Below are 72089 nucleotides of genomic sequence, written 5' to 3'. Positions count from 1 at the left end.
ACAGATTCAGATGTGAATAGAAAGGTTTCTTGTGCCATTTCTCAAGCTACAGAAAACAACACAATGTTTAGTATCACAAAGCACAAAAGCTTAAAAGAAGAAAAAAAAAGACTTCTCTTGGAGCTTTTGAACGGCAGATAACTAGAGATTCCAGATAATATTGCAAAAGGAATTAAATTAAAGAACGCATCTCTACAACAAATTGATAGAAAATCTCGAAAGTTTATGCCAAGGTTGAATTAAATATTAGTATATCTTGATCTACTTTTTGAAAAAGCTATTGGTCCTGAAAAATAATTGCAGACAGAACGATAACAAAGTGCGTGTCTGTGTGTGTATATATATATATATATATATATATATATATATATCTAGAGCACCAAGTTGGACAGTAAATTGGATTTCAAGAAGGACAAAACTTAGATGCAGTTTTTTAGGTGTTTTGTTGCTATTCTCCAATCAGAATTGGAATTTTATTTTGGTAAAACCTATGACATGTAACTTTAAAATCAAACGGTTGTTACACATATTTCTGATATGAAACTCTAATTTAGAACGGAAACATTAACTGAAAATCTGAAATAGCAAAAACACGTAAGAACCTGTATAAGTTTGTTCGGAAACAGGAAAGCACAAGATACATCACAACAATAACAGTTTCAATTTAAAATTAGGGCCTTGGAAGAAGAAAAAATAGTCCTAATTCAAATCAGTCGTAAACGAACACAATGCTAGAGTTCAACAAGCAAAAAATCCAAATGAACAGCATCACATCCGGCATGAGGCATCAACACTAGATCCAGTGAGAGAAAAACAGTTAGAAGGGATAATTATTCTCCTGAAAGCATCAGATCTACACCGAAAAAGACCAATACTAAAAAAAAAACAAACTCAGCAGAAAATAGTAGTATTTCATTTGATATACTCAAACGACAAAAGAAGAAGCACAGAAGAAAGTGAAAAAATATAAATAAAACTCAGATCCATAACCGTAACGGTCTAGATAGGACAAAACAGGAAGCAGTTTAACTTGGTAAGCAAATGCTACTTACAGATATAAATGATGCAAAAGAAGGGTGATGAAGCTGAAACAGCGAGTGCAAATCAATGATTAGTTCAGTCGCTCCAAACTCCAAATCACTCCTTTGCTGTGCTGTGGGAATCAGCAAAGGACGCTGTCTCGCTATTTATAGTCATCAATCCCCACATGACCGGACACCGGAACCTGAGGTGTCGCCGTTAGATTTCAAAGGAGTCGGTGAGACTGCGATTTGCAAGAGAGTGCTTCTGTAACTGGATATACTGCCAGTCACCCACCAACCCTAACCGAGAACGTATCCGTGTCGGTAGCACAATACGTTACAGGTAGATCCCATTATCATTTGTTCGTTAAAATTTAATTTAGTAACTCATCAAACATTTTTTTTATTAACATTTTTTACATAATTATTTAGTTAGATTATATAATGTATTTTATAAATAATAATAGAGAAAAGATGGTAAATAAAAAATAAATTAGAAAAGTAAGTTCATAAATACTGCAAGTAAAATACTGCCACGTCACGATTTATGAGTACTCCGGTTGGTGCAAACTGGCACGTAACGGTGATACGCGGTTGGTGCCTCACAGTGTCTCGTCTTTTTTATTACAGTATGATCTTTGCAAACGTGATTCGACAACAAAAAAATAAATCTTTGCAAACGTAACAATTAATGTAGTTAAAATTTAAATTTCCGGTGATATATTTCATCATGTTTGACATGTAAGTAAGGCTTATAAAATAAAAATATATGGGTTCTTTAATTTTTTTATTTTAGTTATGAGTTCTTCAAATTTTATTAATATATTTGTTATTGATTAATGACAAATAAATTTGTCACCAATTTTAATCTAAAGACAAAATATTAAAATTTAGATAAAGTGATATTTTTTAAGACAATTTTTTTATTAATGTAACAGTGAGAAAAGCACATGGTGTGATAAAATGATCTATTACTAAAATTAAAAAACGAACCAACAAAACTCACAACATAAATAGTTTTTTATTTATTATTATACAACATAAATAGTTAAGTTTTCAAGCACATTTGATCGTATGCATAAAAAAGGTATGTCTAAAACTTAGTCTTTAATTGTCGGTCAGACAATATCCTTTTTGGTATACATTTGAAAATAAATAATAATTCCATATTTGATTTATTTTTAGCATAATAAAATTCATTTGAATATATGATTTTTCTTCTTAAAAATTCAACTAGAAAATCATATAGTATTTAAATTATAATAAGGACCTGAGGCTGTTTTATTTTTTAAAAAATAAATCAAACTGTCATTCATATTTAATTTGCAATGACAATATGGGGTTTACTTATGACTTCCTCTCAAAGTACTTAAATTCCTTCTTTATTCTATACCGCCGTGGTTTTTTTTTTTTTTTGTCAACCTAGAGCCATCAATTATGAGAAATATTCTACTTCTAGCTGTTAGACGCGTTTATCTTCCATGATTAGATAATTAATATTTTATTTTGTCAAATTTTCTGCACTGAGCTGACAATGTTTAATATGTAGAATACAATCAGTCGACTTGATAAGATCCCCGAACATTCAGTTGTTGGCAGTATCAGAAAATCACCTCACCTCAAATAAAATGTCATGAAAATATGTTGCTATTTGCTCTTAGAACATTGCAAATAATGTTTCTATTTTGAGCGCGTACTTGATTATATATTCCTTTCTTCCATGTTTAACTAAAGGAACCATGTGCGTTTCTAATCCAAAAGCACGAAGAGAGAGAGAGAATAAAAGGAACGTGAAGAGAAAGAGCACCGCATGCTTCTTTATGGGATATATGTTTTTTTTTTAATAATACAAGTGGAGTCAGTGTAAATTTTTTTACACTATAATTCAGTTGTAATTACATATACTAAGCTTTTTAACTTATAATTATCTTAAAAGTTATGATTTTTTATTGGTTTGTTGACATCATAAAAAATGTACACGTGTATATTAAACTCCTTTTTTTCTTTTTCTTTTTTTTCACTGCGACAGAGAGAATAAAATTTTGTGAAACCAAAAAAAAAAAAAAAAAAGCAGCTAAGAGCAACTTAAGGATAGAACTTTACAATCTGTGGACAAAGATACAGATGGAGTTCCCATTTCGTCCGCGTTTGAAGCTCTGAAAAATGGTATTTGATCTTCCACACTGTGAAGCTGATTATGGGCTACGTGGTGGCAACTAGCAAGTTTTCTACGCAAAGGTGGAGATCTGATACTTTGACACGGATCAAAAACCATAAACGTAGTAACGTGCATTTGTCTTATAGTTCGTTACAAAAACACGCTAGCACAACATGATATCGACCAGCCAAGACACAACTTGCCGGCATCTTATTTTTGTTAATTGTTTTTTTAAGAGAAAAGAAGATTAAAAAAAATTGTTACTAATAACTATTATAGTATTTCATTTATTTTGGTTGAAAAACATGAAGCATTACACGAATGAAAATGGATACGGTCGGATATATGGATACGGTCGTATTGCATATTCTTTTGAAAAATATTCACTGATTATATATATATATATATATATATATATATATATATATATATATATATATATATATATATGCATAATAAACATAAATCCAAAGAATAAATAAAATTCTAATATTTCAAACCATTAATTTCCAAAAATAAATTGAAAATACATATATATACTTTTTATAACTTCACAAGTAACAAATATCGAGAGGTAGGGTATTATGATACCATACCCTATTTATTAATGAGCGGATAAAAAAATACTTTATCAATAGATAATAGATATCCATTTCAAATATCCATCATTTATCCATGACAAATTTTATCTCCCAATATTGGCAAGAATAAAATATTTTTTCATCCCTAGTACACAGTCAAGTTTCCCTTAACATTTCCCGTATTTAAACACCTAGTTTTTCTTTTGAAGCTTCGCGTGTGAAATCTTCATAGGAAGTATGGCTGGACTTGGCGTAAAGATTAAGAAAAGTATATTAATTAAGGATTTAGTTCTTCTGAGTTAAAATTGAAATTATGGCGTATCTCTTCATACATCATAACAACTACAATTAAAATTCTCACATAAATTCTTTTGAAGTAAATTTATTTCTAAAGATAGTAAATAAAAATTAATGAGATTGATTTTGCTTTGAGAGACCCGGTGAAAGCACGATTGTTGAAAAATAGTACTAGTAATAATTGAAGACTCGATTTCCAAAATGAGTTTCCTAATGCCAAGGGGGAAGCTCAAGATCCTTTAGCACTCCCCAGTCCCCTGAGCTCAGCCAAGAATGTTGCTATGTAGTGACCAATTCGGCTACGAGCAGAAAAGGAAGAGAGAGATTGGGAAAGTGAAGAAAACAGAGAGCTGAGATGTCGCCGAGGTAGGGGCCACGGTGCATGCGCCATTCGGCTAACCGTTGGTCCTCCACCGTCATTGTTCCGTTCACCGATTCCATTTAGCTCCTTCAACAATGCAGTGGCAGTGAGGTAGGGTTTAAGGCTTTAAGCATTAGTCCATTGAGCAGAAGTGAAGAATTTATAAGCTTACCAGTTAGACAATTTGTATAAATGGTTGAATTTGTAATTTGCTTTTAATTGAATTTTTAGTTAGATTTTAGCAAAGTACAGGAATTTATTTGATATTTTCAAACAATTTACAGATTAATTAAGTATTTTAGTTAATTGTTCAGTTTCCTTAAAAAAAGTAAATTGTTTAATTATTTCAGAATTTTTAGATGAATCCATGTATTTTCATGGAACCTTGATGAGAATCTTAACTAAAAATAATTTACAAACTTGGAGATTCAGTTAAGAATTTGGTAAGTATAAGGACTTTGTAAAAAAAATAAAGTTAATTATTTTTTTCCTTTTCACCTTTTCCAATATTTCTTTGATTTAATTGTACTTTAGCCAGCTAAGTCCTCCCCCTTTCATTTGTTTCCAAATACGAGAGGGAAAAAAGGGAATAGGGTCTCTATCTCAAGTCAGAGAAAAGATACTTGTCCCAATATGAATTCGTCCAGTTCAGGACTTAAACACTCCTTTGCATTAAAAAAAAGTTGTAAAAAATATTATACCAAATCTCCACCAGGAATTCCACACGTTCTGTTGCTTATATATTTTATAGCCTGTTTGTTTAATACCAAGTGGCTGTTCGTAAAAGCAAAAATAAATTTTACCGTAACATTTAAAATTACATTTCAAGGTGAACAAAATTATCTTAAGAATGAAATTTTGACTTGTTATATGTAAAACTAATTCTAGTTAATTCAATCCCAAATAATTTTGTTTAACATAATTTGCAAACTGATTGGTATTTCAAAATTCATTTAAAATTAATTCTACGAAATATAGATAAATGACACCCTTGATCTATTATTATTATTATTATTATTACTGATTCTTTTCAACATTCCGGACACCCAAAACACCTGACATGGACTAGTGTCTGGCCTGGCCGCAGAAAGGTAATACAATTGCAGAAGGTAGATGAGTCAGTAAATCACCAAGTAAGAAACAGTGCCACTTTCGTACAAAGCAAACAGTACAATTGGCATATGAACAGGTCTTTGATCAAAATCAAGGTATACCCCAAAAACCAAAAAAAAAAAAATACGAGCCCATTCTGGCAATGGCGTTTGGCCTTCAACAAAACGTCAAAGTCACATTCCAGCTTGATATACTTTAAATCTTAAATCCGATATAATTCAATAACCTAAGCTAAAACCAAATTCACATGTTCATATTGCAGTTCAACCACGGCTTTAGCCGGCCAGTTAGTTCAACTGCGTTTGATACTTCACGTTTCAAAATCACGGTGAAGCAAAACTAGGAAAATAGTTTATTACCTCCCCCTTTTCGCCAAACACCTCGCACAGGAGGCCCTCCTCCAGAGTCATCCTTGTTACCTTCTGAGCCGTCTGTTGTTCCAGGATCTGATTGATCAAGAAGGGCTGAAACAGAACCATCACCAAGGCGTACTCTCAGGAACTTAGAAGTTTTCTTGCGTTGCTTGTTCCCACCACCCCCATCGTCTTTACTTTGATTAGATAAACTGTCGTTTGATGTTTCAGTCTTCCCACCAAGCTTCATCGTAGGTTGACTACCAGAATTCATATCAATCCACTGCTCGATTTTTAATTTGCCTCCGTCACTGCGGTAATCACCCCTTGATAGCACCTCCGCTTTCTCTTCTGAAGATTTATAATTTGCCTGTAGCTGATGTACAGTGCTTAAAAAGTTATTTGCTAATTTCTCTCTGGAGTTACTCCCCCTACTATCTACAGACTTACCTTTACCTTTCTTGTTTACGTTACTGTCTTTGGAATGGGTGCTAGGGCTGCCTCGAACCAAGTTAATTTCTGGGAAAGCATCTCTTTGCAAACTTGCGTTGTAAGCCTCAACAAGCTCTTTCTGTTTGTGAGTATCCGGGCATAGTCTTGCCAACTCAAGAACAAGATGAGACAAGCCAAACTGCTGTACATAGTCCAGATATGTACCTGTATCTATTGTGCCTTGGCGATATTGGCCAGATATGTCTTTAAATATACTGTATCTTTCTTCATCAAAATCAAGAGCACCACGAATCTTTTCAACCAAAGACTTGTTAGCGGATTGAACATTTTCCACATTCAATGAAGACTGGCTGCTGGCAGGTAACTTACTTACTTGTGCAGCAGAAACTGGAGGAAAATCAGAAATTGAAACTTCAACAGAATTGTTCTCCATGAGATTTGGAGCAGATGCAGAGTGAACAATTCTTACATTGTCACGTGTGTTCCTCGATGAACCAGCAGGAAATTGTCCATGAGCAGTTCTCTGTGTAGCCTGAATAGAACCAGCATAAGTTGATGATGACGGTCCACTGTTAATTACTGTTTTCATCTGCCCAGTGTTACGAGACAGTCCAAGGACATTATTTGTTGAAAGTTTAGATTGTGAAGGATTACTTGATGACTGTACCAGTCCACGACCTGCTGCTGGCCAAGCATTACCAGAATTGATAACAGATACAGTTCTGTTGCCATGCCGACGCAGACGTGCAGCCATAGTGTTACTAGATGAACCTTCCAGTTCATGTTTGGACCTTTGTTGGCCATTGCTGGAAATTATGGGTAGTGGTGGAAAGGAAGAATCTTCCAGAGGTCCATTCCTAGAGCTATGCCCCAAGGCTTGAAGGTATCTTGCAGATGCTTCAGAACCTGCAGCTAATGATTCAAATGGCTGAATGAGAGCATCAATATCATCATTCCCATCATCAACGGCAACTTGCCCACTACTTGATGTCGATTGATCAAGAAATGTTTGCTCTGCATTAGCTGTTTCCAAACTAGCTTCAATGGCCATAGAAAGTTGATTTTCAGTATCACGACGAAACGTACGACCTCTTCCACGGCGTTGCTCATGTTCATTACCATGTCTGTATCGGAAGCTTGTTGGTATCTGTAAGGGAGGAATGAAAGCTGTTACTTCCATAAGGGAGTGAGAAAGATTTAGGAAGCAACTTGTCATTGAAAACTAGCAGTATCAATGGACATGAAAAGTGGGTTAAAAAAAAGAATGTCATTATACTTGCCTGAAGAGCAGCATTACGCTTAGACCGTGACATCCGCCCTCCATGTTCAATAGCATTATGCCTCTAAGCCATAAACAAGGAAAATGAAATTCAACAATGAAGGAATAACACCAACACATGTAATAATTTTACAGTATAAGATAAAAATAATCAGCACCCAAACGCACAGACATGGAGAATCATTAAGCAGGTGCATGAACAGCACACAGGCACATTCCAAACAAATCATTAAAAACAAGGGACAAATCAGAAAAGATCCACGTGATATAATTAATCAGTCACCTTCATCTCTGCTTCAGATTGAAAAACAACAAATTTCTTAGCCAGGCAAGCCTCATCTTCACATAAGAAGTGCTCTTGACGGAAGTGAATCTGTGCAATAAGACATATGTTAATACAAATATTTCCAGTTCAAATGACAGAAAAGCTCTTGTAAACCCATTTAGTTAATAATTTAAAGAAAAGCCTAATGTAGATATCTTGCCTCTAGGTCATCATAATTCTTATAGTACTCATACTGCCCTGGATGCTGCCTGCATTAAGAAGTACAAATATGAATCTTAAGTTTATGACACAACTATTGAGCATGGGATTAGCTTAGCTGTTACCTTTGGCATATATGACAAGTATAATGTTCTGTAGACATATGCATGTATAATTCATTGTCTCCATAAAATGGGGTTCTGCAGAATTCACACATGGGATGCCCCATGAAACCGCCTCTCTCACTCTCACTTCCATCCACCTCAGAATCACCTGAGATTACGTGTTGATTCAACTGTGCTTTGGTATATAGTTTTTGCTCACATATAAAAACCTATGTCATAGAAATGGTTCCAAGTCTCAGAATCAATCAAAGAGCAAAACAAAGGTTGCAAATTCTTGTTATCCAAGGAATTCATATGGGACACATCATGAAATTTCACCTTCCTTCCTTCTAAACACAAATTGCACATATGCAACTTATGACGGTGGAATAAATGACCCTTCAACTGCCCTATATTCCTAAACTTTGCTCGCCGCCTTGAAGCAGCATCATGTGGTTGATCCTCAATCTTGTCACATACATTGCACGAAAGCCTGCACATAGCCTTGATCATCCTGTAATGGTCCACATCATCAAAAAATGCATTTGTATCCTCATGGTACCAATATGATCCAACCTTGCCCTCCCTCGCCTCCAAAGGAAGGGTCGAAAAATCATTGATCATCCTCGTATAATCACCTAGAGCCTGGAAATATACAGTAAAATCTTAAATCCACAAATTAAAAGATAACCAATTACAACAACGTAAAATTAACAAAAGAAGCCCTACTGCCAAGGTTCTAAGCAAACATGACAGGGTTGCAGGCGACAATTCTGAATTACAACTATGGTTTCCAAACCAAGTAAGTTTTCCGAGTCATGAATGGATAAATTCAGAAGTTTAGAAACGACAATAAGCAAAAAAAAAAAAAAAGCTTCAAGGACATACATGCTAGCTACTCTGGATGCATTATAAACAAGTTAATGAAGAAGAAAAAAACAAGCACGCCATGTTTAAATTTCTTGTCCCAAAATGCAGGAAAGATAAGCTGCGCAAAGACAAGTGACAGTAATCTCAGTAGTAGAAAATTCACAATATGCTTCAAATTAGGGATAAATTCTACCCTTGAATAACTCGGAACAACTTCAAACTAGAGTTAAGAGATGTGAACGATTCTTCTAATTCATAATGATAAAATAAAATATACATGTCATAACCGAATACAACAGTAAGCGTGAATGTGGCACGGTTAAGACTGAAACTCAGCCAATCCAGACCACAAAGAGTAGCAATTAGCAAAAACTCCAGGTTTAGGGCAACATATGCAAAACAATTTCATCTCACCGATTAGTAACAAAAACGAATAAATTGGGCATTGGGTATACCTTGGTGACGAAAACGAGGTTGCATTCGGTCTTGCAGATGCAGCAACGGCGATCGTCGCAGATGAAACGGAGACGAGCGACGCACGTGGAACACACCTCCCGGTGCAAACAGGGTCCGTACGCAACCCATTCCAAAGGCTCAGCGCAAACGGCACAACAGTCATCCATCTCTTCTCCTCTCCTCTTGAAACTTGATTGTTGAACACAGAAAGCGCAAACCCTAGTTCCAGTGCCCGGATCACGACACGAGGTTAGGTTATTGCAATAAGCAGAGAGAGAGAGAGAGAGTGGGATTCTAGGGTTTGAAACGATTGGGATTCCTGATTCCTGATCTTAAAATTATTTTTTGATTTAAATATTGGAGTGTGCGTGGGGCGAAAGGAATTTTATCACTGGGAGGGAGTTGGAGAGGTTCGGAGAAGGATCAGCTAAATACGTTATAATAAGATCAAAATGTGTGTACTTTGATTTATTTTAAAATCGAAATAAAAAAATATAAAAGGGTTGAAAAAAGACCATAAACACCCGCCACCGCCTTGTCAAACCAAATCCCAACCCTCTCACCCTTGCATCTCTTTTTTCTTTTTAGGAAAAAAGAAAACTTGGAATCCGATGGTGAGGATATGTCGATATGATGAGATAAAATGCATTTATTTTTACCTTTTTTTTTTCTTCAAAAAGTTTAAGAAAGTTAGATTCCTTAAGGTTAGCTTAAAGATAGGCCCAAAACTGAATAAACATTTATAATAATATTTTCAGATTATCCATCATCAAAATTCTTCCATTGACAGTAAGATTCAAATTAAACCAGTTTTTGTTGGTTAATAAATTGTTTGATTTTTTACTATATTAATAAGATATGTTTATCTTATCCAATTTCCTAACAATCAAATTAATAATCTATATTGTTGATAAGAAAGTAAATGCTTTGATATTTCTTTGTCACCATGCTACCATTGAAATTGGATTGTTACATCTTAGTCTTCTTATAGGAATGATTACACTACATGCTTGATGGATGAGAGGTAGATTGACTTAATAAAGGATTATCTTCCAACAAGAGTGTTGCAAATGGTTAATAACACGACTATAATGATGACTACAAATTAGGATGATATTATAGCTTGGACGAAGTTGAATGATGGAGTTTTCAACATGAAGTCTGTGTATGAGGTGCATGGAGCTTTGCAGAACCAAAATTTTGATCTTTTAAAGAGGATTAGCAAATGGAAGGGTCTTGAGAAAGTGAAGGGATTTTTATGGAAGCTTGGCCATGAATGTCTACTAACGAACTCTAAAAGAATGCAGTTTGGAATGATCCACTTGAATTTGTATCCCACTTGTAAAGTTTTGGAGGAACATCTATTCCACTTGTTTAGAGATTGCCCTAATCAAAACTAGTCTGGCAATTTTTCATTGGAATTGATGAAGGGGGTAATTTTTATACAATGACAATTTACAATTTATTTCATTGGAATTGTGCTCAATACTATTTGGTGGAACAGGAATACAATTATATTCCAAGGTGAGAAGTGGACTGTTGAAGTGGTGATCAAGAAGGCTTGTAATATGACTCATTCTTACAAAGATAACTTGATGAGGTTTGAATCTTTAGCCAAATTTGGACATTGTTTAGTTATTGAAAATGGTAGAATGTTGGCTTGTGGAGGAGTCGTCTGTGACCACACGGGATTTTTCATTTGCGGATTCATCTCGAATTTGGGACGAAGTTCAATCTTAGTAGTAGAATTGAAGTATATATCATTGGGACTATAACTAGCCTGGTCAAGAGGATACAAAAAGATAAGAGTGGACTATTATTCACAACTTGTAGTGCATTTTCTTTCAAGAGGATTATGCATATACATGACACACCCATAATAGTGTCCAATCTATTCATGCTCGTGACGACACTATCACCTGGAACCACATTATCTGAGAAACAAATCAAGTGGCGGACAAGTTAGCTAAGTATGTTTTCACAGCAACTCATGAGTTACATGTTTATAATTTTGTCTATTTTGTACCGTTTGATTTAACTGAAACTTTTTTTCTAACAGACTTTCAGACCTTATTGATAATTAATCTCTGCAAAAAAATCTAATTAATCACTTTAAACGAATGTTTCCTCTTAATTATTTTTCTTTTTCATCTATAAGATTTGAACTTGAAATCCTATACATGGAATTCAAATCCATTTATTCTTAGACCAATTGATAAAAAAATATGTTAAAATATTAATCATATATTTTTTACTAATGAATAAAATTATTTACTTTACCTCAAATTTAAATGAGACAAATATCAATGAAATAAATTGTAAAAGTTATATAAGTTTTAAATGGGAAAACAATGACTTTGAAATTAACACTTGATATGTCTTTTAATGGTAAAACTTTAAAGAGAGTGTCAACAATGCTTTTTCTAAGAATTTAATATATTATTTTAACACATTTTATTATTGGTTTAAATTTATCAAAAATAATAAAATTAGGAGATACTTATTAAATAAGAAATAAGACCTAACAAAATTTGCAATTTCAAATATATTTTAGGTAATGCTAAAAAAGTGCATTAAAGAGTCTATTATTAACATTTATGTTTATGTATGTTATAATGTACTCCTTCCTTTTCAAGATGAAAAAATGTTTTAGCATTAAAAAAATCATATTAACTGATTATAATAGTTTTAATTAGATGTTAAAAGTTTATTCCAATTTTTCTCCTAATAAATTACTAGTCTTATAATTGTTGAATACTATGCCTGTCAATTTTTCAACTTCTACCATTAACGACTTACAAGTAATGTGTTATGAAGACTACAAATATTTTAGTAAAATTATGCAAAAAGTAACTTATTTACCATTGTTTTTAACACGTGTAAAAAATATTAAATATCAATTATTTAAAAATAAAAGCAGTAGTTTAGTTTTAATTATGGAAAACATGTGTACGACTAATTATAGTCATTTCAATCATGTTTATTATAAATGCAAATATAATAAAAATCAAGTTGAATTGTAATCTCAAAAATTTTAAATTCTTTTTGAAAATAAAACAACATATTTTGTTTGATAAACTTTTTGTAAAAAAACAAACAACAAAATTTTCAAAAACACTACCGGACGATGTAAAAACGTTTTTAGAAAACACTATATCTATTAAAATCTAAAACAAATTCACACTCTTGATAAGATAAAACTAAAAGTAAGCAAGTAGTAATGCATGATTTTTTATATTAGTTTATCTTTACCACTGAAATTATCTCTAATTTTTGACAAATTACAAAGTTTTACAAACTTCTCACAAGTTACAAGTATAATTCATTATCACATATGACTCTTACAAATCAAGTTTTACCCTAAACTTGATAACAATCGGGTATTTTTTGTCCTAATAAGCTATTGTTGGATTTAAATAAATCAAATAAGATTTGTTGTTTGAGATTGCTAGTTGTCTAAAACTATGAATGTCTTGCAAATGGATATACAGTCAACTCTTTAGTCTTTTCTCTCAATATATTCAAAGTGTTTTAAGAACTTTTGAATTTTACAAGAATATACAAAAAAAAATTATAGAAAGAATCAAATGAATGTATAAGCACAAGATTTGTATCTTCTTCAAAGTTTTTGGTATTTATAACATTTGTATATGTTGTCTATAACATTTGGATTTTTCACTTAATCTCATGTGATGATATTGGTGGTTGGGAACATTTAATGTTCACATTAAATGCACATCCATTATTCATACACAAAGTCCTCTCTCATTGGTTTTTGTGTTGAACACTTAGCAAAAGATCACTTCTCATCCATGAGAGGAGAAGGTGCATGGCAAATCACATCTTTTGATGGACATGTGCTGCATTTAGATCTTTGACTTCATTTATTTTTCATAGGATTTTTTCAAATCCTAGAAGAATAATATTTTTGTAAAGAGGATCTCAAACAAGTACTGAATAACTTCTTAAATGTTTCTCTTAAATGTCTAATTAGATCATGACTCGTGTTTATTTTTATTTGAAAAATCATACGCAAATTAGCAAAAATATATTTTGATGATGCATGTTTTTATCATTTGTATTTATTTATATCTAATCAAAATCATTAGAGTGATGATTCATCTTCAATCATAAAATAACTTTTTACTTAACACCTATAAAAAAATAAATAACTTTTTTACGCATGATTGTTACCATCACTTTTAGAGGAAATAAATTATGAGAAACATACCCACCATAAAAAATTCACGAAAAATGAGTACGTTTCACAATAATAATTTTTCATTATTCATAAATTAATTTCTCATCCAAAACCTATCAAGTTATAAAAATTGTTTTAAAAATAAGTATTTTAGAAAAAAAAAGACTTGAGATATCAATGTTTTTTTAATCTTTTTTTCTTTTGTTTTCATCTTGTTCAATATCTTTTTTCCATTTCACAATCTTGATTTGTGCTTTCTACCACCTCCATCAATTATTTGGGTAACCTCGTTTAGTTACATTATAAATAATAGTAAAAAACATCATGCATAATTATTCCACCATAAAAAACATCATGGTGAAATTATTTATTAAAAGTTGTAAAATAGTTTCTTAAGTAATTTTTCTATAGCATGTTTATCCCAAAAAAAACTGAAAAAGATATTTAGATAGTTTATTTTGATATCTTTGTACAATTTTTTAAATTTGAAGAGGAAACGACTATTTATGTGAAATAAACTTTAACCAAACGTGCTAAGTCTCAATATTCAGGCAATTGGTATTGGAGATGACAGTTTTTGAATGTGCTCAAGAGAGCAGAGTTTAGATTTCTGCTATTTGGAGTTTTTGGTTCTTTCACCGCAGTAATTGTGATTTGTGGCTTTGCTAACGAGTGATTCAACGTGTTATTAAACATATATCTAGATGTTACAAAAAAAGAAACAAACATATATCTAGTTGAGTAGGTCTCTCAAAGTAATTTTGTTAAACATACTAAACATCGTAATTTTACTGTTAAATTTGTGCAAACCGAAAGAAATTTCCTACGATAGGAACCAGCAAAATTTTCACGTACAATTAAGCATCGTTCTTGAAATGTGAAATTGAGTATTGTTCTTGATGTGTGAGACCATGTATCCGCAACAAACAAGCATGTCCTTCCTATGACAAAAATGCTCGAGGGAACAATCTGGGGAGAATCGTATTTTTGGCTCGGACTATCCAGATGATACACGCCATATGGCAAGGGGCATGGATTACTGCCAGGCACAAATACCTGCATTGTATATATATAGATTAATCAGCAAAACCATTTTTATGCAAGAAAAAGCAAATTCGAATTTATAGAGTGTGTCACCCACCATATAGGAGCCCACTTGTTATTAAGCTCCAGAAAGGGATATGGCCACCTGTTAGGGAACAACAACATATGCTTACAACTAATATTGTAGACCAAAGCTTGTGGCTTATAATGGAAACAAGGGAAATATAATTATTGTACCATTTAAAACCAAAGGCGTGGATGACCCATTGAAAAATGACATAACCACAACTCCAGAGAACAAAATAGGAGACTCTAAACCAAGGAAATGGCTGCCAATGAATGCACCAATATCATAAGTCACAACCGTGAGCTTATAAGTGCCTAATGCTTTTAAACCAGAACTTCATAAAATTTTGGAAAAAACTTGGATGCAATTTCTTTAAGAACTTTTGGTACTGTTCTTCAAAGTTTCACTTCGGTAATCTCTACACTAAAGGTTTGCATTAAAAAACAACACAAGTTATTGAGAGGTAAAACTCTAATTCTGATTGAAGAACAATATCAAAAATACCTTTCTGTATGTCTGCATTTGAGTTTTGTCCTTAAAATTTATTTATGGGTGATGGCACTTACTAAATTATTAAGAGCTGTATCCAAAAGGAGGAAAAATGCATTCAATGCGTGCATGCAACTCATCAACTGTAAAGTTAGACCAATAAAAACCGATGAGAATTTCTTTCTTAAAAGGGTCAATTATTATGCAATCAATAGTATAGACAGAATTGTCAAGGTTTTTGATGAGGATAATGTACTCTGTGGGAGTGAAATGAGCTGAGTAGGTGAGTGAAATCATTATGTGACTTATTTATTCAATCAATCGAGAGTATGAGGAGGAATTTGTAAATAATTTTTAGTTGGAAGCAATTTTAGTGTTTGTATGCAGAAACACAGTGAATGAAAGGAGAATTATGCACTAGGAACAAGAACTGTTATTTTACAGACGGGTTACAGCTACACTCACTGGGCTTAGTCTTAAATGAGAAATTTGTAATAATGGGACTACAACACCCCAAACCCAAAATACAATGTTTGTTAGTCTGTTAAATGAAGTAATCAATTCAATCTGAATATTGTCGACAAATTAGAAAAAAAATAAAAGAATAAGAAAAGGAAATAAAAAACTCTTCAGACTTGGTTCTGTGATGGTTATGCACTGCAAAAGCTAGCCCAAGTGAGTTATGCTTGCCTGTGGCTTAAAGCTATTTTCTGACATTTGAACTTTAGACTTTAACTTAATCACAGTCACTATTTCTCCGTGTAACAGTTTCGATCAATCGATACACAATTGGGAATATTCCATCCTTTTTCCACATGCACTTGATAAATACTAGTAATTAGGGAAAACATCATACACAATCCTTACATTTACAAATTAGAAAAGTCTATATCAAAAACAAGATTATATTATATGATAATACATATGGACACTCTCAAACTCCTACATCCCACAATTCCTTACCATTATTCCAATATCTCAACCAAACCTCTCAATCCACCACATACCATACCTTGAATAATTCCATAATACAGACAAGCAACTGTTCTTTTTACAGTCTTTCTGATTCGCCTAGTTTCCTATTAAACACAAACTTACTTATCTTGCATACCTCGTATGTAACTATGCAGCTTGATATCAATCATTATAAGTTATAACAACAAATAAAATAGAAATTTTGCTCAAACCCAAACACAGATAAAATCAACTAAGTGAAAGCTGTTTGCTAACACATTTAGGCCAAGGAAGCTATATTAAAACCATCATCAAGTATCTCATTCTAATTTTCCAGCAGAAACATTGAATTCGAAGTGTTTGACTAACCTGATATATAGTTTGCATGACGAAACCCCAAAACCCTGCTCTTTGTTGAAAGTCCTCTTCAACATAACGGCTTTCCAACTTGTTGGAAGTGATTAAGTTTGTAGAGATTGTCTCTTCTACATCCCTTCTCAGAAACTCAGCCTTTGCTCCATTGTGAATGACAGGTTTATTAAAGAACCGCCAACATCCATATGCAGATACAATGGTCCCCAACTGAAACCAAAGTTCCAAAGAAGTAATAAATGCAAACTACACTAGATGCTAATAATAAAAAGAACAAACTTAGATGCACATTTTTGGGTATTTTTGGTGCTATTCTCTGAATAAAATTTGAGTTTCATCTTGGTAATTTATGTTGACCTTTAATATAAACTTTTGCCATCCTTTACTATACAAATCATCAAGGTGAAACTTCAACTTTGATCAAAGAACAACACTAAACACACCTAAGAAACTAAGCTTTGTTCTCATAAAAACAGCAACTATTTTATAGTGTTCTACTAACGTGATTCCCACTCCCATTGCATCTTAGATAACGAATTTAAAACAGATGGGATTGTCAATTTGTCATCCTTGACATACCGCAAAATATATGGTAACCAATATGAAAGTCCACCTGCAAATAAATGCAATACAATTAAACAGTATTCAACTCTTCAAAGTATAACAATCATATATAAACACTACAATTGGCATGCTATCCAATTCCTTCCATAGTTTTCTAGTCAAGGGAGTACATTACAATAGAAAGAAAAACAAGTAAAAGAAAATAACATCGTAATGGAAACGGAAACAAGTTGTACCCTAGGCATGCCATTTCTTAATCAGGTTAAAGTCTTTGGCATAGAGACGGTAGCACAATTTCTTAATTATAGGAAATAAAACTAAGATTTAGATAGTAAAGATTGAAAGGGAAGAAGAGCATACTCAGTATAGTAAAAAAAGATGCTTGAATCATATTTGAGAACATCCCAGAGTAAGAAGAGGAGCATGATCACAAAGGAAAGGAAACGGATACAAAGGAGGCAAAAGGGGTGAAGTCCTCGCCAACAACTTGTCCATAGCTGTGGGGTGCTGATGTGACCTCTGTGCAACACACTCACGACCACTTCATCAAAAGGCTCGCAAAGGTGGTCTCAAAATCTCTTCGGGAAGCTCTTTCATTTATTTCCACTGCCCACAAGGCACCTAAAGAGGCAATGCCAACTATGCCATAACACACCAATCGTACCATGCTGTCTCCAATGCCATCATGACTGTTGTTGCAGTTAGTTACATACCTCTTTGGGGTATGTGTTCTGAATTTTCATGGGACTGATAGTTTAAGGTTGGCTGTCAGGTTTGGGATCTTTTGGGCTGAACTTTGACAACAAAAAAAAGGTTAGAAACGTTCAGAAACATTTTACAATTGGTGTTGGTGTTGAATTCCAATTTTGGGTATTGGAATTCGGATGAGACAAAGTTTGGACGAGGATGTGAAAGGGAAAAAGAGTCTTAAAATTGTGAAATACTATAGCATAAACTAAGAGAATTATAAAATGTAGACCACTCTCACTACTCACTACAGACTGGTTTAATGATCTGTGACTCTGTTACTAAGTATCTGGTCCCAATCTTTAAAGTATGAATTCCAAAAAAAATAAAGTTTTATAAGCAACTTGGGCCCTTTAAGTTGTTATGTATTTTTTGGGATTGCTTTAGGCACCCTGAAAATTGTTGATACACCCATCACAAGATAAACAATTTCAATATTGTTCTTTCATAGGTTAATTATGTTATAAAATAATTAATATTATTATATATAACACAAATTTTTTTAATGTATATTTAATGAACATGTAAATTTAGATAAATTTTGTGATAATTATTTTTGATCTAATAATTAATGTGTTTACATATATAAAATTTTATGAAACCTATGATTTTTATTTAAAATTTATATATGTAAAAAAAAATATTATTAAATAAAAAGTAATTATAATAAGGCTAAAAAATACATTAGTAGATTGTCTTAATGATGTATTTTTTTTACATATATATATATATATATATATATTTATTAAACAAGTAATTTTTATTTATAATTTATATATGTAAATAAATTAATTATTATATCAAAATTAATTGTCACAAAAATTATTATGTAAATTTACATGTGCATCAAATATACATTAAAAAATTTAGTGTTATATAAAACGATATTAATTATTTTATAACGTAACTGACCTATTAACCCAATTGATTAGAATTGCTAATAACACAAAAATTACATATTTCATTTCTGCACAAAAGAACAATACTAAAATTGTCCATCTTATATTGGATGTACCAATAATTTCTAGATGCACAAAGCAATGCCCGTATTTTTGCTATGATTGTCCTGCCTTCTGGCTATGGATTATTACAATATCCATACCAATAAAACCAAAAAGCCCGTTTTGTATTTGGATTTTATGCAGCAAGGATTGAGGTGCTGATCCCACGAAAAACTATGTAGTTGGGTTATGATAATGCTTGTATCAAACTAAGTAAGTGATTAATGTGTTGAAATTAAAGTTGAATCGTTTGAATATTATTTGAGTTTGATATTTGATAGAATTTTTTTTTTGTCAGACTTTATTTATCTTTCGATCGAACTCCGAATTAATCAAAATTATTTTCTCTAATGAATCAGAGGGTTAAGACAAAAAAAAAATTTTAACAGATTTGGTGGGAGACATATACTTGACTCATAAAATTTGGATATGCTAAATGTCTAATATTAGAATAATTATATAATATAAAGATCATGTAAATACCAACAAAGATTGATTCAACTGATAAGAAATAAACTCATATTTTTAAAAGAATATGAATTTTGTTCTCGTTATTGATGTAAGGATCCTATTAATAAATAATTTATAAATACTAATAAATATTCTTTAAGTTTTATGATTTATCTAATACTAATGAGTTCCGAGACTCAACTCAACTAAATTTTTATTCATAAAAAAATTTATGTTAATATAGATAATATATTTGCAAGTGTTTATATATAATATTAATTAATATTATATATTGCTTCAGTCTACATTTTAAATTTAAATTTATCTTTTTTTTCCTTTCTCTTTCTTAGTTAGATATTTTATTGTACAATTATAATTTCTCATATTTTACATGTGAATCTAAGAAATAGTACGTGGTTTTATATAAGTCGCCTGTCTCTGGGTGGCTTCTAGTATCTTTTTTGTGTTTTTCAATCGGTTGACTTCAATAATATTCCACAGCTAGCTGTTATATTCTCTTCATAAAAAAACTGAGATATGAGGCTCCTCTACTTTCTAGCTAGCTACCTAATCGCAATGCAAGTGTTATTCGTGAATCATTAATATGATTAATATCATCACTACTTCAACTCCATGTACTGCAGTCATGGGCCTTTTACTAATTATAGTATTAATTTATCATTCTGGGCGCTATATTCGATTTTTCTTCTAACTGCAGTGTATTTGGATGCATTTTTAATTATTAGATTCTGATGAACTTTTAGGGTTACTCTAATTGCTGAGAAGGAAAATGTGTACACTTGCATTACATTTATCATCATTTATTAAAACTTCACGTGTTTCTTCCTGCGGTTGTGGGGTTGACAAGCGACAAAGTGATTAATTAGATTATATACAAAGTCTCTTCCCAGCTTCAATGGTATAATACTATGATATAATTTTCATCATGTGCATGTGACGCGAGCACGTAATCTGTTTTTTTTTTCTCTCAACTAGTTGCTATCTATACCACAAGTGAGATTAATATTCTCATGGTATTAACTAACGTCATATTATTTGTATAAAATCCATAACATACTATTAATATAATATGAGAGTATTTAAATTCTATTAGTGAATATTATAAAAAAAATTGATATGATTGATGTAAGCAAGATATTGTTTATTATACATATATTTCCTATTAAATGAGTTTTGTATAAACCGCGTGAATGAACTTATATGTATTAATTTAATAAAATTTACCTAATAAGAAAAAATATATTAAAGTAGGTCAAAACATTTTTTTGGTATATACAAAGACCACGCGCCTGATAACAAACTTCAATAAACCCGCGTTTGGCACTGATAAATCACGTTACACTTTTTGTTTGTGTGTGTCTATATATATATATAGTATAAATCTGTTTTAGCTTTGATGGTATTGTTTTGCAATCGTGCATATATTGGGAAACTATGCTAATACTGAAAAATAATTATATGATGTGCAACTAATATTATTCCGTACGTAAAAAATTTATTCATCTTTATCTCGGGAGAAAAAAATGTTATGCCTGAAGCCCCATACACGTTTTCATATCTATACTAATAGTTAAAGGGATATTTCTTTTAATAACTATTTTTTGTCTTCATTTTTATAAGGATTATTTTATCCTTCAAAATTTACATTTTTGTCTGTTTATGTAACCACTCATATTATATAAATGGTTCATGAAAATACTCACTTTATTTTGTATGAACGAAACCACAACAAATGCTCTATATCGTAATTTGGAACAAGTTTTGATGCAACATGGCAGAATGACGGGGAACAAGAAGATTGCGGAGGCATGGAGATAGACAACATAGAGTCCTATTGCAGGAACACTAAGGAGGACCAAAAATAAATGTGTGTAAATACTGTTTTTACAATTTTTGGTGGTTTTCAAGTAAAAAAAAATTGTGCTAATGCTATTGAGCAAAAGTAATTAGCAAAACAAAGAGAAAGGAATTGGATATTGGTGGTTCACTAGTTCCTAGCTTCTTTCTCACTTTATGCCTAGATGGTAAAACAAATCATCTCTAAATTGTGTTAATAACCTTCTTATATAATTATTTTCATCTCTTTTCTTATTGTCTTTATATTTTTGTTTTGACAATATACAACCATCCTTCTCCTCTAGCATCAATATACATAACCATCTCTATTAAATTAAATTTAAAATTGTCTATTTTTTTATTTTAAAATTCATTTTCATTTTATTATTTCTTGATTTTAAAAATGATCATTTTTAATGTGTTCACATACCATCACTGTAATATAATTGTTCATTTTAAAAACTTCTCCTAAATCAATTTTGCAAATAACTAATTCTTTTTTATCTTGAACTTCATTTAAATTTTTTAAATCTATCACCTAATAATAAACGGATTTTTAAAACTTGCCATTTTTTAATTTAAAACTCATTTTATAGATATATTTGTGAATTTTAGAAGTATCCATTTTTGTTTTTCTGTATTTTGTTATAGAACTCTTTTTTGTTAAACTGCTCATTTTAAAAAAATAAGAATTAATTTAATTTTGGATATTTGTTAGTTTTAAAATTGGTTTTAATTTTATATATGCGGACCTGATATTTTACTAACATTTATTAGGGATTATTTTAATTTATTTTTTGTTGGTTTACATAGTTAATTTGCAGTTTTTCTAAAGGTAGTTTGTATTTTTTTTAATACTTTAGTTTCCTTTTAAAAATCAAAGAAAAAGATCATGCATGTGTCATGTTATATAGGTTCTGACACTATAATAAAGCTTCATTGTGTATTATAAATGTGAAAACAATTGATACAAAAGTTTCATAAGTAGAAAAAGTAAAAAGAAGACAAAGAATAAAAGAATTGGTTGTTGATTTTAATTACTTATCTTATTTAAATTGTTACATTAATATATGTTATCTTAATGCATTTGAATTTGAATTGTTATGTTATCTTGACAATTTGAGGTAATACATTTAAGTATATAAGAAGAATCATGTCTTTAAATTATAAATAAACATAATATTGATCAATAGACAATAAATATTTTACAACATATTCAACAAACTTATAAAAAATGATAGTTACAATGTGAATTGAACATGATGAATTATAAAACAACTCACCATCTGATGTTTTTCTTTAAAGCATTAACCATATTCAAAATCATCAAAGGGTTTCACATGTTCTAAATTAATTTAGTAATTTATGTTATTTTGTTAAAAATATGTGAAAAAAATGAGATTTTTAAATATAAAAAAAATAAGTACCAAAATTTAAGTAATGAAATAAAGAAAAATATTAACAATAGAGAAACAATTTTTTTTAAGTGATATAGGATATTTGTGATAGAATTTATTCAGTTAAGAAAATATATAAATACAATTATATTATTTATTTACAATTTCTATTATAAATGATAGTAAATAATAGAAGTATAAAAATATATTCCTTTTTGTTTCTATTTATAACATGCAAGTTCACATTACAATTTAGTAATTAATTTTTAATAATTTATTTTATTGAGTAGTTTTACTATTACGTAGCTATTATATATAATAAGAAAAATTGTTACAATATATTAAATTTAATATAACAAAAATGAAATAGCATAATAAAATTGTATTAAATTAGAAAAAATAATTTACTTCAAACAAATATCCACATCTATTAGAATATAAGATATATTAATTTTAGTACAATAAAAATTACACAAAAGATTAAATTTAACATAATAAAAATGTCGACACAAACATTAGCATATATAATATGCAGAACTAAAATTAAAATGGCAAAGCCTAAATAAACGGGGCAAAGAGACTGAATAACGCATTTGTTTTGTCTTTCCCGTAGTTAGTTCCCAATGGTTTTGCAACTTTTAATCAGCAAACCTGTGGCCACATGACGGTGGTTTCCTTGTGGTCTGTGTGCCGCATGTAACAGTGTATGTATTTTTGTTTTATAAAAAAAAACTGTAGTGAGCTTCTTGCGAAAAATAATTCTACTTTAGTCAAATTCATGTATGTTTTATCTTTTTGAATATTTAATATAACTACCCATTCAATATTTAATCTTGATATTTTTAATTAAACTCAAAAAATAATATGTTAATTTATTGACAAGTTCAATAATTATGTATGAATAATCTATAATGATAGTTTTAATATTGTATATTTCTTTTGTCTTAAATATAAACAATAAAAATTTATTAATTTTTATCTTAAATATGAATAAATCTTACTTAACTTTTTTTTATTTAAGAGACAACTTTCAAAATATTTTTCACTTAATAGAGTCAAAGATTTTTTTTATCGATATTAAGTTTTAATGAAGATAATTTATAGAAAAAAATCTAAAAATAACACAATTTAATAAAATTAACTAATATTCTTAATAAATATGAAATCATTTTATTTTTCTTGTAATTGAGATCAGAAGAAATATGATATAATTAGTATATAATTATATTTTTTAAAGTTTCTAGTCTGATTATCATGAATGAGAAATATGATTGAGATGAAAGAATTAATTTAAGATAATTAGTTAGATTTTTTTACAGAAATTAATCACCAATTAAGTTAGTGAATATTTGATGTTAATAACATGGTAATTTGAAGATTAATTTTAATTATAAATTTTATATTAAAACAAATATTTACGATGAGAAAATAATTTTATATGTAAAACAAATAACCCTTGGTGAGTTGAACAAATTGAGTTGCTAGCTGCCAAACAAATTCAATCTTTCAAATTGTAAATATCGATGCTGGAATCAAACCTATATAGATTGGTCCTTAGTGGCCGACAATTTCGCCGCAAATGACATTATCTTAGATAATAAATGGCTAGAATTACTAGTATAACATTAATATTTTTGGTACAGTTAGCTAACTCATTTTTTTTAAAAAAATAAAAAATCTTGAACTCAATTTTTCTTGTTAAAAAATGTGTTTCAACTTTTCATTTTAAGGAAGGGAAAAGTAGAAAAGGCTAGGCAAATACTATCTTGCTATAGTTTAAAATGGTAAAATATATGAGGAATGTTATACACACACTTGTTGCTACATAGATAATTCATTAACATCTTTTAATGTTTTCTTCCTCTTATCGTGTATGATATTAATTATCTATTGTTTGGTTTGAAATCAAGGGTAGACACATGACACAACTGAAGCGATTTTCAGCAAGAAACTAGTTCAAACTATGGATCATTTTTACATTTCTCTCTTTTCTACTTCTTTTTCTTTATGGATTATATGAACACCTTGTATATCCATGCATCATTTTTTAATATTATTGTCTCTTGTTCCAGGGTTCTTGTTCTTTACAGTTTAGACCACAGAAAAGGTCAGCAAATTAACTATCCTTGACTTTATATATATATATATATGCAACACAGTATGATACATTACAAATATAAACAAAACTTGAAAAACAATAGAAATGGGGGGACAAGAGGGGAACAACAAAAAAAGAGGGAACGAAACAGTTGAGTCTAAGACCTAAACGCAAGATAAGGAAAAGTACATAGAAAGCAAACAGGCTTTTGAGTCACAAGCAGACAAGGTTGATGAATTTATGCTTTGAAAATACAAACAAAGAAGATACACTGCAGAATTATTAGTAGAGTGCAAATGAAAAAAAAAAAAGTCCCAGTAACAAGGTAATTTGACGCACTGCATGACATCATATATGTTCTCTACTTGATGAGGATAAAGAAATTAATGCCAATCAGCCACAAAACTATAGTTTTTTTGGCTCTACATGTAATTAAGCTGGTGTGAAGGAATAACTTCTATTAACCATAGAGAAGCCACCATCCACCACCAAGTTGTGACCACTGATGTAAACAGCATCATCAGAAGCAAGAAACAAAGCTGCTTCAGCTATATGCCTAGCCTTCAACACAACACCTTTTAGATTAGCCTGTGAGCAGCTATTAGCTTCAACTTGCTCAGGTTCAAAGTTGAAAGCTTTGCATGCAAGAGGTGTTGCAACTCCAAAAGGGGATATGCTATTAACTCTTATTCCATAAGCACCAAGTTCACTACAAGCTGATTTCACCAACCCCAGAAGAGCATGTTTTGATGTGGTATAGCCATGAGGTCCAGTTCCACCAATCATAGCAGCCACACTTGTGGTGCATATGATGGATCCACGGGTGCTTTTAGCAACCATGGCACGTGCCGTGTGCTTAATCGTGGCGGCTACACCGCGAACATTTGTGGCAATTGTGTTGTCAAACTCATTCAGATCAAGGTCAAGGATCCCAGATAAGGAACCTATTATTCCCGCGTTGCTGAACAAAACATCTATGCGACCATGTTTTTCCAAAGTGAACTTGATTGTTTCTTCAACTTGGTTTTCATCTCTCACATCACAATGGTGGTAGGTCACTCTCTCTGACCCTATTGAAGCTGCAACTTGGTGGCCTTGTTCATCTTGAATATCTGCTGCAACAATAAGTGCTCCATGTTCAGCGAACAATCTCACTGTCTCTTCTCCAATCCCACTTGCTGCTCCAGTGATAAGAGCCACCTTACCCTCCAACCTAGAACATATTAATCACATAAAAGAAAATTAAGTCAACTAGTCAAAAATTCATCAAACTTGGTTGATATACTTTGACTAATTATAATTCATCAAAGTATAAATCTGAATGAACAAAATTAACCATAAAACTATGATGTTACACACACATACACAAAATAAAAAACTATAAAAGAAGGTGCAGATATAGATCTAATTAGGGGTACCTTTGTTTCGGCATTGGTAGTGACTAGTGAGTGAATGAGTGAGTTCCTTGCTTGGATGAACTCTCCCCAAAACCTGGAAATAAAGCTGTTGATGTAACCCCTATTAATAATAAGCTATATTTATAATGTTCGTGGAGTGCAAATCTCCAGATATATGACGCTAACTAACTGTTGAAATGTTCATTATAATCGTGATTAAGTATTATTAACTATAGACTATTGTCTTATTGATCTTATACTTGTAATTAAAATATCGTTAATCAGATATTTCTTGTGGTGACTGTTCAAACTAATTGAGACTAATCCTCTTTCTTTGCTTTCTTCTTTGATCTTCTTTGGCGTAATGCATTTTTTAAGGATACGTAATCAAATAAATATATATACATGAACTGTGGCTGAAGAAATTTGATTATGCATTCATTATTTAGGTGAATTACACGTTTCCAACTAGGTGTATATCATATAAAATTCATTACACTCTGTTTCCTATCACATGGCCTTCATCATGCTTTTAATGTACAGTTGAACGGTCAAGCATTCCAACTCGTACAAGCCACACTGTTATTTACTTCTTTTTTTATGCGATCATACAATTATAGAATTTAGTTGTTTTCCAGATGTTTAATAATTTATTATATAAATTCCATGCCGATTGAAGAAACTACTACCTCCCTTTTTGAAATAAACGAAAGTAGAGCCGTTATATGCACGAATATAATGAGATTTTTTTTTTTTTGACAGAAAGCACTATGTTGAGATTTAAAAGATAAAATATACAAATATTAAAAAAACTATAAATAATATAACTGTAATTTCACTTTTGTGTGAGACATGTGTGTATAAAATACAAACGCATTAATGCAGCACACTGCTACTTGACTAAACTTTAAGGTCCTATAATTGGTCACAACTTTTTTTATAACTGATTCTTTGTAAAAAAAGTATTATTAAAACTTGAAACTAAGATACGCACACATGAAATTGTCACGAATTATAAGATTAATTTTGCTTAATAACATTATTTATGTTAATGAATGTAGACGGGCCAATGAAGAACATCATATTAGGAATGGCTTTGTGAGGAAAGACGCCCCTCGGGCCCCAGCCAAGTAACAAGCATACCCGTCTCTTGGTCTTGGGTTTGGGTTCTGAATTTTCCTAGGGGACAAGTTTCGGCTATCATGTTTGGTATCTTTCGGGCTGAACTGTGATAAAAGGTTACAAGGATTCATCAGACATATTTGGTGTTGGTGTTTCAATTGTGGGTATTCGAATTTGGATGTGACGAAGTTCTGACGTGGATGTAAAAGGGATTTTTTTTTAAAAAATATAGCATAAACTAAAAAAAAGATGGAGCATGGTTTCACGTTGGTGCACCACTGAATTCACGATGAACGTTAGCTTGAACAGAAAAAAAAAATGCTTTTAAAAAGTAGAATACTATCACGGAGGTCTGTCCGTTGACAAAGTATCCGATTCCAATATTTAAAAAATGTAATTCCAAAAAATTCCTGTTGTCTCCTGTTGGCTGGAAAGGAGTGAAGACTGGTTTTAAGATATGGGTTCCCTTTTATAAACAACTGGGTCTAATCATATTGGGCAAGTTATTTTGGGCTCATTAACTTCTTTTATCATTGCTAGCAGAATTTGGTTGTTATTCTCACTCACCTTTTTCTAAGTTCACCCTTTATTTTTTATCTTTTTATGATAAACAATAATATCTTTGACAATAACATGTTTCCATTGTGTATCACCCTATAGCACAACGAAAACAAGATAAAAAATGAAACTTTTCCTATTCTACTTTTGCTTCAGCTTGCATGCTTTTTCTTTGTGTGTAATTATGTTCATATTATTTCGACTAAGTATCAAAATAATATTTTATGTTAACACTACAATATTAGAAAATTGAAAATTTAGAGCATTAAAATAAGAAAATCATCAACAATGAAAATTAAAGATAAAGGTTAATTATCAGTGATAAAAACTGAAGACTTAATAAAAATTTGTAAAGGTTATTGGTAGTTAGAGTTTGTACTCTTTAAATATCATACTTGTACTATAAGGGTTGGATATTGTAAATACAATCATATCTTCTTATATCCTGCAAAGATGGATGGGTTACTACAATGTTATCAATTATTTTAATTCCAACATTTCCCAGTATTTATAGTGTAATTTTATTGTTTTCTTTTACATTTATTACATTTTTTCTCTAAATCTTTGTCTTCTTTCAATCTTTATTTCTTCTCAAAATTTGTTACTCTTTTAATTTTATGTACCTTTATATATGTGTACTTTGCTTTTTACTGCACAATTTTATTTTGAATTTGTTTTCATGATCAATCTTTTACATTGATAAAAATTTAATCACATGCCGAACGACCTACCAAGGAGGAAAAAACCTCATAAATAAGTACTTGTCTTCTTCCTTGAATATCTGTAAAATTATATTTGTGAACGGCAATAAGTGTAAAATTTTCCTGTCAACGCTTCGTTACTTGTATGGGTCTGTCTTTGCATCAACTTGTATGCTTTTTCTTCCTTTCATGATAAGTCATACTCCCAACAACAAAAACTAAAAGCGGTGGTCTCCACACCAACAAAGGGAAGCTTGTACTCATTCTTTAACCTGCGTGGTGTAAAAAAGAACCACGTCACTAAAGTGTATATTAATCAAACCTAGCATTAGCATCAACTTAGAAAACCTATCTCAACACTCATTCAAGTTAGGACTTTAATATTGCATACAAGGGATATTATATTCATGCACTTCCCTTTTTATTTTCTTTCACTTTTACTTCATTTTTTCTATTTTTTTTTTATCTTTCATCACATCATTTTGTAAAATACTAGAATCTATCATTTTTTTCCCTATTCTTTTTTTACTTTCTCTCTCTGTCTCCTTAAAATGAAGGGTAACGAGAACAATCGGGTCCCTTGATTGAAAAGTTGAGATGAAGGGTCAATCTATAAATGAAAAGTTAAAAAATAATTAGGATTTAAAAATAAAATTTACTTTATTTATAAAGACTAAACATATATATATATATATATATATATATATATATATATATATAGTAAAAGTTTAGCCGAACATAACCCATACATGATATAATATTGGCTTCTTCAATGCATCATTGCATCTGGCATCACAGATGATGGGATCATTTAATTTTTAATGCTAGGAAGGCCACGATTAACGACGGAGAAACCTCCGTCCACCACCAAGTTGTGTCCACTTATATAAGCCGATTCATCAGATGCAAGAAAAAGAGCAACTTGAGCAATATGAGTAGGCTTCAACGTGATTCCATGCAAGTTGGCCAAAGCATGTCCCGCAGCTTCAACTTCACCAGGCTCCATATCGAATGTCTCACAAGTCAGAGGCGTCGCAACCGCATACGGCGAAATGGAATTCACTCTTATCCCCTTAGCTCCAAGCTCGCTACACGCCGAGCGAACAAGCCCAATAAGGCCGTGTTTGGATGCGGTGTAATCATGGCCCGCGCATCCCGCGAAGGAACCAGCCACACTGGTCGTGCAAATTATGGATCCACGTGTCTCTCTGGCCACCATGACACGTGCCGCGTGCTTGATGGCTGCCATTGCACCGCGAAGGTTCACGGCCATGGTGTTGTCGAATTCATTCAGATCGAAGTCTAGAATGCTCGATAAAGGGCCTGCGATTCCAGCATTGCTGAACAAAATTTCTAAGCTACCATATTTCTCTAATGTGAAAGAAACTGTTTCTTCAACTTGTTTTTCATCTCTCACATCACAGTGGCGGTAATCCACTTTGTCTAAGCCTAACGAAGTTGCCAAGTTGTGACCCAATTCGTCCTTGATGTCTGCTATGACTACGGAAGCACCGTTCTCCACGAATATCCTCACTGCTTCAGCTCCTATTCCGGTGGCTCCACCGGTTACAATAGCCACCTTACCCTGCAACCTAAGATCACAGAAATATATATATTAATTGCAGAGAGTACTATAGAGAGGGTAATATTAATGTGAGGAATAATATAGAACTGAGAGCCATATATACCTTTGTTTGGACATTAATTGATGATAATATGGCTTCTACTTTGCTTGTGTGCTACTGTCTCTTGGAACATTTGCTATGTCTTTGATATATTAGTGCAGAATTTCCCTATATTTATAGGAGATACATGTAGCAAGCAAACAAACATCGATTATAAGAATCATCACGTGTTACCGGTTGTAAAATGAAAACGAAACACGTTTTACCCGGGTTATGCTAAGGTGTGGTGGAAACACACATGCAGTTTGATCTTCAGTAATGCATGGTAGACGTACAACTCATTTTGATAGTATATATGTCTTGTCATTAAATTTTCATTTACTTGTAATATTTAACGATTAATTTAATGTTAAATTACATTTTTTCATTTAATTATAATATTTAACAATTAATTTGATATTAAATTATAAATTTATTTTTTCTTTAAAAATAATTTGACATTAAATTATACGATATAACATAATTATTGCCTTTTTTTTAGACATGTAAGATTAAATCAGAATTTTTTATTTTTATTGGAACGAGAGTGTCTGTTCACCCATGTTATAAATATAATTATTTTTCTTTCATCTTATTTCTTTGGTATTTTTTATATTTTCCGTTATATCATATTATATATATATATATATATATATATATATATATATATATATATATATATATTTTTTTTTTTTCTCTTCTTTTTTAGCTCTGTTATAACTTATCCTCTTTTAGATTGTAAGTTTATAACAACTCCTAACTTTTAATTCAAACAAAAAAACTCCTAGTTTTAGAGGCTATTATACATATATAATATTTTTGCTTTCTTTCTAATTTTATCATATTTTGTTATTTTATTGCATTATTTATTATATTATTATTTTTTATAACCGTTATCTATTCTTGTCCTTTTGTCACTAAAATACACCACAAAGTTTGGTGAATATTGATAATTTTCCTAATTTTAACTTTAGTAGTGATAGCCAAACTTTTGCATTATTTTATTTTCGTTACAAATATGAACATCATCGTCATTATGATTTGAAAAGAAAGCCATCAACAAGTAAAAAAAAAAAAAAGCAATGTTCATTTTAGTTTTTATGTAAATTAATGATAATTTAATCATTCAAATAACAAAAAAAAATTTAATCATTTAATACGTAAAAAAGTACAACAATGATTTACGTCTTGTCGTTAGTACTATGAAATTATTTTTGGCACGTCAATATTGGAGCTTATGACATGCAATAAACAATATCATCTTTAGAGGGGTTGTGGATTTTTTTTGTTGGTAAATTTTATTTTGAAGGGATCCTTATCTTTTCGCAAAGGGATCTTGTATGTATAGTGTCTTATTATATGTTTTTTTTAATGTACATATTTTTTCGTGTATATAATATAATATTTATTTATCTTTAAAAAAATAATAAAATTATATAATATAATATTTATTTATCTTTAAAAAAATAATAAAATTATTTTATCATTAAATTATAATATTTAATAACTAATTTAATATCAAATTATATTTTTTAAAATTAATTTAATATTAAATTATAAAATTAAGTTAATTTGTCATTAATTATACGCATGATCTAAGTTTCTCACTTTTTATTTATCTTAAAATAAAAAAGCCATTTTTTATCTATGTGATTGGACTTGACGTGACTATACAACGCTAAGTACATGTTTAAAACTTTTTTTTTTTATTAGAAATTGGCGTGGTCCCTTTTTCATCTTCGGGCAAAGAGCCTGAACCAGGGATGGTCCATTCGACACTAGTAAATCAAAATAGTCACGTCCAAAAATTAAAAATTGACCATACAACTTCTAATCAAACAGGCACGTCCAAAAAACCCCTTGAATCTGGAGATATTCGGAACTGACGGAATGTGTGGTTAAGAAAAAAAAAATTATAAGTTATTCAGTAAAAAAATATAAAATTAAATTTTCCCCTTATTTAATTGTGTATAAAGTAAAAAAAGTATGAATATAAAATAATATTAGTATTTTTAATTAAAATGTGTAAAAATAAGATTATTTTAGTTCTTTTTGGTATATAATAACATCATGCACGTCACGTCACCATCTTTTTTTCTTCTTTTCCTTTTTTTTTTCATAATTTATCCTTTTTCTCTTAATTTTTGAAAATAATACTAAAATTGTGATCTCATATATATTTTAATCTTTCCTCTGCTTTCTAAAATTTCCAAAGAAAGATGATATAATTCTTAGACTTTTCCATTCCTAGCTCCCTCATCCTTGTCTCACTTTACCATTTTTCCACACTGAGCCGTAGATATGAAGTATGATAAAATTAAACTGAATATTGATATTAGGATATTTTTTTTAAACATCTCATTATTATTTTTTCATTTATTTTTATCTTCTTTTTTGTCACATCATTTCATTTATCACACTTGTATTTTTTTTTTCTTTTCTCTAGTATCAACTAGCATATGGGATCTTCATATATATTATATATTTTTCCAGAAAAAAATTGTTAGAATATGAAGTATGATAAATTATTGCATATTTCTTTTACACGACTTCATTTAAAAATTTAATCTACTTTATTCGTTTATCAATAATTAAAATTTAATACACAAACTATGTAAATTTTTTTAGAATTTAAATTTAAGCTTAATATAATTCCATAAAATCAGCTTATGAAATAGAAACTATTTCTCACTTATATAGATTATTTAGCCTTATCACCGGTCAACATAAAACTTAGATTTTGTCCATAATAAATTTGAGACACAATTATACATAAATGATTAAAATTTTAAAAAGTTAAAATCACTATTTTTTTGGGTTAAATCACATAATTATTTAAAATGGCACAACTTATAAACTCAGTATATATAATCATTAATTCACTTAATTTGTGTATTTAATATTTAATTATCTATTTATAATAAATTTCAGTAGTCAACACTTATTATTATTTTTATATAGATTTATTACTTTTATTTTATTTTCACTAGATATGTTATATATTATATTATATTATATTATATATTATGATTATATTTGATAAGACATTTCAGTTAATTTTTAATTTTTTTATTAAATGAAAAGTTTATTTGAATACTCAATAAATAATTATTTTTGTATCTTCTTAGTAACATCTAACATTTTTTAAAACATTATTTGAAGTAATATTTTTTAAAATACTAGTTCTAATTTCTAAATTTTTATATTTTTATTCTTAATGTATTTATCAATTTTTTTATTTATCCTTTTTAAATAAATCAGGATTTTGTTGTTATTTAATATAGAATAATAGATCATAAGTTTAATCTAGTTTATTTTATTTTTTATATTACATTTTTAATTTAATGATTATATTATTTATTTTATTAATTTAGCATTATAAATATAGACATTTATAATTATTGATGATAATTTTATTTATTTTTTGTTATTATATTTTATATTTTTTATGTTACATTATTTATTTTAACCATTATGCTACTTATAATATTTAATTTATTATTTAAATAATGTATTTTGTCTATTATTTTTTGAATAATTTTATATTAGATGATTCATTTTAACTATGACACTAATTAACATAATAAAAATATAATACCTATTTAAATGTATTTTTTATATTATTTTAAACTTGATTAAAAATATTTTAAGAAACAACATAAAATTAATAAAAAAATACTCAATAAGAAAAAATATAACATAAAATAGTAAAATATAAATATATTTATTTTTGTTATTTTACATATTTTTAAGTTACTTTAACAATTAATTTTATTAAAAGCTTATAATTTAATAAACTAACTTTTCATATGCTACTAGTACTATAAGTTAGTTTTTTTTAACTTACAATTTTCAACTAACTTTTAAACTAACTAATTTTGCGGAACATATCTACAAAAACGAAAAGAACACAAATGGAAACTTTTTGCCCGTTTTCTCACCAATTTACCATTTAATCACCTTACAAGAAATAAACTATTACAAGTATAAAAGGAATAGCATTAATTAATCAAACAATTAAAACATATTTAACATTGAGTAATGTTAAACTGCCAGAGCATTTGATTAATTTTTCACTATGCAGTTTGGTCCACAAAATTTAGGACATTTTGATTGAAATGCATCGTTTTCTATTAATCATCAATCAATTTTAATATTCATGTAACCGTACCATAAAAATCAAGCACGGAATTTTTTTAAGAAATCTGTAAAGGAATTTTTAATTTTTATAATTTGTAAATATTTTCGTAGCAGCTAAAATCCAAATTATCAACAGTTGTTTTTAAATTGATGGAAGATGCATATTGATCCAAATTTAAAACATAAAATATTAAATTAAACTTTTTAAAAGACAAATAATAAAATATAGAATCTTTGCTCTTTTTTTTTATGGACCATGATATTCTTTAATTGAGACTGAATGATTAATTCTTCAAAATATTAAAATTCATTTAAGGCGTTCATCTTTCCCATAAATATTTTTATACGTATGAATCTGTAATGAAATCCATGAACACATATAAAATACAACACATACAATAAGAATTTAAAAGTTACAAGTATAGATTAAGAGCAAGATAAATCTAGCTTTGTATCTGTAGAACTGTAAACTACCCCTCCCCACGTGTATCTTTTTTTTCGTGACTTTTTCACAAAAGAAAGTCTAAAAAAGAGATAATTGATTTGTCAAGAGAAAAACAGAGACAACTAACTCCCAAACAAACCTCAAAATTAAGGTAAACTCAACCATACAACATGAGAATTGAGAGGCTTCTCCAACAGCAATTAATCAATACATGGATTATTTTTGAATCATGGGAAGCCAGTGATTAACGACGGAGAAGTCTCCATACAAGCCGATTCATCAGAGGCAAGAAATAGAGCAGCTTCCCATATGGTTGATGGTTGCTGCAATGTTAGGAATTTTATAATTTCTAATTAATTAATATGTGTTATATATTATATTATAATATTTATATTATTTATTTACATTTAAATGGATTTAATATAAAGTGATCTATTTGGATGAGTCCATTAAATTGTAATTGATATGGGTTTAATAAACGAAGACCAGTTTGACCCATTAGAAAATAATGGAAACCTTAATAAGTTTAAAACATAAGGTATATATGGTTATGGTGCCTAATACACTAATACACTAAGTTAATAAATATCAAGTCAATAAACATTTACTCTTCTCCCATTTGAAGAGAAAACGAAGGTCTCGGAATAAGGTAATTTAGTTGAAGAAGGTCATTAAATTAATTATTCGTGACCTTTGTAAAATTTTGTTTGCGTGTTAATCAAACTCAATATTCCTTAAAACCTCTCTCTTGATAATCTAACTTTGTTATGATATTCATTTGATATTTTATAAGATTTATTGATGACCATGGTGTTGTCAAATTCGTTCACATAAAAAAACCAGTATGCTAGAAAAAAGATCTTATGATTCCAGCATTGCTGAACAAAGTGTGAAAGAAACTGTTTCCTCAACTCTCACATCACAGTGGCGGTGTCTAAGGCAGATGAAGTTGCCAAGTTGTGACCCAATTCTTCACAAAAATATATATTAATTGCATTTTCTTTAGTAGGTATTATGTTATCATATAAAATTTAAAAATTCAATTTGAATTCTTAACTTAAGCTTCTATTTTAAATTATGACAAAATATTAAATAATGAAAGCATAAAAGCAATAATTATTGTTATAAAAGGCATTCTCATAATTTTTTTTGACTCATATCTCTTTTATTTTAGATTCTTTTCCCTTCACACGATCCTTTTTGGGGCTTCAAAATTGCTATTTCTTTAATCCAAAGATGAACATTATCAGTCAAAGATTTAATTCCAAATACTTATAATGCATTGGAATTTCCTAATTCAATTTATGTTATTAAATTAAAATTATTTTTCCCAGCAATATTTAAACCTCACTAGTCAAAAAAATTATTAATAAACTTTCCAAATCCCTAAATACAACACTTGTATTACTTGAATAAAAAATGGATACTATATATATTATCCTATATAATTATATTTATTTCTTATTTTTTAAAAATATTTTTACGTACAGATATCTTAAAAATATGTTGCAAAATCAAATGAACAACTTTTCCTTTTGCTAATTTTATGTTAACAAAACATTTTCGTTAATCCAAACCTTATAAATCTTTTTGAATGCTATTTTTTTACTCCTTTAAATTGTCCTCTCATTATTCATTTTTTTTAATTGTTCTTTTCCTTTTTAAAGATAATCTTCATATTTACTAATGTTTGTTTTTCAATGATCAAATTTAATACATTCATATATGTTTTTCCTTAAAAAAAAATAGATTCACATGCAGATTATTTGGGCTGGGCTGAACCAGGCGGACGCCTGCACGTCAACAAATTGATTACGGAAAATCTGAATGTTTTGTGGCTGCAAATTTTTCAAGAGTACAGATTTTCAAGGGTTTTTATTTTTTATTTTATCAGCATACAGATTTTCAAGGCATGCTTCACCCAATATTTTTTTTAAGTTTAAAATTTATTTCAAAGCTGAAATTTAAAATAAAAACTTCTATTCAGTGATGATCATGTTTGAGGTGGGTGACCAAACACGACTTCATTTTTAGGGTCAGTAAATAGTATAATTTTTTTATTTAATATATAAATATTAAAATAAAATTTTATATAATTAAATTTCTAACAACTCCTAAATAAATAATATGACAATTAAAATTTATGTGTGTTAGAGTATATATTTAAATTAATACACTTTTGAATATCTTTTGTTTGCACATTAAAAGGATCTATGATGCATACCTTTGGTTTGAGAAATATTACTAATATACCTTTTAATACTCTTTCAAACACGTTTTGATTATAAGTTAAAATTTATTGATAATTATAATTTTTTTTAAGTCTTACTTCTTGTTTAATAAATCTCACTTGTAATTTTATAATTTTGAATAAAAAAATTAACTAATAGGAGAGAGTGTACTAAGGAGAGCATGTTATTGTTGCTATCACTCTTCTCTTTTCAGTTAAGTAAGTGTTAGTAACACTTTTGTTTTAACACACACTATAATATTAATTAAAATTTATTAAAAACTACATAGATAAATTTATTAAATAGGATATGAGGTTTACAAAAATGTGTGATTTTATTAAATTTTAATTAATAATAAAGAAAATATATTACATTGTTAAGCTATAAGTGTAAAGATGAAATCTAACCATATAAGAATGAGTTAATGTTTATGTGGTATCAAAATCACTAGTGTGATAATCAAGGTCCAAGGTCCATCGGTAAAGATCAAGATATTCAGATCAGTTTAGTGCACAACACAACATAGCCACTTGACCATCCACTTTTCTCTTTCGGCTTTTAAAGTAAAAAGTTGTATTGAACAATTGGATTGGGTTTTAGCTAGTAACTTTTTGCATGCTAAACGCAGTTAATAGATTATCATTGGTGCTTTGAAATTTCAATCCACTGAATGTGGTATCTCAGGACAATGGAAGAAAAGGGGCCATTCCCTAGTCGAAATGTGGAAAAAAAATAATTTTGTTACAACATCTTTATTACTGAAATGGATTAAATAACCACGGGAAGAAAGGCTTGTGCAAGACATTTGAGTAGCCACTCGATACCGTTACTGACAAAAATACCAAACTGCCATCATTGGCTATCAGTAGCACAAGGAATTCAGCAGCCCTGACCCGAGTTAGCGGCACCATTTGAGCTGCCAAAGATGAATTTTCAACTTCAGAGTGATGAATGGGCACACTTATAGATATAAGATATTGTATATTCACATTCTTATAAGTGAGTTTAGGTCTAATTCAATCTCAAAAGTTAAGTTAAGGGGTGAGAATTATCCTTCACTTATATACTTTTATATGACTTTATCTTTAGTGGATATATGAGACTTAGATTTTTTTCGATACACATTGTGAATTTTTGGTTAAGGAATAAAAAAGTGTATATTTTTATAATATATGATATTACTAATGAAACCTTCTGCTTATTATTTATTCTTTAACTAGTGTTCTTAGATACTCTTTAGCAGGATGAATATGTAAACAAAGCTTAATTATTTACTTTCAGAACTGCATTCATGTAATTTTAAAACTATCGAGAGACAAAATTCAGTCTGCCCCATGCTTCTTGTCTTCTTTACTATTACTTACATTATATTAAAGTTGAGATTATAATTTAGTATTCATTTGTTTTTTGAATTTAGCAATTAGCAGTTTAGCACCTTATATAGGGTATAGGTATCAGTATTTAGCATCCTTTGGCATATTATTCATTTTTGAGATTGAAACCAAATGAAATTATTTGGTTCAGTAATGTTACTTACTTGTTGGGTTGGTCATTTGAACATGTGCAATCATTTATGAATGTTAGTAATAAAACAAGGATGGATGCATAAATAACAAGTCTCAAGAACTCAAATTTGAGACCCTTGTTATACTACAACAACCATATTAGACATAATGTTAATTTACTTAGTTACTAAAAGTTATTTGAGTAAGTTAATTGGTTACTCAAGTTATAATTACTAGAAATTATTTGAATAAGTTAATTATTTTTTATCTTTGTATAAATACATCAACTTTGTAATACTTTGATCAATGAATGAATTGAATGAATTCGAAAATTATCGTTCATTTCTTTCATTCCTAATATGGTATTTCCTAATAAACCATCTATGTGCTCCGTGGTTACCATAGGTTATTTGTGTATAATTTTTAATTTCTTAGCCATAATCTAATTTTATTTTTTGCCATCATCTTGGCAAGCCAGATACAAATGATTTGTAAAAACAATTTGTTTGTCCAGTACATACACACACATAAATATCTATTCTTCAAATATGACAAGGGTTTAAACTTGTTAATCTAGCATCAACATACGTGTAATATATATAATTATATATGCTGGAATAACAAAATATTGGGCCAAAAAAGAAAATGGCAGTTATGGGAAGAACATGGAGGCTTGTCGACTACCCACTAATCTGGTTTCTCGTTATTCCGTTTCGGCTCTTTTCAGAACAGTTTTATGCAGACTCCACATTCTCAAAGGAAGGCCAATGCTATGACTTATTTGTCGTTTCCCACTCCGAAAACCTTTTAAAAATTTGGAAACGTGAAGATGAAACTTTAGCAGACCATCCACTATGATTTGTTATTATATATAGTAACATAAGCTTTTTCGATTCTGCATGCACTCCAAAGGCCAAACTCAGTTAAACTTATTGCAACTTGTGTTCTAGTGCTCATAGTGGTCACTGCTTTCTTTCTACTTCCCAAAACTCAGGGTCTAATTAGTCAACAATGAGAAAGTACTGATTATATTCTCTTAGTTGTTGGCAGTGACTAAACCAATTGGTCTCAGGTTTTCTAAGTTTTAGATAGTAGACACTAGTAATAGATTTCTTCTCTTTCTTAGTCTCTTTTGCTTCAACTAGTTTTTCTTTTCTTTTTCAATCCCTGATAGAAAATTTTTCAGAATGAAGCATTCTCACATTTTACCACTAGCATCCTGTATCTTTTTCCTTACTTTAGTTATTCTCGTCCAAGCTAGGCATCATTCTCATCATGCAAAACACAAGCACTCACATCCTCATAAATCTTCTAAAACTCCAAAGCCTGCACCACCTCCTAGCCCTCCACATAATCAGAACTATAACAATGCCTCTGGCATTTTCGATTTACGAAAATTTGGAGCAATAGGAGATGGAGAAACAGATGATACAGAGTCATTCAAGATGGCATGGGACAGTGCTTGCCAAAGTGAATCAGCAGTTAATGTTATCCTTGTACCCCAAGGTTTCTCCTTTCTTGTTCAGTCCACTATCTTCACTGGTCCTTGTCAAGGTGTCTTGGAGTTGAAGGTAATGCATACATATTTTGCATCTTTTGGTTCTTAACTTGTTACTTGTTTTAAGGGGTAAATTTTACTAATGGGTTTTTTTTTTGGCTAAAATATAAGGTTGATGGAACTCTTATGCCACCTGATGGACCTGAATCTTGGCCTAAGAACAACAGTAGGCACCAATGGCTGGTCTTTTACCGAATCAATGGAATGTCACTGGAAGGAAGTGGTTTAATAGATGGGAGAGGAGAAAAATGGTGGGACCTTCCCTGTAAGCCTCACAAGGTACTGATCAAATTGAATTGTAAGATTATTTTAAAGGTAAAATGTGTTTTAGTTAGGTCCCTCAAATTTGTTAAAATTTGTCTTAATTTTTATACTTAATGATGAGTTTGGTTCTCATATTTTTTATAATTAGTGAGTTTGGTCCCTCTTTTTTGTAATCGGTGATTTTCATCTCTCATCTAGTATTCTAAGTTTCATAAAAAAAGGAACGAAATTCACCTATTATGAAAAAAATAATCGTTTATAAAATATAGGAAATAAAACAACCGAAAATTGAGGACGTAGAACACATTTTATCCCTTTTTTAAAAAAAAGAAAATTAAGTGCTTCAAACAGCCACTGACACCGAGTTCCCTACAATAAATGCCTCAGGGACCTCATGGGACAACACTCCCAGGACCTTGTGATAGCCCAATTGTGAGCTTTCAAAGCCCTTCTTCTATTTACATCTTCAATTTGTATAATTGCATTGTGATTGAGCATAATTCTACATGATGCAGGCCATAAGGTTTTTCATGAGTTCCAACTTGACTGTGCAAGGACTTAGGATAAAGAACAGTCCCCAGTTCCATTTCAGATTTGATGGCTGCAAAAACGTCCATATAGAATCAATCTACATAACAGCTCCAAAACTAAGCCCCAACACTGATGGAATTCACATAGAAAATACCAATGACGTGAAAATATACAATTCTGTTATTTCTAATGGTAAGGCAGAAGAAACTCTTATAACTCTCCACACCTATTTCATTAAAAGCAATTATTAATGTTTGTTTTGCTGAGTTATTTATCTTTTGTAGGTGATGACTGTGTATCCATTGGATCCGGTTGCAATGATGTCGATATTAAGAACATTACATGTGGACCTGGTCATGGAATTAGGTAACCTATTATTATTTGCTTTCAAGAAAGGCTTTATTCTCCTCATCTATTGCATCAAAAGGCATTGATAGCGGACGTATATATAGTAACTGTAAAAATAAGATTTCCTTTTTGCAATTATTAATAAAAACACATGAATTGAAAGTAAAAACATAAAATAAACCAACTACTCCCTTAACTTTTGCTTCAGTCCACTGTTTTAATTTTTCAATGTAGAATGGAAGAGACAATGATGACACTCTAGATTACTTTGTCATAGAGAGTCTAGCACCTTTGTCTTGAATTATGTATCCCAAAATCTCAAGTTATTTTAAATAAAAGAACAAGAATTTAATTTTGAGGAGGGTTAATAACACACATTCTAATATACTCTTAACACATTTTTTATCATTGATTAAAATTTATTAGAAACTATAAAATTGCATGCAAGACTTATTAGATAAGAAGAATTGAGATTTCTAATAAATTTTAGTGAATAGAAAGAATGTGTTTAAAAGAGTGGGTTAAAGAATGTGTTAGACATTTTTTCTTTAAACTGTTATGACATCTCTTACTGTTATCTGGTTAACTTATGCATGCAGCATTGGTAGTCTGGGAAATCACAACTCTCGAGCCTGTGTTTCAAACATTATGGTGAGAGACTCCTTCATAAAAGTGACAGATAATGGGGTTAGGATCAAGACTTGGCAAGGTGGATCAGGATCAGTATCTGGAGTGACATTCAGCAATATCCACATGGTTAGTGTAAGAAATCCCATCATAATTGACCAGTTCTACTGCCTCACTAAGGAGTGCACCAACAAGAGCTCTGCAGTATCTGTTTCAAATATTATTTACACAAACATAAAGGGCACTTATGATATAAGGAGCCCCCCCATGCGTTTTGCTTGTAGTGACTCTGTTCCATGCACCAACTTAACACTCTCGGATATTGAGCTTCTTCCTTCTCAAGGAGATATAGTGCATGACCCTTTCTGTTGGAATGCTTATGGAGATTTGGAGACACTAACCATTCCACCGGTTTCTTGCTTGCTTGAGGGCACTCCTCAGTTAGTGTTAGACTATGACATAACTCGTTGCTGACCCACTAGAGCAAACAATGTGCGCATGTATATAATTAATTATTAGCTAGCTAGGGAAGTGATTCATTAGGCCATTAGGGAAAATATATAGCATGATGTTGAATCTAACTATGTTATATGATGATTGTTGAGGAGTTGTGTTTTTTATACTCCTTCCTAATTGTAGACTATATATGTTGCGTGATTATTCAGGATAAGAATTGACGTTTGAAGTACTTAATTGCTTGATCCATTGCTTGTATCTTAACAGTGAATGATGAGCTCAAAGTTGCGACCCCCACTGCTCCGACACAAGTGTCTTGGCTATATTAAGTGAAACACGTATCCTTATCGGTTTTCATTTGGTTTAGCACATGGACTTTCTAATGCGTACTCAATAGTCATTATTTTTTTTTATCTATTCATAAATGTTAGTTGGTTAGTTTTGATAGAAATAAAAGTGAGACAGGTTCAAATCCGTGATCTCTTCCTCCTCCCTTCCTCTTCTCCCTTAAGCCTCTCAATCACCATATCAACCATATGTCTCCTAGATAGTCATTCTTCATGAGAAGAAATTATTAAAAATATATATGTTGGTTATATAAGGTGTTGTTAGTTAGTTTGGACGTATGTTTCACGTCTGTAATACACTCTGCCAACACACAATTCCGTTTGTATAAAAATAGATAAAATAGATATATCCTTTTGGTATGTGATTTTGCTAGTATGCTAAAGCTAATGGCTGGCTCTACTAGTGGCTGGAAACAGATTCTTCTTTGTTGGTCACAGCTTTTCATAGGCCTCACCTCATCCCTTGGTCTTTACAAAATCATTGGTTTGACAATACAATTCCGTTTTTTCCTAACAAAGTTAGGATCTCTCACATTTACCGTGAAGGTAATGGCTATGCAGACAGGTTAGCTAACTTTGTTGCACATAACTTTGGTTATTTTTGGTGGATTCACCTCCTGCTTTTAAATCACAAGTGTTTTGTTCATCCTTTCTTATCAATATATTTCTGGTGTATGCGATAGTGGATCAATAAAAGTAAGAGTGTCAACTTAGTTGAGAATTCTACTCCTATTGAGATGCTTTAACATGTCCCTTTTGTTTAAAAAAATGATTTTACTAGTATAATGTCTCGTATTATTAACAGATTTATCAATATCTATATTAGCAATTTAATTTTTATGTAAAGGGATAATCTGACACAATTTTTTTCAGTTAATGTATCTAACTTTTGTAATAGTGTATATCTTTTTGAATGAATCCAAAGTTAACAATTAGATACTAATTTCTTGAAGTACTAAAATCTATTTAAGAAATTGATATTTCTTTTCTAACAAATTATCTTTCATACATTAGAATCTAAAAATCAAATGTTTGATCATATCTCTTAAAGTTCATGATGAACATGAGCGAACAGAGAAAGAAGCAAAAGCTTGCAGAGAAAGCAATAATTGATCAAATGGATTGAATGAATCTCATTGGAAAAAATGAATGATGAATACATGTGTTTCAGCTTATATACAATCAGCTTTGGATGCCAATCTAACTAACAAAAAATACAATTAACTGTAACTGTTTCTCACTGTCATAACAGAAAACAGTTGGTGCATAACTAATTGTATATGCTGAGAATATCCTCAAGAGATATAATTATGTGTCAATCATTGATTTTTTGGGGGGTTGTGTGCTGTAGCAGAACAATTAATCTGCCCTTACGGACACAAATAATTTCTTGCAGTCAGAGATTAAAATTCATCACAGTCAAACTGGTCATAAATGATTTGCTAGTCATTCCACCCACATGAACATGATTTTCACAACATATATTGTGAGAAAAGATGCTACTAGTTGCATATTAAAAAGCATCAGATTTGGTTATAAAAACTCTATTACGTACTATCATCAATAAACTGTTATTAAGTGGACTGGGGGAGGGTCTTGAATAGCTTTATATATCTGACAGATCCTAGTATATCCCCATTTTTCACATCCCATTATGTCCATTGGACCTCCTATATAAGAAGAAAAAAAACAGAGAAGTTGAATTGTTTATGGATGATACAACGCTATTTTAGCAAACCTAGTCAGATACTTGATGAATTTGCTGTTTCTTTTTTTATAGAATTCAATGCTTTAACAGAAGCACCGAACTTTTGTCTCCCACGGAAAGTAATATATATAATTTGGTCCAGGATGAATAAGTTTACTATTTAAATCAGAAACTTGTAGAGATTCCAATACTCTTTCGGCATTTGTGTCTTCATGACGATGACTGACAAGAGTGTAAACAAATTATTAACAAAAAAAAATATTCTTATTAAATATGGAAGGAGCTCCAGAAATCAAAGCAAAAGAGAGTAGTATGATAGTAATAACATAGTAGTTAGTGAGCATGGGTGATTTCAAGAGGATTTTGTACACCATGACTCCGCTTGACAAAGTTGAGACAAATTGCTTTTTCAGTCATGCATGCCCAGTGGCCACGGCAACATAGGTCATTATGTTGATCCATCAAGACAGGAAATTAAGTAAACTTACATGTAACTAGAGTGTGCTTTAGCGGTACGAGTTGAAGTAGATACATTTTAAGTTATAATTCGATCTTTGTTGCCGGTCATTGTGAAAAAACAAAAGACAAAAAAAAAAAAAAAAGTGACTCTGCATGGGCTATAAATCCAATTGCTACCCGCAAAACATTTTATCTTTTTAAAATAAAAACATTACACTTTCTCATTCTAAAGAATGTATGTTACTATAACTTAAAACTATATTTTAAAGCAAACCAACCCTTTAAAAGTTTTTTTATTCTCCTGGTACTTAAAATATTAAACTCATGAGTTATGTGATTGGTATATTAAGAGAATATATGTTAATTGATTCACAGTATAAATAAATTATTATAAATTTTTTTATTACTAAAGTTTGAGTTCGATTTCTACCAATGAAAAAAAAAACTCATGATTGGTGTCAAATCAAGTTAAACTGATTGAAATATCCCGCATACTCAAATTGAACCATTTTTTTTCAATCTTGGGATTATTTGTTACGAGCACATAATTGCAGAGATAACATAACAGTGAATAGGATTATCAGAAGAAAGAAACTAATGTATGCTTGCTAAATTGGGATTCAAGGGAATATATTTTGAATCGCGTCACTGCTAGTGTATTTGCCCTTTTCAAATGTTTGATAAAATAACAATTTCAGCTTTTAGACACATTCTGCTTTTTTTTTCCTGTTCCACTTCTTTTTCTTCTATAGTCCACCGATTATTTTGCAGCACAATGGTGGAAGCATTCTTCCAAATCCAGTTCACATGATTGATCATTCTGCACTCCTTTTATACACCAATTACACAATATCCATTTTCAAATTTCCTTTCAAGTTTTGTTTCATTGTTCAGGACCAGGCGTTCTCGCGAGTCACAAAGATCACTTACATGAAATTGAAATGCACCTAGTCCAAAACACCACGTGTAGGTTGTAACCATACTCTGAAAAGCCTTTTCCAAGAAAAAAAATAGGAGACTATATATGAACACCTTTTTATATCAGTGGCAACGGGGTGTGAACTTATAACCTTATGCAAATTATTCAAATCCTTCACAAGTAATCTAATTTTATTGGCTCGAGATAGTGTAACAGAGACTGGGTCTATGGTGTTATGTAGGTAACACTGTTCTTTTTTTTTCTTCTTTGCATCTTCTTTTTGTAAAATTGTTGTAGGTAACTTCTAAATGATTAATGAAACTATGAAAGGACAATGCATGAATGTGGGTATGGAATAAAGTCCAAACTTGCAAGTTAAAGAAAAAAGTGAGAAGAATCTAGCACATTTTATGGCATCTCATGATTCCTTCCCACTGCAAGTTGATCTATCTGATATACTAATGCTTCTTATTTTCTTTTAAATAACATTAACATCTAAAGGTAGCGAACATATATATACCACTTTCTTTATCCATTATGATGTTTGAAGAGACTGTATGAAAAAGAAGAAAAAGCAAAATACAAAAAAAGAGAGGGAGAGAGAGCTAAAAAGAAAATGAACAGAAAGGAGACCGTGAACTACCATTGGCATTTTGATGTTGGAAAAAAAAATCAAAAACTATATCATTATGTTCTGTCTAATTAATTTCTTTTTGTCCAGCTCTCAAAATGAACATAAATTAAGGAGACCATGAATATTTCTAAGCGCAATATGTGGATGTGGAGTGTGCTGAGTAGCGGTAAAGTAAAAATGATTAGATGAAATATTCAGAAACAAATCTATGGCATGTAGGATTTGGATTCACCGCAGTGGCGAATGTTATGGCCCTTGTGGGCACGAAACGTGTGATATATATATTCGATCTTTCTCTGTCTAGCTAGTGATTCAAACTCAATTGTCATCTGTTGCGGGGAACCATAGAATTTGATTCAATCTAAATTCTAAAACCATAAGATGAATACCAGTCAATGCACGTTTTAATTAGCTACTACACTATTCACTGTACTGTGATAAATCCAATTATCTCTAAAAGGAGACATATTCTAATATAATTCTGTAGATTCCTTTTAAATTTCAATTATATGCATAAACAAATTAAGTTAATTATTATCACTAACAAAGCAGTGAGTTGTGCTATTTGTGCCAGCTATAAGATGACAAAGGCAATACATAACATAATTAAACATTAATAATATTTTTTTATACATTAACTACTTTTATTAGGTACTTCTGTTTCCATTATATAAACTATTTTTATATATAAACTCATTTTTATGACCTTTATAACCTCAGTTTGTACTTGAAAGCTTATATAATATGACTTCAATATGCTGACTTTTCTTGTGCAATAATATTTGTGTAAAATTTTCTTAAGAATTTTTCTATTTTCTTGTGAATTTTTTATGCAAAAATTTTCTATAAATTCACTATAATTTGAAAAAATATGACTTTTTTAAAAAAATTAATGAAAAATTCATAGATTTTTTTTTATTTTCATACAACTTTTTTTTATTAAAAAAACTTAATGTGTTTAGTAATTTTTTCACAAAAAATTGCAAACAAATTCTCCATTTTTTTTTTATTTAGGGGCATAAAAAGATATAAAAGTTGTAGAAATTTTAAGGAGTGTTATTAACAATGTAGAAAAATATTTTAATAGCATAAAAGGTAATTAATTAAAAAAATAATTAATATTTGAATAATATCACATTACATTTAGTGTATATTAACAACTTAATTATTTTGACTCCTCTAATTTACTTGGATAAAATATGTTTGATCCCTTTAAAAATTTTAAAGTTTAATTTTAGTTTCTTTCAAAATAAATTATTTGTTCTTCATGTCTTTAATTTTTAAATGCATAATTTTCTGTTCTTAAAGTGATTTAGATAATATTTTATAAAAATTTTAAAATTGATTTAGGTAATATTTGAGGATCAAAAGTGGTACATTTTAAAATCAGAGCAACAAAAAAATGATTTTTTTAAAATAAAACCGAACTTCAAAAACCTTAAGAGGGATTAAAAACCTATTTACCCAATTTATTTTTTTATCCATTTCCTTCTAGTCTAATCTTTTGCTCAATTAGGGGGCATGTTTACTAAATCATTCCCTATACCTCATTACACAATGCCTCTCCAAGTTAGGACTTTGTGAGCTCAATCCAACTTGAGAGGGTTATTAGTTAAATTACAATTTTCTTTATGTGTACATAGTTTTGAGTCTCTTCCAATTGTAATTATAATTTTTTTTATCAGCAAAAAGGTTATTAATATAACTGGTACCTAAATCAGAATCATGTTTCAGTACAGATCAAAGGTTAATGGATATATATTTATACCAAACAGTAAGTATAAATACTGCATAACCCCAGCAAACCCGAAATTGCATCAGCGCCCCACATATATACCTCCAGTAAATAGAGATGGAGATAGCAAATAATTAGATAAGTAGATTAGATTCTGAGAATTAATCAATGGGAGATTATTAATTTTCCTCTTCTTTTATATTGAACAACAACATTTGTAGCTAGAACGACCCAAATCCACACTGCCAACTCATTTTGCCGGCCACGCATGCATCCTTGGTAGTAGTTGACAAGACACAATCACAATGTTAGCTGGATTTATGTTAGCAGAAACAGAATCAAACGCAGGGGCAAGTTTAGGAAACAAGAATGAAGAGGTGCAAATAGTAAAAAGAGAGAAAAGGAAGATTACAAAACCAGCCTACCTCCAAGATTATGAATGAGGTCTGTGATGAGCTGGCATAGGATCTTGTTGGATTATCCATACCGCAGCAGGGAAACAAGTATAACGACATTTGACATTTTGTAATATTCTCTAGCTGTTACAATTGCAATTCTGTTAGAGGTTGCAATATAAATAAGCATGTAATTCACCAGCAAGAATCAATGAGAAATTATCCCTTTTGTTTATTCTTTTAGTAAGGAGGTCCTGGACCCTCGAAGTCCAGGTACAGAGTTGCTAACATTTTGGACCCTCGGGGACGACCACCCCCGGTGCCCCCCGCGATCCCTTCACGTTCGTCGTCCACGACCCCTGCGATTCCCTCATCACCCACACTTCTTCCATCACCACCGCCACTTTTACCACCGCGACCACCTGCCCCTAGCCTCAAACGCTTGTCGCTGAAAGAACTCGCGTCCCGCCATGACCGCGGCCTATGTTTCAATTGCGACGAAAAATACCATAGAGGTCACAGGTGTGCCTCTAGGGTATTTTTCCTGGTGGCTGATGCTGAGGACCCGTGTCTCTCTAATATAGATGGCCCTGACCCGGAACCTGACCCACCCGACGAAACTGACCCGACCCAGACCCAAATCAGCCTACACTCTCTTGCGGGTCATTTGGCCCCGGAGACACTCCGATTACTAGGCTCCATTGCCGGCCACCCTGTCGTCATCCTTATAGATGGCGGCAGTACACATAATTTCATTCAGGAATCCCTTGTTGCTCAATTGGGCTTTCCTTCGAGTGAGACACGGCCCTTGCGGGTCATGGTCGGAAATGGACAGCATCTGGAGTGTACATGGTGGTGTGAGGCGCTCACCATTGATATTCAATCAGTCCAATTTTCTCTTGACCTCTACGTCCTCCCCATTGCCGGAGCACATGTCGTTCTCGGAGTTCAGTGGCTCAAGTCCTTAGGGCCGGTGCTTACTGATTATAACACCTTGCGTATGCAGTTCTTTTATGAAGGCCAGTTGGTGGAACTCAGGGGCGACCTTGAACCAACATCTCACCTGTTATCACCCCCACAATTCAATAGGTTGCTTAAGAAGCAAAGTTCAGGAGTTTTCTTCCACATTTCCGTCATCCAGGAAACCACTACGAATCATTCCCATGACCACTACCCACCCGAAATCCAAGATTTGATAACCCAATTCCAGAATCTATTCCAACCCCCGACCACCTTGCCACCAGAACGCCCCACTGACCACCATATTCACTTCATTCCCCAGGCCACCCCAGTCAATGTACGCCCTTACCGCAACCCTCATTACCAGAAGTGTGAGATTGAGCGTTAGGTAGAGGTTATGCTTCAGCAGGGTGTCATTCAACCTAGCACAAGTCCGTTCTCATCGCCGGTTCTGTTGGTGCGAAAGAATGATGGCTCGTGGCGCTTCTGCGTCGATTATCGCGCTTTAAATGCCATTACAGTCCGTGACCGCTTTCCGATTCCGACTATAGACGAACTACTTGACGAATTGGGTCAAGCTCGTTGGTTCTCAAAGCTTGATCTATTACAGGGCTACCACCAAATTCGTATGTCCGCCGGCGACACACCCAAGACCGCTTTTCGGACTCACCATGGGCATTACGAATTTAAGGTAATGCCCTTTGGGTTGTGCAACGCACCATCGTCCTTCCAGGCGACAATGAATCAGATTTTCCGGCCGTTCCTCCGTCGTTTCCTCATCGTCTTCTTCGACGACATCTTAATCTATAGCGCCTCCTTTCGTGAGCACTTGCAACATTTAACGGCCACCTTTCAGGTACTTCTTGACAACAAATTTGTTCTTAAGATATCTAAATGCTTCTTCGCGCAGTCCCAGGTCGAGTATTTGGGCCACGTCGTGTCACAAGGAGGAGTGGCACCAGTAGCTGCTAAATTGGGAACCATTGATCAGTGGCCAACACCTCGGACAACCAGGGCTCTCCGCAGTTTCTTGGGACTCGCAGGGTTCTATAGGCGTTTCATTCAGGGGTATTCCACCATTGCCGCCCCTCTAGTCAAGGCCACGATAACAGAACCACTCCAGTGGGGAAACGAGGCTCAAGCTGCTTTCGATCAACTGAAGAAAGCTTTGTCTCAGGCCCCTGTTCTAGCTTTACCCAATTTTCAATTACCGTTCACGGTCGAAACGGACGCATCAGGGGTAGGAATGGGTGTCGTCTTATCTCAGCAAGGCCACCCAATTGCTTTTTTCAGTAAGCCCTTTACCCCAAAGCTTCTGCGCGCTTCAACTTATGTCCGGGAGCTTTTTGCGATTACGGCAGCAGTTAAGAAGTGGAGACAGTACTTACTTGGTCAGCGCTTCACCATTCTCACGGATCACCGGAGTTTAAAGGAACTTCTCACCCAAGTCATTCAGACGCCGGAGCAACATTTATATCTTGCGCGCCTGATGGGTTTTGATTATCAAATCAAGTATCGCTCCGGAGCCAACAATCAGGCGGCTGATGCTTTATCACGCTTACCGGAACAGACGACACCCACATGCATGGTACTTTCCATACCTTGTTACAGTTTCCTCTCTGAGATTCATCATCAGTTAGAGAACAATCAGGAATACCTCAATTTGCACGAAGAAATAGAAAGGTGCCCTGCCAAGTACCCTGACTTCAAGCTCACTGATAAACTAATTTTACAAAACAATCGAATTTGGTTGCCTCAGGGATTACCCATCATCCCTATGTTGCTCGCAGAGTATCACTCAATGCCCACAGGAGGGCATACCGGTATCGTAAAGACACTAGCTCGACTCTCTGAAAACTTTTACTGGTCCGGCATGCGTGGTGACGTTACTCACTTTGTTACCACCTGCCTTGATTGCCAACATACTAAGTATGAGAAGAAGCGCATCGCAAGATTATTATGCCCACTACCCGTCCCTCATCGTCCCTGGGAGGATCTTTCTTTAGACTTTATTACCGGTTTACCTCCGTGTCAGGGATACACTGTCATTCTCGTAATTGTGGATAGATTTTCCAAGGGAATTCATTTGGGAAAGCTTCCCCCCTCCCATACGGCGCACACGGTGGCTTGCTTATTCATTGAAATTGTGGCCAAACTACACGGACTACCCCGAAGTCTGGTCTCAGACCGCGACCCCCTCTTCATAAGCAATTTCTGGCAAGACCTCTTTAGGTTGAGTGGCACGAAATTGAGGATGAGTTCATCCTATCATCCACAAAGCGACGGACAAACTGAAGCCTTGAACCGAGTTATTGAGCAGTATTTGTGGGCTTTCGTCCACCGGCGACCGGCGACGTGGGGGAAATTGCTACCGTGGATCGAGTGGTCCCACAACACTTCTTGGAATGTTGCCACGGGTACCACTCCCTACGAGATAACATTCGGGAAGAAGCCGGGCACGATCCCAGATTATATTGCAGGCACTTCTGACATTGTTGCCGTAGATGCAGTATTAACCGACAGGGAGGAGACCTTCAAGTATATTCGCGGCAAACTCCTTAAAGCTCAGAGTTTGATGAAGCAGCAAGCGGACATGCGTCGGCGCGACGTTGAATACCAGGTGGGTGACTGGGTCATGCTCAAACTTCGGCCACATAGACAGGTTTCTCTTCGAGGCCCACAGGAATACACGGGCAAGCTTGCAAAGCGATTTTACGGGCCCTTCTCAGTTCTGGAACGCATAGGCCCAGTTGCTTATCGTCTCCAACTCCCAACCGGCACTCGCGTACACCCGGTTTTTCATTGTTCATTGTTAAAACCTTTTAAAGGCACTCCTCCATCAGACACCACAGCGGTGCAGTTACCTGAGAAGTTCTTCGGCACTCAACCCATCATCACCCCTCTGGCCATTTTGGATCATCGACAAACTTCACAGGACCCTCCGCGTTGGGAGGTATTGGTCCAATGGCAAGGACTTCCTCCTGATGACACCTCATGGGAGGATTGGTCTACTTTATGTCGAGACTACCACCTTGAGGACAAGGTGCTTCTGAAAGGGCCATGGAGTGTTAGCAGAGCAGCAGAAACATAATCAAACGCAGGGGCAAGTTCAAGAAACAAGAATGAAGAGGTGCAAATAGTAAAAAGAGAGAAAAGGAAGATTACAAAACCAGCCTACCTCCAAGATTATGAATGAGGTCTGTGATGAGCTGGCATAGGATCTTGCTGGATTATCCATACCGCAGCAGGGAAACAAGTATAACGGCATTTGTCATTTTGTAATATTCTCTAGCTGTCACAATTGCAATTCTGTTAGAGGTTGCAATATAAATAAGCATGTAATTCACCAGCAAGAATCAATGAGAAATTACCCCTTTCGTTTATTCTTTTAGTAAGGAGGTCCTGGACCCTCGAAGTCCAGGTACAGAGTTGCTAACAATTTATTAGAAAAGTATATATATTTTACTCTTCCCTCCCCATTTTGATTTTTGAGAGCTATTGGAATAAAATTACCTTTTTTTCTTTAAAAAAAGTTCGGAAAACAATGATTTTTAAGTTGCTTTCTATTTTCTAAATAATGTAGATAGACAGCTTTTCGTGATTTACTCAACTCTTCTAGGACCACTTATTTTTGCCCCTTGCAAGAAAGTAAAGGTGGGACAGCATGGATAATATTTCTAGCATAGACTTCTGTTCACGCAGCAGGATTTTTCCCAATTCATTTGTGTTTTCCTTTTTAAATAAAAACAATTTTTAATATAATTCAATTTTTTTAAAACCTTAAATCATCATAACCTCTTTATTATGTTGTCTTTAAATTAAGGATTTTGAAAGAAATTTTTTTCATTTTTAAAACTTATTAATTTGAACTTTTTTATATATGATAATCGATCAAATGCAATATTAGTTACATAATTTTTTAACTAATTATTATTAATAATTTTCTATAACCCCTTATTTATATTTCAACTACTTTTCTATCTCTCAATTCCTTCCTTGTATATCATTTTTTTTTATCAAAATCTTGAATTATGCTATGACAAATTGAGGAAGAAAATCTCAGTTAGATTGACATCAAACTCATCACCAAAATAACAATTTCTACTATATTAAAGATTAAATACAAAATTAAGATTATAGGGAATAAATAACCAAAATTTATGCATAATCATGAGAATCTAAAATAAGAAAAATCACATTTATTTCTTAAAAATTCTGAAGAGATCAAACTAAATCATTGATGGTAATACTATGAGCGTAAAATAATTAATTGCTTATATCATGAATACTTATAATTGTTAGAACTATATATTTATTCATAGTTAGAGCTATATACTTACTCCACTGTGGTATGGCATGCATTTTCAAGCTGTGTTTAGCATTCTCTTGACTAAAACTGCCACGTAGAAGGATGATCTTAATTAATTTTGACTACTTTAAAACTTGTTTTAAAAATGATTAAATATGTTTGTAATTTTTTAAATTTAATTTTCTTAAAAAATAAATATTTTTTAGTCCCATAACTTTTTAAAAAAGTTAATCCCTCCTAATTCGTTTTTTTATTTGAATGTACAACTTGGGAGAATTTTTTTTACTATATGATAAAACTAAAAATAATATTATTTAAAAATTAAGAGAGTAAAAAAGTAAATTTAAACTTAAGAGATTAGAATAATATTTAATCCTTTCAAAAATATTAGTTAAAAATTATTTAATTTATTTTATTGAATATTTTAATGTCTTATAAAAATATTAAATAATTTTTATAAATATTTTTAGATCGATAGAAATTATAATATGTAAACTTTTTATATTGATTATAGTTATAACCAATATAAAAAAATTATCTTTTTACATTTGGTTATAACTTTTTATATGAATTATAATTACAATTGATATTAAAAAAGTTAAAATAATTTATATTTCATCGATGATAATAAAATACATAAAAATTAAAAATTTAAATAATAAATTTTATAAAAATAAAACTTGAGTGAGAAAATTCATAAAATAATAAAAATAGAATCATAAAATTTACAATTAAGTCAAAATATTAAAGAGAAAATGTTATTAACATATTTTTTATTTTATATCTTTAATTATATTAATGTTTTTATTTAATAAAATAATCATGAAAAATTATTAAATTATATATCAGATAAGGGAAATAAAGGACATAAGAAAAGCAAGAGACGTTGTACACAAATCAAATCCACACGCTAGATATATAAAAATGTCTTAATTTAATAAAGTAAGTAAAGTCAGATTAACGTAACTAAGACGTTATATAAAAGTTATCAGTTGGCAATAATTTTTAGACCAACAACATGACACACGGCACACACGCAGCGCAAGCAATCACGTATGACGTAGCTGTGACGCAACAATGCTACGTCAGTCTCAGATTCCAACTCCATCCATCTACCATGATTAACACGACGTGATGCCAATTGATGATCGAAAATTTTGAACTTACTATTATGCCCCTTCCTTCTCGCGAACCAAAGAAGAAAAAATAAAAAAATAGTAAAGTATTATATTATTAGGAAAAGGGGGAAAATGAGATTCAAAATCACATCATCAACTTTATTCCATGTTAAATTAATTAGTAGAATGAAAAGCTATTCAGCTTTTTGTTTTCATAAAAAATTGTAATTGTGAGCTTAACGTAGCTTGTTCATATACTTGCATACTTGCATGTATTTATTCACATAAATTTTGTATAATTCATTTGTTCATTTTATTTTTTGAAAAAATTAAATTTGTAAGCATTAACATATTTGATCAATATTTTTAATTATTTTAAAAATAAAATAATAAATTTTTTATATTTAATGTCATAAACACCTTAAGTTTTATTAAAAATCTTTCTTTTATATTTTAACTACCTTCATTTATTAATATTTAAAAAAAAAATACTAAAATAACACTTGGTGCATAGACAAAACTAAAATCCCTTCCTCTTAATTTTATCTCTTTTAAAAATCAAAATATTGTTTTATACTATTTTCGAAATAGATCTTACATTAAATAATATTTCATATTCTAGAAAATCGGTATTACTATATTAAATGATGAAATTTTCTTTACCCAAAATAATTTAATAGTAGTATTTTTATTTAATTTCAAATAAACAAATAATTCGGACCGATTTGACATATTAAATAGTTACTCCTAAGTGATTTTTTGCATTGCTTTTTACTGTGTTACATTATTGTGTTTAGAATAATGATGTTTCCAAGAAAAAAATAACAAATATACTGAGTATTGAAGTTATTAATCTTGCAATAACTTAAAAAAAAGTTAATGAAGAAAGAAAGAAAAGATACAGGGAAAATCTGAGAATCTGTATTGATCAATTAAAAAAATTATAAAAATTGTCTAACAAATAATATAATGATAAAAGTTTATTAGAAGTCTTAATCCAATATCCAGCAGCCAAGTACAAAGAATAAAAATAAAACATAAAACTTTATCTCTTTAACAATGCAAAGTTTAAGCAGCTTTAGTACTTTTTTTCCCATGTCATGAAAAAAGTAAACAACACATCACATTCCATATTTGTTAAGTATGCTTATAAAAGGAAACATTGATAGAAAGGGGCGTATGAACACTTAAACTTTGCCCTACGTCGATCCCGTGATAGACACTGTTATCTATTCTTCTTTCATTTCCTATATATGCAGCTCTTTCTTTCTTTTGGTTAACTCATCACGGTTGGCTATTACTATATATATTATTATGCAGATTCATTAATCATGGAAAATAAGAAGAGAAAGGGAAAAGACTATGAGGTGGAAGACGAAGAGATGAAGATGGACAAGTTTTACGCGCTGTTGCGGAGGTACCGAGACGCGCGCGATCGACGACGAAAGGAGCTTCAGGAATTAGACAAGAGTGAGAAGGAGAAGAGGATGAAGGCGGGAACAGAGCAACACCGTGTTTGGGTGCCATCATTCGAATGGGAGGATTTCACAGACCAGGTTCAATTCAGAGGACAACAATATATGCAATTCCCAACTTCATCTACATCTCCTTCGCCGCTTGCCGGTGGCACAGACAACAAACAACGTAAGCACGACGACCAACACTCTCACTCTCTGGATCTCAACCTCACTCTGTAGCTAGCTACTCGTCTTTGAATCCTTCTTATCTCTCTCTTTTCAGAATTTGGTCCTTCATTTTTCTATCTATAGGATCATGAAAATTGTATCCAAGTACTAGTAATATCCTTTCAATCAAGTATTTCTTTTTTCATAATTAATAGTTTGGTCAATTGATCTTCATGATGATCGAGTTTCATTTTTTACTATAGTCACGAATTTATTTCACGGATTCAACTATCATAAGGCAGTTAAAATGGCAACCAACTAAATTAGTTTAGTTTGGGTTGTTATTAGTTTTTATTAGAAAATAAAATAAAATAAATAAATGAAAAGAACATTCAAAAGCTTCAAACTAAATAAAAGAATAACAATATCAACTTTATATTATGATAGAACATTAGTTAACAATGTAATACAACATACAAATACAATAAGTATAAAGAAAAATAATTTTAAAAAAGAAGTTTCAAATAATTATATTGAAGTGTGTAAATATTATCTTTGAAGAAAAAATATTTTCATTGTATTGCATTAGTAAAAAAATCTAATCAGACTTCTCTCCCAAGATATTATACATGTTGGTTTCCATTGAACTTTCTAAATACCAATATTTTTTCTCTAAAAAATGTAATTTTTTAGGAGAACAAGAAAAAATATAGAGAAAAATATAAAATTAATTTTTTTACTTGTGTCTTTGGCTAAAGAACGAGAGAGATATATAAATATAGACTCCGTTATACACCAATAAAAAATACTCAAAGTAAATAATTTTAATGTGAATGCCTTTTGGATAAGTTTTTTTTTCAATAAATATTTATTATGAAAAGTAATCTTATTTAAGTTTAATTATGTAAAATTATTACAAGCCACAAAATATTTCATTCCAATATTTATCCAAAACATTTGATTAAGCGGTTAACTTACCTTTTAGAGCACGTTAATTTGCTTTAGAAATTTAGTGTGTATAATTATTTTCTTCATATTAATACAATAAAATTTTATGGCACTTTTTAAACTTTTACTTTGGCCTTTATACTTCAAGTTAGAAATTAATATAGCACGACATGCGTTTTCACTTTTTAAAAATCTTTCAAGTTTTCTTAAACTGCTAGGTTGTGGAGGTTTCTGAGTTAGAAACTAATAAAACATAAACTTTGCTTCTTCTTTTTTCCTTTTGTTTTGTTTTGTTTTTAATTTATGGGTTAAATATATTATTTATCCTGATGATTTAATGTTTTTTTTATCTTTATAATTTCTTTTTTGTTTTAATTTTTATAAAATATGTGTTTGTTTTTCGTCCTTAAACACTAAATTATAAGGACGTAAATTAAAATAAAAACACTAAATTACGGAAGGCAAAAGCATATTTTGAGGAATTTAGATTCTCCCCGCCCTCGATAAAGTAGCATTTCTCTCCTTCGAGAATTAGAACCCTTTATTATATTTACATGCCTTTTTCTTAAGGGATTATATTTACTTTCCTTTCAAGTTATTATGCGATAACGAGTTTAATAGTTTAGATATGGGCTGGATATATATTCATGTTTTTTTTTTCCTGAATTATTCAAATTGGTTAAGAATGAATGAATGTGTTGGTATACAATTATTTTTTATATATTGAAAGACTTGGATCATTCTCTGCTAAGAACTTCAAATTAAATTGTAAACATCTTAATCATAACTTTTATGATCTTGATTGTGAAAATTCTATTTGATGAATTAAAAATCATTACAGAGATTTTTATAGTTGAATCAAAATTAGATTTTGATTAATATTGTTATTTTTGCTGGGAAAAAGGTTTTTTAGATTAAAATTATGAAAATTTTATTTGCATATACAATGTCACAAAATAAATTAAATAATATTCCTTTGATTTCTATCAAAAACAAATTTTGAAAGAACACAATTTACTTCTCATTTTACAGCAAGAAACCAAAACTGTAAGGAGAAAAATGATTACAAAAACATTGCACATGACACCTAATATCTCAGGGTCCACCCTGATTATTCAAAATCAAGTTTCAATTCAAGGTATTTTTTACAATGAGAGATAGGTGTAAAATATTTATTGGTTTTATTGATAACTGATTTTTATTAAAAAAAAATTGATTGCTCACAATCGCCTCTCTCAATTACTTTTTTTTATCCATAAAATTCAAATTTAAAATAATAACAACAATAAAAATAATGCAAGTGTATAATTATAGTACCTCTCTCTGTATCGACACTTTTTTAAAAGTCCCCATACTTAGACCCATGCCTTTAATACGCGTTCTGTTTTTTTTCCCCATTGGATACCTCTTTCTATTGTCGTACATGTTACTCACACTTTAATTAATTATAAAAGTTAATATAAAAAATATTGATTAAAAATGAAATAATGATTCAATTAAAATTTCATATTTAAAATCTTTTGTAAAACATAATCATAATAAGTCACAAACATTAAAATTCGATCGACAGATCTTTTACAACATCACAATAACAATCATAAAACATCATAGAAAAAATTAGGAAAAGAAGTAAATAATGAATGCGATTATTTTCATAAGTTTTTTATTCAAAATAATTAATTTTTAAAAATATCATAAAATAATTAAAATTTGAAATCATAAATTTTTTTATTTAAAATAATTTTAAAAAAATAAAAAAGAAATATTCTCATATGATAAATGAAAACATTAAAAATGACTATAAAATAATAAAGTTTTATAGGATTTTTTCCATAAGTTTTCTTTATTTAAACTAACCATAGTAACAATTAATATTTGTAAATAAAAAATATAAATTTTAAAATAGTTATTATACAATAAAAATAACAAATTTATCATTCATAACAATTCATAATTATATAATAATATAAATTATATACAATATTTATTCAAGAAGTTAGAGTTAAATTTTGATATAAAAAAACGGTGGTTGATGGTTTCCGAAACCGCAGGGCCCACATCGCAGACAACTTCCCATTCTTACCTATTGCTATAAAATATTGTGTTTAAATTATTTTCCGGATTTTATCATAGTGACAGTGTACTCTAGAATGAAATTACAAATTTAGAAATTTAACTAAGTTTTAATCAATAGTTAAATTTTTATACTTCTTAAAATGTTCCTCTGCCTTGAAGCATCCAAATTATTCTTATTTTCTGGCGTCTTTATATTTGCAAACCATACAATTAATTAATTTTTGCAATCACAATATTTCCTGTGTCTCAATATTTTTGGGGGAGAAAAAGTCGCAGGACGAGGCTCAAAAGAAGCTCCGAGACGATTATGAGCACCATTAAGAAGATATGTTGGTCAGTGTGCATTCGAGTCAATTGGTGTTTTAATTTGCTGCATTTGTTGATCTTTCGGAATTTGTTTTATTTTTTTATATACCTCGACAAAATTTTATTCGGATACAAAGCAGCAATTATGTATCTCGTCAATATTTTGTCGAGATATACACCAAAAATATGTTTTGGTTTTGTATCTTATCGAGATATCAGATGTGTGCATGACTTTACGATATCCAATGAAAATGTATTTCATTTAAGAGATTTTTTTATTAAAAAAATGAATAAATTTGAGGGTGAACTTAACAAAAATGGGACACACTTTCGTTCGTGTTTATGTCTTATCCTTCAGTACTACCTCAGTCCTTATTCAAAATAAAGCCCGTATTGGGACAAAGGATTGTTGTTTATTTGCTTTCCAATGTATATCTGCAATCTAATCCATTTATATAAAATTTAACTATTTGTGTATGGTGGTGAAAATGTGAGGTAGGAATCAAACAATTACTTGTAAATTTTGAAGTCAAGGAAATCTTTTTAATTTTTGGTAAAATGAACAAAAACATTATTTATCAAATATTTTGTTAAAGGTATTTCTAGTGAAACAAATTAAGCCTAAAGAATATATGTTTTTAGCAGCTTGTTGCATGCATCTGAATCCTACATTCCCTTATCTGTATTCTACACACTAAAATTACATTTCATAATGAACTTTCTGGAATATAATAGAAGGTGTCTTATTCAATATTGGGAATGCAAGAAACAAATGCCCTTACTCTTTGGCAATAGACCCATCTAAGAGTCCAGGCCCAAACTCACTCGAGGGCTAAGTTAGCTAGTCCAACCTAGACATTTTACAAAGTTTCAACTTCCAAAGGCTATTGCTTCCTGCACCTCATTTATGGCTCCCATAATGACAAATCCAAAATGTAAAATTATATTATGAAATACACTCTTTTTTTCTTTCAAAATAATCAATTCAAAAGATAAAAAGTACATTACGAAAAGGGTGCAGGAAGCAGCTTGAAAGTGCAGGAAGTAACAGCCACTTCCAAGCCTTCCTGTTTAAGTATTTTCATGCCCAAGTTCTCCTGAAATTCTCAAGATTTTTCTAAAGGGATATCCTCCAAGAAAAACATCTTTTTATGAAAAAACTCAATCTTTTATACTTGTATCTTTTCATGAATAGATACAAGCTTTCGTGAAAGAATTTATATATATATATATATCCATGTTTTCATTAATAAAATACATTTTCATAAAACATACAATATTTTTTTTAATGAAAATATATGTTTATTGATGAAAAGATGTAAATATAAAAATTTGTTAGGGAATGCAATGCCTTTTTTTTTTTCTTTGGAGGATATCTCCTTACCAAAAATCGGCTGAGTCCGCATTTGTCTTTATAATTTGGCTATATGGACTGAGTTCAATTCTGATAGAAAACATTTAACACATCTTCTTATCAAAAGGCATAAGAATACTGAATACATAAGATCACGTATAATCATGAATAACTATGGCTATTTATGATGGACTATTTCTCTACCAAGAGGAACTTAAAGCTTAGTGTATTTCATACACATCACGAGACTATGGCACTATACTTTCACTTTTGTTATTTCTTATTTGTTGCATAATGATAGCCACCAATTTTTCCAACACATTCTTCATCCAGAGTAGACGTCATGAGGAATCTAGCTCACTCCATTTGTTTCTACCACTCAACAATCTACAAGTATTCTTAACTTCATTATGTTCTGAAATTCCAAATTTGGTGATATCTACGTACCTAGCCTTTGGGTTGGTCAACACCAATACTGCCAGCGGGACCATCTCACGACTCATTGTATTTATGTCTTTTTCCACTGATGCCAAAATCAGATAGCATATATAAGATCGACATAAAGTTGTTTAATTTCTACCACTCGTCCTTCATTAATAGTTTTTATCTGTAATCACTATAATTGGTATATATATTAGGTTGATTAATTGTTGTGTCATGCGTGTGTGGTTCTCTTTACTTACTGTTTCCATAGATAATTGAGCTCATATCAGCTCTCTATAACTAGTTTTTTGTGTTAAACAAGATGTGTCAATGGTTCAGTGATGTTTTGTTCATATATGTAACAGGTTGAAGAAGATGATGCACTTAGACTTGATGGCTTGAAGGGATTCCAGCCTTGTGTGGCCACAAATTTTGACGGGGTTATTTTCAAATGATTTTTGATAACTTCACATTCTGCAAAGCCTCATATAGTGGTCCATGGTCAACTGAGGGGTCATTTCTTGAATACTCCAATTCTAGTTTTAATTCCGCACCCAATTCTTTTGTCTTTATAACCCGATGTTACGTTATTATTTTGGAGCTTTTTGCTGATTTGTACTCAAACGACAGAGATCTTGGAATCATTAGACAAAATGAATGAAATGAACCCCACCATGGAATAGTAGAATAGCATACAAAATACAACATTAGCATTGCTTGATCATCCACGCTTACTTCCTGAAATTGAAAATGTTATGTGGGAGCTACCTCTTCTTTTTATTTGGATTTGCGGTCGCAAATCAATTCTGCTCACCGCTGCTTCTTTACTTTGTTTCGCTCTCTCTCTCTCTTTTAAAAGCCTCTTTTCCTAGTAAACTCTTGTTGCCAAGTGCGGTCTTGTTTTCATGTTGCAATGATGGCCACTTTGACCACCAATAAGAGGATGAATCTTCTTCATTTCACGACACTGCCATGCCTATCACCAAAAAGGTTACCCCAAAAGTTAGTCCACGCACACAAACAGTACATAAACACAACCCACATGCTGTCATTTGCATGCCACGGTATTGGCTAGGGCTTTTATAGATCAGATAATGTGTTACTATAGAGAGCTGATATGCCTAATCAAATTAGAATAACATACGAATGAACCCACTCGTCTATCTACCGGGTTTAATGTAAAAAAATTCACAGGTAATATTGAACTCATGCTATTTTTTTTTTTATATATATTATTGTATTCCTTAAGGAATCTTATGATCATCGTTTCAACTTCTGACATGTACATGTTGACGATAAATTTTTCTCTGATTGGAGACAATTATATATCCAAGGTTTTGCCTAATTTTCACTTGCCAAATTTTTAATTTACAAAAAAGAGTTAATAAAACTCAATTACGTTACGAAAATTGACAATGACCATAAATACATGGTGATTTCAAACATAACATAATTTCTTTTGCAATTTGTAGATGCTTGTATGAGTTTGAAGACAGAGATATTATTATACCAAGTGATCGAGGGATATGAACCATAAAATCCAATTGTAGTACTAGTATATATATACCCATATGAAGCAATACAAGACTCAAACTAGTCACAATTTATTGAAACAAACTTGTGATGATGATATACATTAGCACAAATATAGTGACATTCACTAATACAATTGACATAGGAAAGCGCCACACTTTGTTACATAGCTCATATCTGTCGTATATGGGACAAGGGAAAGGACTTTAAAAGTTACAACCATGACAAGCAAAATTAAGGAACAAACTAGAATGGAAATGTAGCTACAAATAAGCCTCCTAAGTAGTCCTTCTAAGGCATACGACTGCAATCTTCTAGGTTTAATTATTAGTTGTGGTCATGTTGTTTTGAATCTGGATTAAGAGGACTTCTTCCCAGATGTGATAATCTCACTTCTCCTGCCTTTGGACTGAGGGGACCTCTTGCACCAGACCGAGGACTCTGCTCAGTTTTGAACTCACCCATGCGAGAACTAAATGAGAGGCGTGGGCTTAGATGGCTGTTAGTATCAGTTCTTGGTGTTGGGGTGGAGCTTGTGATCTTGGGACTGCTAGTGTGCCTAAACTCGCCACGGCTTCTAGTAATAACTTCATCTAGGATTTCACCTTCTCCAACTTGAGAAGCACCAGCTCCAAACTCTGAGTGCTGTTAGGACAGTTGCATGGAATATAATTAAGTGCATCCACAAAAATATAATGACTCAAACGTGGGTTATCAATTATCATAGAGGACAAAACTTAGATTCTGTTCATTGGTGTTTCTGGTGTTGTTCTACAATCAAAATTGAAGTTTCATCTTAGTAATTTATGTTGACTTTTAATGGAAACCTTTATTAGATTACTTAGGTGAATCTGCAATTCTGATTGGAAAGCAGTACCAAAAACACTTATGGAACTGTATCTAAGTTTTTGTCCTATGGTAAATTTAAGCTATATTTGTTGGATAAGATAAGAAATCATACTGTTGCGAGGTTGAATGGTAGAGCTGTTTGCTCTTCATATGCTGCTGCATCCAAGTCTTGAAGGTGTATCCCTTTGAAAAACTTAGGGAGAAAGTACTGTCTAACCGGAACTAAAAGCATGATCATCATAGGAAACATGACCCCGGCAATAGGAACCCATGTTAGTCCAAAACATATAAGAAGATAAATGGTTTGAAAAATGGTGAATGTTGCTATTGTCTTGAAAGGAACTGTTTCTACAAAAGTAGCATGGTAGTCCTCAAGCACCCTGCACATAGAGAACAAATTTGTTGATCAGTAAGAGCAATGAAGTAGAGGATTGAACACCAGAACTATATATAAGAAATAAAATGTTTTTTTTTACTTGTATCTTCTGCTTGGTGCAGTGAAGAGTAATAGGATCCTTTCCCAAAACTGGTTTCCTGGCAAACTTTCAATGGCCATGAAGGCAAAGTAGCCCCAAAGGACTGAGGTTGGGATCTTCTTGAGTAAGGGCATGGCCGCAACGCATCCTCCCACCATTATTGATTGAAGGAAGTTACTGAGACGTTGTTCCTTTACCTCAACAGGAAGCAGGTCGTCTATTTCTTTCTCAACATCAAATATAGTTTCATCTACTGGAGCATCCACGTTTCCCATACTGGTAGCTGCTTGAATGGTTGATTCTTTAAGATCTCTTAGTCCTTGTGCCTGATTATAATGTGTGACATAAATAGCAATACGTCATATGTTGATGACTTGAGGTACAAATAATAAGGTTCACTCTGGCCTAAGCAGGAATTGTTCTGTGTTATCATCTTTCATTGCTATTGGTAAACAGCGATTCAGCATTAAGCAATGATTTTCAGTGACATGAATAAAAGTTAGTAAACTTACTCGAGCAGAGGAGTCCTGGTAAACAAGAGGCGTCTGCATTTGATTGTAAGCTTCTTGCATGTTGCCATATAACTGTCCTAAACTAGCATTCTTTCCCATACTTTTTCGTGCGGCTACCACCAGTTTGTTACGAAGCAACTGTATGACCATTGTTCTTTTTTAATGAGACTTGTTGATATAGTGTTTATAATTAGAAATTAATTAGGGAGAAATTGAAAACTTGATTTACCTGATGTTTAAGAGTTGCCAGACTTTTTGTGTGCATTGGAGACTGTGGTATGACTCCATTTGCAGGAGGAATTCCAATAAGGCCACACATTAAGGTCTTCCATCCAGAAAAAAAATAAAATAAAATTTACCATTAGAAAAAGAATTATTCAATTAAGTATAAGTTTAATAGGCATGCACTAGATATCAGTATAAAAAAAATTATACCGTCAAATGTCAACCAATCAGAAATTATCTTTGAAATGACTTTTAAGGCGGTGATTCGATGAGAGTTTGTTCATTAAGTATTACTATATGACAAATTAAAGTTCAATGCTGAAATCTGAAGCTAGGAAGTAACATGATGAACTGGCATACCAAAAATCCCAAAAGAAGCAAGTCGTAATGGTAAGAAGATGGCTTTCTCAAATTGAACTCTTTCTGCTGGGCAAGCTGGGATGCCACACTATGGTCAAAGTAATAAAGTACTGCAATCATGGTTGCTGGGATAAATGCTCCGATTATGTACACAACAGGAACATGGACCATATCCTGTTATATTCATAACAAATATATATATATATATTATTACAAGTCAACTTGTTAGTAAAAATAGACAATTAGAAGAGAACTTGCAATTTACATGCCTTAATAACAGTCCAATTCTCATATGCACCGGGTGACCATGGATTTGGGCTGAAGAGACGCCTTGGTATACCATGTGGAACACTTCCAGCTGGCATGTAGGACACACCTGTCCAAACTAGGACCATAAGTGGCACACCATAGTCAGCTATTAGGCTGCGAAGCCAACCTGTAACAAATTCATAGTGTTAAGAGATGTAATATAAAATCATTATGTGTCTTCACTTAACAGTTTAAGTTTTTGGGATTGTTAGTCTATGACATGGTATTAGAGCCTATGTGACATTCCTTTTTTTATCGGAAGACAAAGACTTACCAGTACCATAACGCCATGACCTAGCCTTTCTGCTTCTTAATGCAGTGAGAAGAAGACCAAACGAAAGGACTAAAGCAAACATCCCATTAGCAAACCTCCATGAAGATATAAACTCAATTGATTTTGGATTTTGTCTCTCTGGTATGCGAAACTCATCCACAAGTCCCTAAACAATGATGCCGGTAGGATGTTAAATGAATTTGGCCAAAGTGCATTGCTAATTCAGGTACTAATATATCATGTGAACTCTTGGTATCAAGCAAATGAATGACAAAGGTAAACTTTGATAACTGTTCTTACTTTGATAGCTTGCTGCATGAAGAGCATTGCAATGAGCATGCCAAACAACTCTCCTGCAATACGGGTAAACCTGTTGATTATAGAGCAAGCCCCTAAGACGGCAAACAAGAATAGCAACAGTGCAGTCCAGACACATACCCTACAAAGTCAAGTTGAAAAAGAAAATAGGACAATGTTAAGTCACACTATGATGAATTGTACTAGAAAACAATTGCATCAGGGTCCCCATATGAAAACATTGAGAAATAAATACATAAATAAACAAAAACTTATTCACCATCCAGTCCATGCCAGAAACAAATCCCGGCCCAACTCTGGTCTCTCTTTTGCAAAATTGAACATGAAAGTGTACATGATCACAGTAGGTTCTGCCACCCCTAAAATTAGCAAAGGTTGACCTCCAAGGATTGAGTGTATAATGCCACATATTGAAGTGGATGCCAATGTTTGAACTGCAGTTAGAACACCATCTGCAAATGCAAAACAACATCAAGCTGTGATAGTGTAGTTATAAATTATAATACTGTCCTATTTCCAGAGTTCTTTCAGTTAAGAAGGATCATATATTATAATATTATTTTTTTCTCAGGAAAAAAGAAGAATCCATTGAAGTCAGAATAATATTTAGTACCAGTATCTCGCTCTAGTTGTTCCCCGAATGAAATGACCGGTATTGCGGAAGCAAAGAATATGTATGTGGTGGGGGCCCAAATCCTGTTAAAGGGAAGCAGAAATTGTGAAACTTGCATATATATGTCTGTTTAAACACCATTGGTTGAAGCCTAGAATCACTAAAATCTTTCAGTACATACATACACACCCCACAAATGGCTAAACAATTTCAGCATATATGCATTACATACCTTAAACCAGCTTTGATTCCACCCGTCCAATCTTGCTTGTAGCACATCAACCTTCCTCTCAGATCATTCTTGATTCCTTCAAAGGGTACAAATGTTTCTTCCATATCTTTTTCCCCACCAAAAAGGGTCAAAGGGAATCAATATATAAGAGTAAAAACTGCTAATCAGAAAGTAACAATGTATAATTTACATGATTTTCTTGTTTTCAGTTTATTTTGGTTAGATTTATTGACAAGGCTCAATCACAAGCAAGCTTAGGAAGAAGGATAGAAGACCGAGGGGACAAATTAAACAAGAATTTAGCATGAATGGTGCAATCTGGATTCAAGAGACACGTGGGAGAGTGAGAGGTTCAATGGTGTGAATATGCCAAGAAGCCAGCTGTACCAAAAAGCGGTGTTTGGAACTCGGGATAAATGGTCTTTTTATTGGTTATTAGCACTTAGAACCACGAAAAGAGCAACTTGAATTGTATTCTTCTCGAGTGCTTCCTAATAACAACAATGTGTGTGGGAGGAGAGAGTATTTATAAGCTTTTAGAAAAGCAAGCATTGGAGAAAGAAAAAAGAAAGGTAGATTTGGTGTGGAAAAGCACTTCGTGTGCCACTGGCAGGCTCGTAAAATGTAAATACTACAGATCAGTCCAATCTTTCCAGCTTCATCATCAATAGTCCTTCAATGCTTTAATGCCAAAAAGTCAGCGTCAACTATAATCCGGACCCACTCAATTATGTTGGGTCTTTCAATTAAAATTGCTGAGTTTTGTAAAAAGTACACAAATTTAATCCTTTATAGAAAGTAACTTACTCCTTGCCGTCCTTAACTTACAAGATAATGTTTAAAAAAGTTGTGGTAATTAACACGAGTAGTCAACAGCAGCTTATTGGCTCTAAAAACATATCATAACTTTCATGTAGTAATGCAATTGATATATGTGATAGCAATCTGTATATAGTGGGAAGAGATGCGACATCATCCCTCATGCCTCGTTGAGTATATAGCAACCCATTTGGTTGACTATCTTATTTTTTTAATCTAATTTTCGATCCACCACCTTCGATTTATTTGGCTTAGTATATGACTTCTTGCTTTGTTTAGAAGAATGATGAATGCATTATACTTGGCACCTTAACATTCACAAATGATAATTCATCACTTGTAGTCTTTTCGTTTTCTCTAAAAAAAATACTGTAAAGTTTATGTAAGTCAAATTTTACTTCAAAAAATGTATTAAAGATTTAGGGTCAACGTGTAAAAAAAATTAAACTTTATATAGCAATTTAAACTTCTAAAACCTAAATGAGTTTTTGAAGAAAAATAATAAACGGATTTAAACTTGGGCTAATTTATTTAATTTAACAGAAGTAAACCATATTTGAATAGTGATCTTATAAATTACAAAGATTGGGAATAGCAGGTAAGAGATTTTGCTTGAGGTTAATTATGCGTTTAAGTTTAGTTATCACTATTTTATAATGGTGATATTATTCGCCATTTAAATAAATTACATTTTCTCTCCTTTTCTAAACTTTCACTCAACGATTAAACATTTTAGAGTGATTGGTTGTTGACAATCGCTATGATTTGATTATTAAATTGAATAAAACCAACATTGAACTTCTCTATTTATCAAACTTGTCTCCAAATTGTTCTCAACATAATATTAGAAATTTCAACAGCTTATTAAAAAGATAAACAAAGCCCTATGATGTGTATGTTGTTTGCCCATGTGCCTTTCGAAGTTTGACAACTCATGCTGTCATGCATATGAGGTTTTCCGGGATAGTAGCCTCCCCTTGCCATGTTAAAATGTATGTATAATGCTACGTTTAAGAATTTGTCTTATACAAAGCTCCCGGTATTCCTTATTGGTTGACGCACACACGTTTATTAACATCAACTGGTTTTAGTCATAAGATTTTTATTTTATTTTTTTGGTACATTTTTTCTCATATAAGATGAAAACATTGACTTCAATAATACTACAACTCGATGAAAAAGAAAAATCACGGAAAGGAAAATTGGACAAACATAAAGATCAGTTGCTGCATTACATGCACTTGTAAATTGTAATGTCAGGAGACAAAGTTAACGGGGGATTATATTAGAATGCCGAACGATATTTGTAAATTTTATTTCAATTTTTTATCGGGAAAACTTCTTATTCCACCTTAAAATGTTGATGCATTTAATCCAATTTTTATAAGTGAGAATTCTTAGTGAACTTGTCAATTTTTAATTTATTTTGTGTTAGTTAACTAAATTTGTTATTTATTTGAGTGAAACTTTAAGTTTTATTTTTTAGTTTTTAATTTCATTGTTTTCTTTCAATTTTTATGGCAATCATCGTGCTAACTCACTCTAAAATTGAGTGAGTTAACCTTTTAAATCCATTTTCTATAAAAAAAAGATGAGTTGACTCAATTCATTTTAGTCATTTACAAAATTGGTTATCTCATTCTATCATTTTTATAAAAGAAATCATAAATGTACAAAATACAAGAAAATTGTGAATATTGCAAAATTGAGTTTCTAATTAAGAATTCATATATTTTTGTGAATTATTGTTTGTTTTATATTTTATAATTAAAAGTTAAATTAGTATAAAAAAGTAGAATGCATGCTTTGAATTTTAAACAAAAAATAATAGTAACACGACTATGTCGCAAAAGAAAAAACAAAATCTTTATCATAAAAAAATCTTTTCTTTTATTAAGAATAATAATGATACGGAGTATAATGTTTATAGGACACAGAGTCGCACATATTTAATTTTAGAATGTCGCATCATGCTATGGTATGATCAATATATGTTTTAGACGCATTAATAAAGTAGTAGTATTAACAGCTTTAGCTAGGTCATGAAGGATTCATGCACGAGTCTCTGTAACAAACTCCAATTCTAAAGAGAGATTCGTTGTCGTTCAGCAAAAAAATTGCAACTTGCTAATATTAAATCCATTTATTATGTTTTTATTCTCTAAATCTGGTGGCTTTTTAATTGTGCAAATAGCGTTGGGCTTTTCGGGCTCATCTCATTTTTACTATTCAATGCAGATCATGTTGTTGTGCTGCCCAACGTTCATTCTCTGTAAAAACCAGTAAAAAGATGCTCATCGGTCAATCATTTAACATTTCAGGTTTGCATAAAATAGTTTGCTCGTGTTTCACTTTAATAAGGTTCTGTTTGATTATTTTTTTTAAATAGTCAAATTTTAATATGAGAGGTTGATGAATTAGTTTTTAAAACATAAAAAATTTAAATTTATTTTTTAAATTTGTAAAAGTGTGATAAATTAGTCTTGACAATTTAAAATTTAATAGCACTGATTTCTAAATTTTATAACTTAATATTAAATTAAATTTAAAAAAATATTTTTTTATCCACTTAATAATAAAATAATCTTACAAATTTAACAATACAATTAATTTATCATATTTTTTATACATTAAAAAACCAATTTATCATTGTATGAGACTTTTTACGATGAATTTAACTATTTATCATTGATTTTGCGTTGGAAATGTTCTGTAATACATTTAGTTACCTTTAAAGATATATTTGTTTGTCAAAGTTTTGTTTGGAAACTCATTTTTGAAGAAATAAGATTTATCACTCACGTTTTAGAAAGAATCATGCAAGTGTATATCTCAAACTGTAATAGTATCTATAAAGTTTGGACCCATCATGATCAGATTATGCGAATATGCGAATATGCGTGGACGTGTGCTTTTCTTTCAAATGGTTGCGATCTTCTTGATTTGAAGAACGGTAGCTAATTACTCACAAGACGTGTAACTTTTTCTGGCTTAGCTTTGAGCACGTCTTGTGCTGAACTTAAGTGATTTTAATAAAAAAAATTATATCTTTCTGCCTTAAAAAAAAAAAAAAACTTTTTCGATTTAATTACTCCTCGATTGCTCGCTTTTCTCTGTAATCTTTACAGTGTTTTTTTTTTTGTTGCGGAAAGTAAAATATTTTTTATAGCAGAAAGTCACAACATTAATTCCTTAAAATATAGAAATTAATAAAGTGATTTTTATCTTTTTGAATAAAATATTTTGTATACACACGTTATCATTGAATAATGTATTAGATTCAGTATATGTCTTTGAATAATGTATTAGATATATAGAGACATCAAATTATATTAATGTGAATTACATTAATAAAAAAACATTTTGCTTAGAAAAAACCATTAAGAGTGACGATGTTAATAAATTGAGCCTATTTTGATAGTATAAAGACTTTTTTCTTTATATATGTTTTTAAAATAATTATTATAAATGACAATATTTAACAATGTTCAATCATTTGGCAATTCATTATTGGATAGCAGAATAAAAAAACGTACACTAGTATATTTCAATTAAATTCTAATAAATAAGAATATCTAAGTCCTCTTTATTCGTATGTTGGCATCATTATGCCCTAATTTATCAGAAAGATTGAAACCTTGTATCGCACTATCCAGTAACCTCACCACCATAAACCTTTTTAATTTAATTAATTGTTTCTTTTATTTAAAGCGTTGTGCATTATAGTTCAGAATCTAAGAATTTTATTATCAATGATTACAAGTTGACCTAATATTAGAGACGGAAAATTCACCAATTTTTTTTAAAAAAAATATTAGAGATGGAAATGCTAAAATGTACGAAAACTATCTTGTAATATCCGCACGAAGGTTATATTCTATAAAAAGACACTTCATATATTTGTTAGTTTTTCAAGTAATATTTATTTTCAAAA

General features: G+C 31.2%; 8 protein-coding genes across 9 annotated transcripts in view; 2 read left to right on the top strand and 6 right to left on the bottom strand.

Moving 5' to 3' along the window:
• Nucleotides 1-1333, bottom strand: part of LOC114407463 (S-adenosylmethionine synthase 1-like) — a 2764-nt gene extending 1431 nt beyond the window's left edge. Inside the window, exons 1-2 of the mRNA XM_028370568.1 lie at nt 1053-1333; nt 1-46 (exon numbers count right to left, since the gene is read on the bottom strand). The exon at nt 1-46 is cut by the window's left edge and continues 1431 nt beyond it. Of these exons, the coding sequence (XP_028226369.1) occupies nt 1-38 (38 nt within the window). The 5' untranslated portion in view covers nt 39-46; nt 1053-1333. The remainder of the gene's footprint in view (nt 47-1052) is intronic.
• Nucleotides 1334-5523: 4190 nt separating this feature from the next.
• On the bottom strand, nt 5524-9966 carry LOC114407462 (E3 ubiquitin-protein ligase ZNF598-like). The gene is made up of 7 exons (XM_028370567.1): nt 9531-9966; nt 8545-8850; nt 8227-8435; nt 8103-8151; nt 7901-7990; nt 7619-7681; nt 5524-7485 (listed from the first exon to the last, which is right to left on the bottom strand). The coding sequence occupies exons 1-7, from the start codon at nt 9696-9698 to the stop codon at nt 5872-5874; spliced, it is 2499 nt and encodes an 832-aa protein (XP_028226368.1). The 5' UTR covers nt 9699-9966; the 3' UTR covers nt 5524-5871.
• Nucleotides 9967-14389: 4423 nt separating this feature from the next.
• On the bottom strand, nt 14390-18159 carry LOC114407461. Of its 2 annotated transcripts, XM_028370565.1 has the most exons (7): nt 17583-18159; nt 17238-17271; nt 16656-16868; nt 15410-15475; nt 15014-15105; nt 14874-14921; nt 14390-14788 (listed from the first exon to the last, which is right to left on the bottom strand). In XM_028370565.1, exons 1-7 carry the CDS (start codon nt 17645-17647, stop codon nt 14674-14676), a joined length of 633 nt encoding a protein of 210 aa, XP_028226366.1. In that variant the 5' UTR covers nt 17648-18159; the 3' UTR covers nt 14390-14673. The 2 variants fall into 2 exon arrangements, with proteins under 2 accessions (XP_028226366.1, XP_028226367.1); XM_028370566.1 differs by lacking the exon at nt 15410-15475 and having other exon boundaries at nt 17583-18155.
• A 6692-nt stretch (nt 18160-24851) lies between these two features.
• LOC114407460 (short-chain dehydrogenase reductase 3b-like) lies at nt 24852-26498 on the bottom strand. The gene is made up of 2 exons (XM_028370563.1): nt 26191-26498; nt 24852-25985 (listed from the first exon to the last, which is right to left on the bottom strand). The coding sequence occupies exons 1-2, from the start codon at nt 26202-26204 to the stop codon at nt 25205-25207; spliced, it is 795 nt and encodes a 264-aa protein (XP_028226364.1). The 5' UTR covers nt 26205-26498; the 3' UTR covers nt 24852-25204.
• A 2764-nt stretch (nt 26499-29262) lies between these two features.
• LOC114407459 (short-chain dehydrogenase reductase 3b-like) lies at nt 29263-30335 on the bottom strand. The gene is made up of 2 exons (XM_028370562.1): nt 30239-30335; nt 29263-30142 (listed from the first exon to the last, which is right to left on the bottom strand). The coding sequence occupies exons 1-2, from the start codon at nt 30250-30252 to the stop codon at nt 29362-29364; spliced, it is 795 nt and encodes a 264-aa protein (XP_028226363.1). The 5' UTR covers nt 30253-30335; the 3' UTR covers nt 29263-29361.
• An 8956-nt stretch (nt 30336-39291) lies between these two features.
• Nucleotides 39292-42612, top strand: LOC114407458 (polygalacturonase At1g48100-like). The gene is made up of 6 exons (XM_028370561.1): nt 39292-40106; nt 40205-40372; nt 40745-40789; nt 40873-41080; nt 41173-41254; nt 41836-42612. Exons 1-6 carry the CDS (start codon nt 39723-39725, stop codon nt 42335-42337), a joined length of 1389 nt encoding a protein of 462 aa, XP_028226362.1. The 5' UTR covers nt 39292-39722; the 3' UTR covers nt 42338-42612.
• Nucleotides 42613-56047: 13435 nt separating this feature from the next.
• On the top strand, nt 56048-56761 carry LOC114407456. The gene has a single exon (XM_028370560.1). It carries the CDS (start codon nt 56235-56237, stop codon nt 56598-56600), a length of 366 nt encoding a protein of 121 aa, XP_028226361.1. The 5' UTR covers nt 56048-56234; the 3' UTR covers nt 56601-56761.
• Nucleotides 56762-63209: 6448 nt separating this feature from the next.
• Nucleotides 63210-67932, bottom strand: LOC114407455 (boron transporter 1-like). The gene is made up of 12 exons (XM_028370559.1): nt 67337-67932; nt 67105-67187; nt 66751-66943; nt 66474-66612; nt 66174-66339; nt 65860-66026; nt 65591-65764; nt 65235-65330; nt 65006-65143; nt 64494-64819; nt 64130-64397; nt 63210-63813 (listed from the first exon to the last, which is right to left on the bottom strand). Exons 1-12 carry the CDS (start codon nt 67438-67440, stop codon nt 63496-63498), a joined length of 2172 nt encoding a protein of 723 aa, XP_028226360.1. The 5' UTR covers nt 67441-67932; the 3' UTR covers nt 63210-63495.
• Between the last annotated feature and the right edge of the window lie 4157 nt (nt 67933-72089).

Source organism: Glycine soja, chromosome 3 (assembly GCF_004193775.1).
Source record: "Glycine soja cultivar W05 chromosome 3, ASM419377v2, whole genome shotgun sequence".
In the NCBI taxonomy this organism is placed as follows: Eukaryota; Viridiplantae; Streptophyta; class Magnoliopsida; order Fabales; family Fabaceae; genus Glycine; species Glycine soja.
This window is presented reverse-complemented; position numbering and strand designations above follow the sequence as displayed.

Coding starts and splice junctions, on each gene's coding strand:
- LOC114407462 (XM_028370567.1), bottom strand. CDS start 9,698: ATGGATGACTGTTGTGCCGTTTGCGCTGAGCCTTTGGAATGGGTTGCG. Junction 8,152..8,226: donor ACTTGTCATATATGCCAAAG/GTAACAGCTAAG, acceptor TTCTTAATGCAG/GCAGCATCCAGGGCAGTATG. Junction 7,486..7,618: donor AGCGTAATGCTGCTCTTCAG/GCAAGTATAATG, acceptor CCTCCCTTACAG/ATACCAACAAGCTTCCGATA.
- LOC114407461 (XM_028370565.1), bottom strand. CDS start 17,647: ATGCTCCTCTTCTTACTCTGGGATGTTCTCAAATATGATTCAAGCATC. Junction 16,869..17,237: donor TGGTTACCATATATTTTGCG/GTATGTCAAGGA, acceptor CTTTGGTTTCAG/TTGGGGACCATTGTATCTGC. Junction 15,106..15,409: donor ATACAGCTCTTAATAATTTA/GTAAGTGCCATC, acceptor ATTCATTGGCAG/CCATTTCCTTGGTTTAGAGT.
- LOC114407458 (XM_028370561.1), top strand. CDS start 39,723: ATGAAGCATTCTCACATTTTACCACTAGCATCCTGTATCTTTTTCCTT. Junction 40,107..40,204: donor AAGGTGTCTTGGAGTTGAAG/GTAATGCATACA, acceptor CTAAAATATAAG/GTTGATGGAACTCTTATGCC. Junction 40,790..40,872: donor GACCTTGTGATAGCCCAATT/GTGAGCTTTCAA, acceptor TACATGATGCAG/GCCATAAGGTTTTTCATGAG.
- LOC114407456 (XM_028370560.1), top strand. CDS start 56,235: ATGGAAAATAAGAAGAGAAAGGGAAAAGACTATGAGGTGGAAGACGAA.
- LOC114407455 (XM_028370559.1), bottom strand. CDS start 67,440: ATGGAAGAAACATTTGTACCCTTTGAAGGAATCAAGAATGATCTGAGA. Junction 65,144..65,234: donor TGGCAACTCTTAAACATCAG/GTAAATCAAGTT, acceptor ATGGTCATACAG/TTGCTTCGTAACAAACTGGT. Junction 64,398..64,493: donor GCACCAAGCAGAAGATACAA/GTAAAAAAAAAC, acceptor CTCTATGTGCAG/GGTGCTTGAGGACTACCATG.